At 51.9% G+C, this 70141-nt stretch overlaps 1 protein-coding gene across 2 annotated transcripts; it reads left to right on the top strand.

The window, feature by feature from the left end:
• Positions 1-2055: 2055 nt before the first annotated feature.
• Positions 2056-48451, top strand: ARFGAP3 (ADP ribosylation factor GTPase activating protein 3). Of its 2 annotated transcripts, none has more exons than XR_006607788.1 (16): positions 2056-2245; positions 7635-7753; positions 11461-11533; positions 12521-12652; positions 13788-13871; positions 16952-17039; positions 22375-22434; positions 23843-23889; positions 24485-24627; positions 27926-28054; positions 28703-28825; positions 33601-33732; positions 38942-39065; positions 39711-39801; positions 44209-44391; positions 45985-46089. XR_006607788.1 is itself a non-coding variant. In XM_004771188.3 (16 exons), exons 1-16 carry the CDS (start codon positions 2177-2179, stop codon positions 47399-47401), a joined length of 1554 nt encoding a protein of 517 aa, XP_004771245.1. In that variant the 5' UTR covers positions 2059-2176; the 3' UTR covers positions 47402-48451. The 2 variants fall into 2 exon arrangements, 1 of the variants encoding a protein (XP_004771245.1); XM_004771188.3 differs by lacking the exon at positions 44209-44391 and adding an exon at positions 47384-48451 and having other exon boundaries at positions 2059-2245; positions 45985-46106.
• The last annotated feature ends 21690 nt before the right edge of the window (positions 48452-70141 follow it).

Genomic DNA, 70141 nt, shown 5'->3' on the forward strand with positions numbered 1-70141 from the left:
GGAGTGGGGGCGGGGGGGGGTAGTCAGGAAAAGGGAGGTATCCCGAAAGGACTCTGAGAGACTAAAGATTTATATGATAATGGAGGCCTGGCGATTGCTGAGTTAAGGGGGCTTTTCCTTCCGGTATGGCACTGACATTAGGACAGGTGGGAGCTTCCTGAAGGAATGTTCTACTCCTCCTATCACAAGTCTTTGTCGGTAGGCTGCTGGTCCTAAAGAAACTTCACTTTATTTTCATTTCCTTATGCCTGTTTCCCACGTCGCTCATGGAAGGGTGATGTTAGGGCTCCAGGAAACTGAACTACGGGTTTCTGGGAGTTAGGCTATGGATAAGAATGCTTCTTCCTGCGTATCACTAAGACGCTGCTAAACTGATGGAAACTCCTGTCCTGTAGGACTGTGAGCTCGATCAGGTAACATTTTTCCCCCCCATTCCCTTCGTTTTGGGGCAGCTAGGAGGGCCTGAGGGATGCCACACAAATCTCACGATACACATGAGGGATGGGGGTTGTGGTATCAGCTTGGGCTGAGTCCTCAGCTTGCCTTCTGTTCCCTCATCACGTGGGGACCTTTATGTTGTAGCGTAGAGTATTTAACACTCAAGAATCTGATACAGAACTTGGTAAGATTTCAGCTCCAAACAGTAATCATCATTCCCATCAGGAAGGCTCTAATTGTTCATAAACACGCCTGGTGTCCCGCGTAGGGCCAACCTGCATCGAGACAGGGAAACTAAAGGGGCCCCAGGGGAAAAAAAAAACCCAAAACTGCTTTCTTGCTCCTCTTCCTGCTTCTGTTCTTGCTACGACCTGTACCCTTGCCTTCTCCCTGCCTTAATGTAGGTCCTCTTCGTCATGGTCAAGGAGTTAACCATCTCTTTGGAGTCGTCCAGCATAACAGGTAACAAACATCATCCAGAGAGACACGGGGAGGGCTCATCACGCAGGCTTTCCAAGACCCCCCGACTCCAGCTACCTTGATGCCAACATCCCTGGCTCCAGGGCGTTAAGTGACTTACGCAGGACATCTGTGCGCTTGTCCTTGTTTTGACCCGTCCTGGGATGCCTGAGACATGTACACCAGACCGCGATCTTCAATAAAAACCCCAACCCCGAGCAAAGGACTCTCTCCTTTCCTTCCTGAGTCTCCCAGACGCTCGGTTCGCCACGCTCTATCAGATACACTATTTAATAAACTATGCTCTCACTTCCTCTCAGTGAGGAAAGCTGCTCCCACAGGCTGCTTGGCAAGGACCCTTTATCTCTAGCCCCACTGCACAGAGAGCAAGCCAGGTTTGGGAGAGGAGCAATGACTTGACCAGGGTCACAGAGCCAGGACGCAGCCGGCTGAATGGGGCTTGGAGCCGAGGTAAACCTGCCCTCGCACGGCACCACCCAACCCCGGGAGGCCAGCGGCTCTGCGCCCACGGCCGCACGACAGGCACCTTTCTCCGCGAGTCTGACCCCGTCTGCAACGCCAGCCACAGGTCCCGCCGCCCGGGAGCTGGGAAAGTGCCGCTGCTTTCCGGTCCGCATCCACCAGCTCGGACCGAGCTCCAGAGAACCGCCCTCCCTCGCCGATCTGATACCCACACACGACTTCGGGCGGTGAAAACGTCCCACCCAGGGCTCGGCTTCGGCTCGATGCAAACAAAACAGAACGAAACAAAAGGACCAGTGAAAATCGGGCGTCCGGAGCGGCTGGGTCCTTCCCCTCACCTTTCCTCTTCTGCGCCCTCACGGGGCACGAGGACGAGGTGAGAAGACCTTGGCCAAGCAAGGAGTCGGTCGGTAAAAGTGGACATCGACCAGCCCATGGGGTGGCGAGTCCGGCCCGGGAGCCAAGCCCCGGCTTCAGCCCCGCACAGATCTCCCCCCAAACCGCAAGCCGCCCTCGGGAGAAGGAGCGCGACGGTTCTGCGCACGCGCGGGCAGCGCCGGGGCGGGGCCTCGAGCGGGCGGAGCCAGCGGCGCCCCTGAGCGAGGGCCGCGAGAAGAGTGCGGCGCGTGAGCTCCGGTTGTGGGCGGGGCGGGGGCGGGGGCCTGGAGGGGCGGGGTCTTCCCGTCACGCGCAGCCCCGCCCCCTCGGCCGCCGTCTATCTGCGGGAGGCGGCAACCGCTCCTGTTCGGCCCTTCCCGGTTGGCCGGGCCGGCTTCCCCTCGTTTCTCTGGTGACCATGGGGGACCCCAGCAAGCAGGACATACTGACCATCTTCAAGCGCCTCCGCTCGGTGCCCACCAACAAGGTAACGGCCCCCGGGCGTGTTCAGGCTTGCTGGACATCCGTGCCGAACCCCGCGGGCGGCCCCCGCTGCGGCAGTGGCCGCGGCCGCGGGAGGAGGAGCCGGCCCGGCCTGTGACACGTCGCACTTGCGGCCGCCGCGCCTGGGCCTCGCCTGGGTCTGGGCCGCGCGCCGCCCCCAGCCTCAGCGAGGAGTGGGGAACGGGGCATACACGGGGGTCCCGGGCGACGCGGGCACCTGGGGGTCCTGGGAGCGGGAGGCGACAGCATCTGGGGGCCCCGGGGCCCGGGGCACACATTTTTGGTTCCTGACACCGGGCGGGCAAGCACACACGGGGCGGCTTTTGGGGAGTGGCACGGTGGACCCCGTGAGTTCCTGAGAGAGCTGGAGGCGGGCTCGGGGACCCCCCCCCCCAGAGGACTGGAGTGCATACCCAGGGGCTCCTGTGAGCGGAGCGACAGCGCAGGCCACCTGTGACCAGCTGGGAGGCACGCACCGGCCCTGAAACTCCAGCTGGCAGCTCTGGGCGTTTGGGAAAGCTCGACTCCGCATGCCGGAGCTGACCTCCGAAGTTCCTCTGGGGTGCCTGTTGGAGCCTGGTTGGTCCCCTACGCTTTTTGATGGCAGCCTCAGTTTCCCTGTCTGATGGAGCAACTAAGTCTCTGCAATGGCTTCCAGCTCTTTTCTCTTGCTGAGAAGGCCCCCTGCAGACCCTTTCTCTATCTTCCCTTTGGGTCTCTTGTGAAGATGGGGTCTTCCTTTTTTTTTTAAGATTTTATTTATTTATTTGACAGAGAGAGATCACAAGTAGGCAGAGAGGCAGGCAGAGAGAGGGAAGCAGGTTCCCTGCCGAGCAGAGAGCCCGATGCGGGACTCGATCCCAGGATCCTGAGATCATGACCTGAGCCGAAGGCAGCCGCTTAACCCACTGAGCCACCCAGGCGCCCCCCTTTTTTTTCCTTTGTCTCCAGAGGTGGTTTTCTCCTCTGTGACTTACACAACTTTTCTCCGCAACGAGCTGGAGATGTTGTGATGACACATCAGGCTAAAGTGACACCCTCCACCAAGGATCACAGGTCAGGCTGGAACCTGGAGAGTGCAAAGGGCTGTCAGTGTGTCAGTGTGGACTCTCCCTTCCCCTCCCATGACAGGAGCTCCTCTGGTCCCCACTGTCACCTCCAAAGTGAACAGCTGTTAATGATCATGGTCATGAGTCATGACATCACGGCATAGAAAGATCCTGAGTTCTATGAAATCTAGATGTCTTTAAGTCTTGGTAGAAAGGAGCCCATATTTTTACAGACTAAGAGAAGTGAGCAAGGAAAGAGTTTATTGGAGGTGATGTCTGATGAGTGTGAGAAAGTCAGGAGGAGACAGTCTTCAGGAACTCTCTAGTGCTAATTTCTTTGCTGTTTTCTTGATGTGCAAGTTTAGATTAACGGGTTTATAGGGAGTGGTTGCTGTATAGCTAGACAAGATTAGGATCTGCTGTTAGGAGTGTAGAGGTTCTATTTTTTGTCTGTTTTATCTCAGAACCAGTGAGTATTCTCTTTGAATTCATCAAAGGAATGGTGTCCTCTTTTAAATAAGAAGTCGTTGTCCTTATGACACTTTTCTAAGAGGCTCATGAGTGGTGAGTATGTTACCTTGGGCAGGTTACTTGTCTACTTTGTACCTTCTTTCCTCCCCTGGGAGGCTTGAGCAGGATCTAACTCAGAGTATTATTAGGAGGATTAAATTAGAAAATCCAAGAGAAGCACTTAGAACAGTACCCACACGTGTTCATCTTCAACGTCAGCCATTTTTTTGTTACGATCTTTATGACAAACAGCACCTTTCTGGAAAATTTTATATTCCGTAATAGGATTAACAAAAGCATGGGCCAAAGATATTTTCCAGTAATGCTCCACAGTTTTGTGCTACATTTCTTGATTAAGAATTTTCATCTGAGGGGCGTCTGGGTGGCTCAGTGGGTTAAAGCCTCTGCCTTCCGCTCAGGTCATGATCCCAGGGTCTGGGATCGAGCCCCGCATGGGGCTCTCTGCTCAGCGGGGATCCTGCTTCCTCCTCTCTCTCTACCTGCTTCTCTGCCTGCTTGTGATCTCTGTCTGTCAAATAAATAAATAAAATCTTTAAAAAAAAAAGAAAAAAAAAGAATTTTCATCTGACTGTAAGTAAGAAACCATTACCTAAGCAGAGATGAAAACTAGCTTTAAAATATGGAAGAGTTTGGGGAACTCTTGGGGAACAGGAAGCCTTTTCCAGAAGGGGCTACAAAAGACTGCCATAAGATAGGGAGGGAAGGAACTTCAAGAGAAACAACTGGGTTTACTTTTAGACTCTGTTATCTGGGTTCTTCATCTCATGAGTGAGGAGTGTTTACTCTGGACCAAGGTTTTAACCCAGAAGGGTAAATGTTCTAGTTTGAGAAATCCTTCCTGGTCTCTATGTGTTCCTTCGTTTTATTGCTTGATAGCTTGAGTTACTCTGTCAGCAAGCATCCGTTGGGCAGCTGTAGTCTGCTAGGCGCGGTGCAGAGGGAGACTGGCTCTGCTCCTGCCCTTGGGGAGCTGCAAGTGTAGGGTGTGGGAGATGGGGCCAGCCAAGCCTTGTGAGAGGCCATGTGGTGAGGGAGGAAGATTGAGCTCTGGGGCTCCCCGACTGGGGTCTCGTCCCCAACATACCACTCCTCAGCAGTGATGCTTAACTTCCCATGTCCTTTGTTTTCTCTAAAATGGGGTGGAGAACTGCACTACAGAATTTGCAGAGAATACAAAGTGTGCGAGCTGAAAATGCAGGGCCCTTGTTTAAAAAGCGTTGAGAGGAACGCCTGGGTGGCTCAGTGGGTTAAAGCCTCTGCCTTCTGCTCAGGTCATGATCCCAGGGTCCTGGGATCGAGCCCCACATCAGGCTCTCTGCTTGCCGGGGAGCCTGCTTCTTCCTCTCTCTGCCTGCCTCTCTGCCTACTTGTGATCTCTGTCTGTTAAATAAATAAAATCTTTAAAAAAATAATAATAATAAAAATAAAATGAAATAAAATAAAAAGCATTGAGAATGTCCAGATGAGACCGCGGAGCATTAAGCAAGTAGGGGCTTTTTTCTAAGTGTGGGGCCCTGGGCAGACACACAGGTCACATGCATGCCCAGAAGCTGGCCTCGATGGGGACAGGCATCATACCTCCTTAGAGGGTCGTTATGATGGTTCAGTGGGTCAGTAGCAATGCCTGACGGGGACACACTCAGCACTAGCTGCTGTCTCTCTCTCTCTGTACTCACACACGTCATTAGGCAGAGCAAATTGTTAAGCAGAGGCATTTCTTTTTCCTTACTTACTTGGTAGTAAGCGCACAACTGTTAGTTGAGTGAGTGGGGGGGCTGCGGGTGGCCTCTTGCCGAGGGACAGCACATGCGCAGCGTTGATGACACTGTCTGGTGTTCCATGGAAGGGGATTCCTCGCTCTACGTGCGTAGGGTGTCCTCATTTCTGTGTCCTCCTCTCCCACGGTGCAGTGAGCTCCAGAAAGGCCAGCACACGGCCTGGCAGGGGCAGAGACTCAGCAAGTATTTGTGGACTCCGTGAGGCCAGATAGTCCTGAGTAGCTCAGTGCCTGCCCTGGCGTCTGGCATACAGCAGGTGATCGATAAATACCGAAGGAAAGGGATTGGCACCTTCCATGGCTGTTGTCTCTGCAGCCTCACATGCTTAATGCGAGCCCGTCACGGTGAGGGGCTTTGGACAATCAGCTCATGTTTGCACTTTGGCGTCGCCCTCAAGGGGCCAGAAGCCAGATCTTTCTTGATGACTAGAGTTGGAACAAGTTTTTCATAGGTGGCTCTGTCTGTAAAGTGTATCTAAAATATGGGGCTCTTGGGGCATCTGGGTGGCTCCGTTGTTAAACATCTGCCTTTGGCTCGGGTCATGATCCCAGGGTCCTGGGATCGAGCCCTGCATTGGGCTTCCTGTTCTGTGGGGAGCCTGCTTCTCCCTCTCCCACTCCCCCTGCTGTGTTCCCTATCTCGCTGTATCTCTTTCTGTTTCAAATAAATAAAATAAAACAAATAAAATAAAATACGGGGCTCTTTTTCTGGAAAAAAAGGAAATATTCTCTTATTAGTGGAATTTTCTGACTTCAATTAAATCTAAGTGTTGATTTCCAGGACAAACTGTATATTTTAAAGTCATTTTATGCTCCTGTTGCAAGATGCTCTCCGAAGAAGAATGTTTGACTTCAGTCAGTGTTGAGGAAGGAAGCCGCTGGGTCCCATGACATTGCCGTCAAGCTGGCGGCCAGAGCTGTCCTCTCTGAGGCCTGCAGCTCCTGCTCCCAGGCTCGCTCCTGCGGCGCTCAGCTGGCCTCCGTGCCTCACTGGCTGTTGGACTCGTGGCCTCGGGTCCTCACCACTGGAGGCTGTCCACTGGGCAGCTCGCGAGTCCCGCAGACACGGGGCCAGCTTCCCCCAGAGCCAGAGGTCCCTGGGAGAGAGGGAGCAAGAGGCAGAGAGGACGCCAGAGCATCTTTCGTAACCTCAGAAATGACCTATTGGTATATGTTAAGAAAAAAAAGAAATGACCTATTGGCACATCTGTCTTATTATTGGTCACAGACCACCTGCACAAGTGACCTGCCGGCTCGTCTGGCTGGGGCCGAAGGCGCACGCATGACCGCTGCCACCATCCTGGAGGGCCACAAGGCCTTGAGCCTTCCCAGCAGGGGGACATCCTGGCTAGTGTGCGAGAGCCTGCTAGGAGCCCTGTTGGTGCTTAATTAATATAATACAATGATATACAATATGATAATAAAAGAAGTGAAAGTTAAGGTTGAGAAAAATGTAGTTGAGATTTTTTTTTTTTCAAGATTTTATTTATTTATTTCACAGAGAAATCACAAGTAGGCAGAGAGGCAGGCAGAGAGAGGGAGAAGCAGGCTCCCTGCCGAGCAGAGAGCCCGATGCGGGGCTCGATCCCAGGACCCCGAGATCATGACCTGAGCCGAAGGCAGAGGCTTAACCCATTGAGCCACCCAGGTGCCCCTGTAGTTGAGACTTTTTAAAAAGATTTTATATATTTGAGAGAAAGAGAGCATGAGCAGGGAAGCAGGTGAGTGGGAGAAGGAGAAGTAGCCCCCCACCCCACCCCACCCCACCCACCCCCGAGCGAGCAGGGACCTGGATGTAGGGCTCCATCCCAGGACACTGGGATCATGACCTGAGCAGAAGACAGACACTCAACCGACTGAGCCACCCAGTCGCCCCTAGGGGAGATGATTTTGTAATAACTGATTTAAAAGTGTAAGGGTCAAGTCACTTTCAAGCTAAACCCTCTATTGTATCCTGTGAGATCCCCCTTTTGGCTAGTAGGAATTAATAACTGAATTTTGAAATTTTCTTTCAGGTGTGTTTTGACTGTGGTGCCAAGAACCCCAGCTGGGCAAGCGTGACCTACGGGGTGTTTCTCTGCATCGACTGCTCGGGGTCGCACCGGTCCCTCGGCGTTCACCTGAGTTTTATTCGGTAAGTGTGTCTTCTCTCGGGGGTGGGAGGGACCCTGTGGTTTCACAGGTTCTCTTCCCCCTTTTTCCTTCATGTTTGCTTTGACATCAAGTAGAACGAGAGGCTGCTATGAGTTATAGAGAGTTAGATCTTCATAATCAGACGAACAGGGAAAATGAATTATTTTCCATTCAGTGACTGTTCTGTGGAGCTGTCAGGGACCTCAGGCCGCGGTGCTGACGACAGAGTCACGATGGAGGATTCGAGATGGTCATCTTCTCCCTTTATCACCTTCTGATAGCCAGCAGCTCAGAGAGTCTCACTGACAAGCTTGTGATAGAAGGGGACCGGGGGCCGCGGGTCCCCCCATGCCCCATCAGGAGCGGAGCTGATGTTAGGGGTGAGATGCCCTCCTTACAGCCTGGGCGTATGTCCAGTGCAGTCCTGCAGCCTGGCTCCCGGGGCCCCTGGCCTCACAAGGCCTCGGTGAGTGATTTTTATATGAATCTTAGTGGCCATTTCAGAGGCTTATAAAGAGAAAGTCCTTCTTTTTCTGTCTGTGGAGCTGGGCTGCGGTGGCTGCTTCTGGTGAGACTGTATCTTCTACCCGGTCTGGTAGCAGCCTCCATGGGGCTTTGGTGCGTGTCCCCTTGGACATAGCCCCACAGGGGGCCGAGGTGCCCTTGTGTAAAGTAAAATAAATCGAAATAATAAAAGGATCCCTAGGATCCCTTGGAAACCCAGCAAGGCCTGCGCTTTAGCGCCCGTGGGCCTTGGCCAGGCCACATGCCGCAGGGCACCCCCGAGCAGCCCTGGCCCAGCTGACCCCCTGCAACCAGTTCGCCTGTTCCTCTGCCACTTCTTTTTCCAGGGAGTGAACCAGTGAGGCAGGCAGGCTCTTTGGAGTTGTGTCATGACTTAAGGAATAGTCACAAATGTGATTACTATGAAGAGCACTAGCGCCAGAGCCACCCAGGTGGCTCACTTGGTGGCTCTGTCAGTAAAGTGTCTGCCTTCGGCTCAGGTCATGATCCCAGGTCCTGGGATCGAGCCCCACATTGGGCTCCCTGCTCATCAGGAGACCTGCCTCCCACTCTCCCACTCTCCGTGCTTGAGTCTTGCTGTCTCTCTCTCCCTCTGTCAAATAAATAAAATCTTTAAAGAAATAAATAAAATCTTTTTAAAAAAGAACTTGAGTTCCTATAAGATAAAACCAATTATAATTTGTGATGAGATATTTTATATGATGGCATAAAAGCTGTGTAGTAAAAATAATAGCTTAATTTTCTTTTTTAATATATTAACTTTTAAAAAAACCCTTTCCTGTTGTACTTTCCTGAGTTCTTTTTTCAGAAATCAGTCCACAGAGGCATGATGGACTAAATATTTATAGCTTTATGGCTATATAACTCCATAAGTAATTAATTAGAAGAGAGAGGTCTTTTGTGTGTTCTTCCTGGTTTCAGAGTATCTATCAATGTCTTGTCTTTTCTTTTTTCTTGGAGATGCTGGTCCCAGAATATTTTAAATACACTACTCTATTCTTGTCTCTCTCTTTTTTTAATGTTGAGGTATTTACTTGCCAAGGCAAGTTTCTTTTTCTTTTCTTTTCTCTTTTTTTAAGATTTTATTTATTTATTTGTCAGACGGAGGTCAGAAGTAGGCAGAGAAGCAGGCAGAGAGAGAGGAGGGAGCAGGCTCCCTCCCGAGCAGAGCCTGATGCGGTGCCCGAGGACCACAACCCAAGCCAAAGGCAGAGGCCTTAACCCACTGAGCCACCCAGACACCCGCAAGTTTCTTTTTAATATCCTAACCCCTACCCCTGTCCAGCCCCGGGTTGGTTGAATGCTAGACAACCCCTGTCCAGCCCCGGGTTGGTTGAACGCTAGACAAGACATAATCATATATAGTGGGCGGGGCTTCCTTTGTTCTTCCTTCTTCCCCTCTGTCCAGTCCCGCCCATTGTCATGTGGCCCTCCTTTTGCCTCACCACCAAAGCACACCTCCAGTTCAAACCATTCCAGGAAATCTGACGTGTTCCCGGGTGAGGGAAGGACTGACCCGGTGAGTAAAGGACCAGCCGGAAGCCTAATGGGCCGGGATAGCAGGCTTGGACTCCCGCAGGCTTAATGACTAACCTTTAAAAAGTCAGATAAATATAACTATGAATCACAATGTTTATAAATGACTCAGAAACGGTTGTTAAAAAGTCCTGTAGAGCTGGAGGGCAGCAGTCTAGGAGCTGGGCAAGAGCAAGTCAAGGATGATAAGGCTCGTGTTTTTGTTTTGAGAAGGTAGAGTTTGCTCTTCGGACGTTTTTTATTGGTTAAGACAGTTACAAACGCTAGCTCCGTGGGAAAAAAAAATCCAAGCAGCCCCAAAGTTTATAAAGTGAGAAGTGAAAAGTCCTTCCTCTGAATTCCTTTCTGTTCTCCCCACCTGCCAGACACACACACAGACACCCCCACGCACCCCTGTGCTCCCTGGCCTGCCCTCCAGGCGTTAACAGATTAACAGTTTGGCTTGGGTGGAATGTTTATTTAAATGGAGATTTTTTTTTTTTAAGTATAATTTCAAGTCAGTAATTTTACAAAGGGAAAAATTTATGAACTGTTGCTTTTGCCAACCAGCAAGGGAAAGTGGGTTAGACATCCACGGAAATGACCAGCTGCCACTTGGAGCAGGGCGAGGTAATGGGACTGGCCGCAGCCCACCGCCTCCTGCGGCTCGACCAGCTCTGTGCCTGGGCCTCCAGGGCAGCTGTGCTCCTCTCCCTCCGGCTCTGTCTCTTCTCAAGTTCACTGTTAAGTCCTTCTTGGGCTTGTAGAAGGTAAATGGAATCCAGTCCTCCCTGCGTAGGCTGGGGGTAAAGGGGGGAGCAGGCCTTTGCGGTTAGTGTGGGACAGGCTGTTGTTGAATACGGAACAGCCTTGCTTTTTGTTCACACCTATCTATGGATTCTGTACAAAGACCTTCTGACATTGTTGTCCTATCGTATCTTGTTTACAGTGATGAGTTGGTGAAATTTATTATTGAGAAATACAGCTATGGCCTTTCCCTTGCCCTGCTCTGGTCTCAGGTTGCAGATCGGTAGGGCATAACGTGTAGTCGGGGAGAAGACACTCGGAGATTTCCCTTTAAGAACACTGAATCCTGAGTTTTCTCCCCTCCCTGATGGTGGTGACGATGGACAGGTCCCTTTCACCCTGGGTAGGTCGCTTTCACCCGGTGAGAAGGCTGTGAGCATCCCCAGACACTCCCGTTACAGGTCACACTGGACAAGTGGAGAGCTGATCGGAAAAATCCGGAACATCTGTTTTGAGCAGAGACACATTACTGATTTTTAGATCAGAAGCCACTGAGGATGCGAGGCTGAGTCAGTGGTTCCGCCGGCCCCGGGAAGCTTGTGTCCCTGCGCCCTAGGATTAAAGCTGGAGTCCGCGCTGTACAGGGTGCTGCTGGCGGCGCCGGGCCTGTCTGTGGTCAGGCGTGGAGGGGAGCCGGCGGCCGGCCCACCGGAGACCTGGCTGCTAGGAAGGGCGAGAGGGGCCGGGAGCTGCGGGCACAGCTGTCGTGTGCCACGTGGGCCCAGCGTCCCGTGTCACTGTTCCCACAAACTTAGAAGTCTTCAGGATCCTCAAAATCACGGAACTCTTTCTTTCCAAGGTTTAGTGGCTGGATGCCAGGGCGGAAATGTGTTCACATTTGCGAATATTCTTTCCATGTAGATCTACGGAGCTGGACTCCAACTGGTCTTGGTTTCAGCTGCGATGCATGCAGGTTGGAGGAAATGCTAACGCGGTAAGTTCACGGCGGATGCGCTGCTTCCCTTCGTGTATAAATACGTGTGAGGCTAGAAAGGAAGCTTGGTGTTTGCAGGTACGAGCTTGGGGACCCTACTGGCTAGCAAAGGCTAGGGGGACTTGGCAGTGAGTGGCCCTGGCGACTTGTTTTTCCCCACATCTGTGAAACACCCAGTCCACACAAAGCCCCGGACGAGGCGCGGGGATATAGTGACAAGCAAGACAAACGCGATCCCCATTTTTAATTTAGTAATTTCTGGGTGAAATTAAAAAAAAAATTTTAAGTGTCCGATTAACTTACAATTTTACAAAAGCAGATTTCCTTAACCCCCCTTACAAACCTAAATACGGATCCTCAAATCTGTAAAACTTAATTTACAAATTCAGTTTATCTGATGAATCGAGTTGTGTTGCTCATACAGGTTTTTAGCACACCTGCCTGAATCCCGACACGAATTCTGTAATTCATGTCCATGTTTGGACCCTTATGAGCTTGTTGAATAGTTTCCTCTAGTTGTTTCAACTTTTGTTTTACTGCCTTGTTCATGCTGCGGTCTCTGTTTGTGAAGAGAGAGTTCTGCACAAGGTGAAGGTCAGCGTAGCTCCTAACTGATTCTACTTAGTGGAATTCCAATGGAAATGAATTTCTCATGACCTAAAAGCAGCCCAGAGTGGAGAGAGTCCCCCAGCGCCACAAAATAACCCGAACGATTGCAGTCCTTAAACAGAGGCACAAAGGGCCAGTGAGTCTCATGTCTGGTTTTACTGAGATATTAACATTGCACGTGTGGAAGGCATTCCCTTTACAAGAAAAATTTTATATTCAATTGTGCGGTTTACATTATTTTTGTAAATTATGTAACTCAATTACTTTTGTTTTCACCAGTATTTTCCCAAAAAATCCCTCACGACAGGAAGTACTGTTTTCAGTCATGTGTTAGATTTAATGCAGTCTTGCTGTTAATCCGTGTCTTTTCCTCCATAGTCTTCCTTTTTCCATCAGCACGGCTGTGCCACCAGTGACACCAATGCCAAGTACAACAGTCGCGCTGCCCAGCTCTATCGGGAGAGAATCAAGTCACTAGCGTCCCAGGCGACACGGAAGCACGGCACTGACGTAAGTCACGGGCAGGTTGGATCATCTTCTTCAGATCAGATGACATTTATTTCAGTAGAAAAAGTGATTTTAACCATCCCAGACAGTAAGACCTTCTAATAGGATTCGCTTGCAAGGACATGACCTGTAGCTGATTCTCATTGTTTGTGGAAGTTGTGCACTACGAGGTTGCTGTGAGTCCTGAATTAGGAAATGCTGGAGCATCACTCCTAGGGGAGCTAGAGAGCAAGGTCCCAAGGGCTTCTGGTCAGGTCGTTTCCATCAACGGATGAATACGTGGCCTTATTTTATGTGTGCTTCTGGTTAAGGACACCTTATTGGGTATATTATTTAGCTAAGTACATAAACTTAATAGTATATTGATATAATAATATTTAGACAAGAGATACAATTTAATATATTACTAATATATAATTATTGGCTCATTGACATTGAACTTGCTGCCCACAGACTATATAGGACTCGGGCCTAAATGAAGCTTGCCTAACACTGTATTTTCTCTGTAAGGCACATCATGGGCTCCCTGTGTCTAGGAGGCCTACGTGGGATTTAGCACTAGGCTTAGGAGCCATCCTAGACAGTGAAATCACCAACAAAAATGTGCAAAATGTGGCATTAAATAGACCTCAGAAAGGACCCTTATTTGCAGTCGGAGAGCTAAAGCAGGAAGACAGAGCGCCACCTTGTTCCGTCTCAGCCGGGGACGGGCACCTGGCGCGGCTCAGATTCTTCGCTGGTCTGCACGCGTCTGTGAAAGGACCACAGAGGTGTCTCAAGCATCGATTTGGGGGTTACAAGGAAATTGTGGCAAGAAGGTGAATTTGCAAATATGGAAGCCACTGTTGATGAGGATTGACCACACTTTGGAACCCACACTTGGAAATTAAGCGCTCGATCTGTCCTACTCAGAAACAGCTTGTGAATCTGGTACTTGACATCCTCAAGGACTGGATGTAGGAATTACTAGATTGCTACATCACTAAAATGTGCTCAGGGGCCCTGGAAGGACTATTACTGACTGTGTAGGAGTGGAAAGTACCGATCTTTAGCAAACAGATCTCTAGAAAGGGAGTGAGATTATTAGGTAAAACCTTTTAAAGCCAGGGAAAGGGCTAAGCGGTGCTCTATGTTCTAGCTGTGGCTGGATAGCTGCGTGGTCCCGCCTTCGACCCCTCCACCGAAAGAGGAAGATTTTTTTGCCTCTCATGTTTCTCCTGAGGTATGTAGTATCTTTTATAGAATTTTAAAGTATGCTTACTCTCACATTTAGAAAGGGTGTATATTTAAATGTCTCACTTAGGACACAGGCTAAGCTGCTGTATAACAACCCTGAAATATTTCTATCTTAAACAAGATAGAAATTAATTTCCATCTGTGGTTCTGAAGTCAGCTGTGCAGGGCTGAGCGAGGGCGGGATCTGTTTGGCTCTTCTCCACTGTTGGCTTCCATCGCAGGGTCCAAAGCGTCTGTTGCAGCTCAGGACCTTTCGCAGCAGTGGGAGTGGGGCAAGCATCTAAGAAAGCTAGTGCCCCATCCTTCTACTAAAAGAATGTAGACGTGGCACACGTCTCTTCCGCTCACATCCTCATAGCCAGAACTTGGTTGTACATCGATACCTAGCGGCCAAGGAGGCTGAGAAATCATTTCCAGGAGTCTGCCACAGTTCAGCTGAGAACTATGGACAAAGAATGAAGACTTTTTTTTTTTCAAGATTTTTTATTTATTTATTTGAGACAGAAAGAGAGCATGAGGGGTGGGGAGGGGCAGAGAGAGAGAGGAGAAGCAGAGCCCCTGCTGAGCTAGGAGCCCAACATGGGGCTCAATCCCAGGACCCCAAGATTGTGACCCAAGCTGAAGGCAGACATCCTATCAACTGAGCCACACCCCCCCAGGTACCCAAGACTTTTTTTTTTTTTTAAGATTTAATTAAGAGCATGTGAGTGGGTAGGGGAGGGGCAGAGGAGAGAGAATCTCAAGCAGACTCCGTGCTGAGCGTTGAGCATGATGGGGGCTCAGTTTCATAGCCCTAAGACCCATGACCTGAGCCAAAATCAAGAATCGGATGCTGAGGGGCCCCTGGGTGGCTCAGTGGGTTAAAGCCTCTGCTTTCGGCTCAGGTCATGATCCCAGGGACCTGGAATCGAGCCCCGCATCGGGCTCTCTGCTCGGCAGGGAGCCTGCTTCCTCCTCTCTCTCTGCCTGTCTCTCTGCCTACTTGTGATCTCTGTCTGTCAAATAAATAAGTAAAATCTTAAAAAAAAAAAAAAAGAATCGGATGCTGAACTGACTGAGCCACCCAGTCACCCCTAAATCCACATTTTAATAGGGACTTGAATCTCACTGTCCCAGTTTAGCTGTGTACAGAGTGTATCTCAAAGCTGTTGTACGAATGAAGTCAGGGGCGTCCGAGAGGCTCTGTCAATTAAGTATCCAAGTCTGGATCTCATCTCAGGTCTTGGTCTCAGGGTTGTGAGTTCAAGCCCCGCATCGGGCTCCCTATTTAAACAAAAGAATGAAGTCAGGGCTGGTGTGAGAAATTGGGAGCTGGCCCGAGTAAGCCTCCAGTAAATGCGGCCAGAACCATTGTCTTCGGTGTTGTGGCCTGTTGGGAGCAATGATAATCACCCCCAGATCACAAAGACAGGAACAGAAGGCCTCCACAGCCTAGAATATTTCCTGAGTGGCCCTCTCGGGAAATGTGTGCGGACCCCTGGCTTAGAGCCCCAGATGTCTGTCACTGCCCTGCCTCCTCCCAGGCCCACCGGGGAGGGGCACAATCACTTAACTGCTGTGCAGCCCATTCTTGAACCAGTTTTCAAGTACAGACGTGAAATTGCTGTCGCTTGATTTTGTTTTTGTTTTTTGTTTTTTGTTCTTATAATGTGTGCGTACAGGTTCATTGACAGAGTCGGTAGTTACTAGAAGTAGTTATCAACAGGAAACCAAAGAAACGGTGAGGTAATCTGTCACATTCTGCAGTGCCTGTTTAAGACGGGACAGGGAGAGAGTGTTCACTGGTAGTAGCTGGGAAGTGTTGTCATGCAAATGACAGGCTAAAAGGAGGAGAGAGGGGAACAGTCTGATGTGGACGAGCATTGGAATTCGTATTAGCGTGAACTCAACGTTTGTTCTAGTGTGGCTCTCTGCGCACACTCACACATGCAGACCCGCAGTGGAGCACTGATGACAAATGTGTGTGTCCCTGGGTGAGCGCACACGGATGTAGTACTGGGCTCTTGTCCACCGGGAGGCCCAGAGACGGGACACACCCACACCCCCTCTCGATTTCTAAACACCGCGAGGAACCGGGGCTACTGGTGGAGCAAAGGCAGATTCTAGGAGGGGGGCTGCTGGGGCAGCTGAGCCTAGAGCATCTTGGTGTGCCCGAGAGTAAGAAGTGCTGGGCGGAGGGGCTGACAGACAGAGGAGGGCACGTCTGAAGGACTCAGGAACCAGCCGGAAAGCGTTCCCAGTGGTCAAAGCTGAACAGTTTCAACAACAAAATAGATAATGACCATTTGGATTATAATCCAAAGAATAAAATAAATATCCACGCATCTACACTAATATAAATAGATGATTGAATAAATAAATGAAGAGAAGGGACCATCTTTTCTAGAGAAGAATCAATCATGTGTGCATAGACACTCTGCCTTTGAGGAGGCCCCCTCGCCTTGAGTGCAGGCTACCCATGGTGACTCACTTCCCAATTCTAGGGGTTGGGAAGGGGACAGTGGTAACTTCACCAGGGAAAAGCCCGGCAGGCACCACCTGTTTATCCATGATTTGGTGACCATAATTGAAGTATCATTAACACACAGTGTTACATTAGTTTCACATATACGATGTAAAGATTCAGCAGCTCTGTACATTAATTACCCAGTGCTCATCAAGATGAGTGTGCTCTCGGGGCACCTGCGTGGCTCAGTTGGTTAAGTGCCTGACTCTTGGTTTCAAGTAGGTCATGATCTCATGGGTCATGGGATCGAGCCCTGCATCAGGCTTCTTGCTTGGTGGGGAGACTGCTTGAGGTTCTGTCTCTCTCTTTCCCTCTGCCCCTCCCTCTGTGTGTGCACACTCTCTCTATATATAGATAATAAATACATAAATCTTTTTTAAAAGAATACATTTTAATTTTTTTAATTTTTAAATTTTTAATTTTTTTAATATTATCTTTCCTTCCCACTAATCTGGGTACTTAGAAGGTGACTATTAGATTATTAGCTTTTCCCCCCACTTTGACTGTTTCGTGGACTTGTCTTACTTTGCTTACTGTTGACTTTTCTCACCTCGCTGCAGGCAGCAAGTGGCACAGGGTGGGCCTCGGCACAGCCAGAAGCACCTTTGCCACCTCGGGATGTGGAAATCACTCCAGCTCATAACGAAGGTAGTCTTAAGGACTGTCCTGTAATGCTCTCCTTTGGTTTGATGGCTGCTATGGAACTATTAGAAAATAAGACCCTCGGGGTGCCTGGGTGGTGCAGTCACTTGAGCGTCCACCTCTTGGTTTCGGCTCACTTCATGATCTCAGGGACGTGAGATCGAGCCCCGTATCGGGCTCCACAGTCAGTGCAGAATCAGCTTGAGATTCTCTCTCCCTCTCCCTCTGCCGAACTTCCCACTCATGTCCTTTCTCTCTCTAAAATAAATAAATCAATCTAAGAAAGAAAGGAAATAATATCCTTGTATTTCATGAGGAAACTTGCCCCGGTAGATCATCTAGTGGGAAAACAAAATTACTGAACAGGGAATCTGATCTCACTTCTATAAAAAAACTGAAAAAAACATACACACACAGAAAACATTCTGGAGGGGCACCTGGGTGGCTCAGTGGGTTAAGCCGCTGCTTTCGGCTCAGGTCATGATCTCAGGGTCCTAGGATCGAGTCCCGCATGGGGGGGCTCAGCAGGGAGCCTGCTTCCTCCTCTCTCTCTGCCTGCCTCTCTGCCTGCTTGTGATCTCTCTCTGTCAAATAAATAAATAAAATCTTTAAAAAAAAAAAAAAAGAAAAAGAAAACATTCTGGAAGGTACATACCAAATTGTAAACTGGAGAATGAAATTACTGAATGAATCACTTTTACCTTCAACTTGATACAGCTGTGAAGTGAGTGAGCTTTTGTGACAAGTGTATGTTACTTCCATACTCAGAAAACAAGATTTCAATTTTTTTTTTAAAGATTTTATTTATTTATTTGACAGACAGAGATCACAAGTAGGCAGAGAGCCAGGCAGAGAGAGAGAGAGAGAGAGAGAGAGGGAAGCAGGCTTCCTGCGGAGCAGGGAGCCCAATGCAGGGCTCGATCCCAGGACCCTGAGATCATGACCCGAGCCGAAGGCAGCAGCCCAAACCACTGAGCCACCCAGGCGCCCCCAAGATTTCAATTTTAAAAACGATCCTGTAAATAGTTGGTATCTAATGACTTGCATTTTGTGGTTTTATTATGGGATTTTTATAATAAACATTTATTTGTTTATTTATTTAAAGATTTCATTTATTTATGTGTGAGAGAGAGACCAAGAGAGCATGAGCAGGAGGGGGAGAGGGAGAGGGAGAGAGAGAATCTCAAGCAGAGCCAGATAAAGGGCTCGATCCCAGGACCCCAAGATCATGACCTGAGCCGAAGCAAGCATTAAACGCTCAACTGACTGAGCCCCCCACCGCCAGGTGCTCCGGGATTATATATATAAATGAGATACTTATATCAGTTGCTTGCATTTTAGAAAATCACTTAGGTGATAAGAGTAACAAGGATCAAGACATCAATTTTTTCTGTCTGACACTTTCATCAGCCAGAAAGTTCATGTGAATTAACAGCTCCGTTTCACAACTGTGCAGGAAACCCCTGGGTTCTGGCGCCAGGAGTGTGGGCTGGTATACTGAGTCTGGAACTACTTTTGGGGACCTCGTGTAACAGGAAGGACCAAATACTCAACCAGCTCTAGGACCAAGATTCTAATTTGAGAAACTTTCTGGCAAGGGTCTTTTTGGAGGGTTGGAGGGTTGGCGAGTACCTAGTATTTATCAAGAAGAGAGTTCTAGAAAAGTGGTCATTCAGGTCTCTGGGAGAGTGGGATTGGGAGCATGCTGGAAGGAAAAGTCACTTCGTTGGTATTGAATTCTAGGTATAAGGGTAGGAGCGTCTGAGATGCCATCAAACAGCAGATTTTAGGATGACTGTTTTTAATGTTACTGGTCTTAGGAGTCAGCCTATCAGCAAACCAGGAGGGGAACATGTTGCCTCCTGGGGAACAGTGAATGGAGCCGGGACAAGTGTTTAGCATTTTGGAAAAAACAATATAGCAGAATTCCTTCTTTACTCTTTACATCATCCTAAATTCAGTCGGATCAAAGATTTAAACATAAACATGAAAATACGAGGTACTAAAAGAAACATGGGGGAAGCTTTTCTTGTCACCCTGGAATGGGGAAGTCCTTCTACACATATGCAAGCCTCTCGAGAAGAGATTAGCAAATCTGTTACAAATACAACATTTCTGTTCTGAAGAAATGCTTGAAAGACAAGTGATAAATATTTGCAATCCGTACACAGAAGCTTGTTTCCTAAATATGCAAAACACTCTGACATGGCTGGATTTGTAGGATTTGCAATTTGTGGCTTTTTTGCACGTTTCATTTTTTGTGCATATGACCCTAGATGCTTGCTAAGAACTCATCTCCGAGTGGCGTTTCGCTTTTCAGATTCTTAGACCTGCACCCTGCTGCGGCCGCACTGCCCTTTGGTCCTTTACTGTTTGCTTATGTTGTCCCTGCGGTGGGAATGTCTCCCCGGTTGCCATGACGCTGCCTCCTTCCTGGAGTCGCTGCTCAAGGGCCCCCCTCAGCGAGGCCCTGTCCACCCCACGGGCACTCGGGTCACTACCACGTTTATGTGTCCAGACTTCCTCATAGCGCAGCACACCCTGACTCAGAGTGGCCGTGCGCTGCGCCGTGAGCTGCTCCAGGAGAGGCGGCTTCTGCAGATGAGGAATCTGCCTGAGCCGCGCATCGGTTGTGCATCGGTTTGTCATTTTCCGTAAGGACAGAGGACAAAAAGTAATCCTGACACTCCCCCGACTACCACAGAGAAAAGGCGGGCTTTGTGCCTGCCAGACAGTACAGGTGACAATCTGAATATTGTTCTTCTTACAGCTAATTAGCATAAAAGGCCGTCTGAGGCTGAAGCCCACATGCCACGGAGGCCCCTGTGCCCTCTGGAGTCCAGGTGTCCCGTCTGTTTTCCGGTAACCAAATGCAGAACAAGATTTTGTTCTTTTTTCCCCCAAGGTTTATTTATTTATTAGAGAGAGAGACAGAGAGAGCACAAGCAGGGGGAGCAGCAGAGGGAAAGGGAGAAGCAGACTTCCTGCTGAGCAGGGAGCCTGACGTGGGACTCGATCCCAGGACCTGGAGATCATGACCTGAGCTGAAAGCAGAGGCTTAACCGACTGAGTCCTCCAGGTGCCCCAAGATTTTGTTTTTGTACATATTTTATCTTTTTTAAGATTTATTTATTTGAGCGCGTGTGTGCTTGCACGCGAGTGCGGGGAGGGGCCGAGGGAGACAGGGAACCCTCAAGCAGACTCCTCGCCAAGTGCAGAGCCCGATGCTACTCGGGGCTCCACCTCACAGCCCTGAGATCACGATCTGAGCCGAAGCCAGGGATTGGACGCGCAGCCAGCCGAGTACCCAGGCTCCTGTGTTCTTGCAAATACATTCATGGGGCATCTGGGTGGCTGAGTCGTTAAGTGCCTTCGGCTCAGGTCATGATCCCAGGGTCCTGGGACCATTCCTGCATCGGGGTCTCTGCTCAGCAGGAAGCCTGCTTCTTCCTCTCCGACCTCCCCTTGCTTGTGTTCCCTCTGTCACTGTGTCTCTGTCAAATAAATAAATAAAATCTTTTTTTAAAAAATCAACATTCTTAGCTGAAGAGTTCCTCCTGAAGGTTTTATTCTTTAGAATTCCATGCCCCCTCACCCCTGCAACGGCACTTCCTCCTCTCTCCCCCAACCAGGGTCTCTCACCAGCAGCTCTCAGCTCCCCCGGCTGAGCCCAGAGTTTCTTGTGTCCCCGTGGGGTGACAGGGTGCAGTCTGGAGTCAACTTAAGGGCTGCATAATAAAAAGGGAGATCAAAAGAATTTTGGCCATTGGAATGTGGGTCCTGACATCCTTTGCTTAAGTGTCTTTCTTCCCTGGCCTTTTTCCAGTGCCCGGCAGCTCCCGGCCCGTGGTAGGGAATCAAGAAATGTGGAGTCAGTTCTTTTCCCACAAAATGCTATTGTTCTCACTCGTCCTGCTTTGCCTACTTAAATGCCTTAACTAAAGCTTACCTTTTAAATATTTATAGGGGCTCCTGGGTGGCTCACTTGGTTAAGTGGCCAACCCTTGATTTTGGCTCAGGGTCTCCTTTGACTGGTTTCTTGAGCTTAGTGTCCTGTTTTCAAGGTCTGTCCGTGTCATAGCCAGTGTTGTCATCTCATTCTGTTTTCTGACCAAGCAATCACCCATTGCCTGGAGAGACTACGTTTTGTTTATTCATTTTTTGTTATAGATTTTATTTATTTACTTGACAGAGAGAGAGAGAGAGCGCACAAGTAGGGGAAGTGACAGGCAGAGGGTGAGGGAGAAGCAGGCTTCCTGCTGAGCAAGGACCACCCCCCCCATGCAGGCAGTCGATCCCAGGACCCTGGGATCACACCTGAGCCGAAGGCAGACGCCACCCAGGTGCCCCTTGTTTATTCCTTTTGAAAGGGATAAAATTAAGATAACAAAATATTTTTTTAATGAAGTCATAATAGAGTTTCCTAACCAGAATCATTTTTTTTTAAAAGATTTTATTTATATGACACAGAGATCACAAGTAGGCAGAGAGGCAGGCAGAGAGAGAGGGGGAAGCAGGCTCCCTGCTCAGCAGAGAGCGCGATTCGATTCGGGGCTCAGTCCCAGGACCCTGAGATCACACCCGGAGCTGACAGCAGAGGTTTAACCCACTGAACTACCCAGGCACCCCCAGAATCATTTTTTAGGCAACTAGGAAACAGCAGATTTCCTGGTACCTGGAGATTTAGATTTCTATTACTGATATGATTAGTGTTAGAATTGGCAAGTGTAGGGGCACCTGGGTGGTTCCCTCGGTGAAGCGTCTGCCTTTAGCTCAGGTCATGATCCTGGAGTCCTGGCATCGAGCCCTGCATCAGGCCCCCTGCTCAGCCGGGAGTCGGCTTCCCCCTCTGCCTGCTGCTTCCCCTGCTTGTGCTCTCTCTGTCTCACTCTCGCTCTATCTCAAATAAATAAATCTTAAAAAAAAAAAAGAGTTTGCAAATTTTAACACATATTGGGTGTTTAATCCACATACATACTAGGTGTCTCAGAACAGTATATTTTAAAACACCAGATCATAAGGTAGAATGTCAAATATTAATTAGACCACTAATAGTTTTATCCTATAAAGCAACTGGATAAAAAGCATACTTCCATTTCGACAGACTTTTAAATCAAAATTCTTTTTTTTAATCAAAATTCTTATAATAATAAAGTAGAATGTGGAGAAAGAGAAACAATCTTCTTTGGAGACAAAAACAATTTTCTGTGGAGACAGAAAAACAATCATTGGCAAAATTGGGTAAGATATATGTGACCGAAAAAGTAAAATTTGTTACATATTTAAAAGCGTGTTTGACGAGTATATTTTCTGTATTAATACCAAGATATTTAACTTTCAGGTGGACCAGAGCAAGGACCGAGTGTGGAAGGTCTTAATGCACCAACGAAGGCTGGTTTAGGTAACAGGCCTACGACTCTATATTCTCATTCTGAAGGGCGCCTGGGTGGCTCAGTGGATTAAGCTTCTGCTTTCAGCTCAGGTCATGATCCCAGGGTCCTGGGATCGAGCCCCCCCTGGGGCTCTCTGCTCAGCGGGGAGCCTGCTTCCTTCTCTCTCTCTGCCTGCCTCTCTGCCTACTTGTGATCTCTGTCAGTCAAATAAATAAATAAAATCCTAAAAAAAAAAAAAATCTTACATTCTGATTTCGAGAGTGAGATTCATTAAGACAAAAAATGAATCCCGTCTTTACATTCTGCCAGGACTTTGTAGTCTAATACGGCATCATGACCATTAATCTATTAGTAAGATTTTATTGAGCAAAAAATCCTGGAGGGCAGAGCAGCTCCATCATTCCCATTGACTCAAGAACTTTTCTAGTATTTTCTTCTCCTAATTTCATTTTAGTGATCTTTAATGTTGCATTATTAGGGAATTTTATTCTGATATTAGTGCGTATTACATGGCATTAATTGGAAAGCAATACTTTGGTGAAAAATAGCTAAACTATTAGAAATGTTCTGGATATTTTCATCCGGTGTTAATGGCCTTGTAGGAGTTTGGGAGCAGATTTTGTGACTACTGCCACACGGCTCCAAAAGGAGGCGAGGGAAAGGAAAACTTCCCTAGATGCCTCTTTCATATTTGAAATGTAATGGGGTTAAATTCTCATATTAGGGCTAAATTTGAATCTTTCGTTGTTTGTGGCTTTATGCTGTCTTTTCCTCTTAAAATACATTCTCGTCTTTGTCAGAAAAAAGTTAAAATTTTATTCCTACTGAGTCTCTTAAACATAGAATATATATAGTCTTTGATTAAAGTTTACCCATAAAACAGTTTTTAAGGAACTCTTTAAAGTATATATTTTTGTGCAATTTAGAAAGTACTGGTATGAAATAATAGAATGGCTTATAATTCTTATTGGTTAATAGATAAAATCTGTATATAAGTCGAGGTGAAAAAGCTCATTGCTGCTTCAGTTAGTTGTATACGTAATGCCTGGCTAACTTAATGTTTTAAAGTAATTCTAAACGTTTTTGAAGAGCAGATCTTAATAGGAGGGTTTGTTCTAATATACAGAAGAAATGCTCCTGAAGAAAGCAGTGTGTAGGGCCAGGCCAGGCTCTTAATTTCTCTTCAGGGTGGTATGCAGAAAATGTTTTCTCTAAGTTTGGATACTACTTGGAAATACTGAGAAATTCCATTTAACCAAGCTCTAACTCTAAAATACACTCATGTTCGGGTCTTCTGGGAAATGTTACAGTCTCTTAAATAATGATATGTATCTTAGTTTTTTTTTCAGATACACTAAAAATAGAAAAATTATGTATTTCTATTGGCCTGACTTTCTATTTTTTATTTTTTGGCAGAGGTGTCCTCTATCATAAAAAAGAAACCAAATCAAGCCAAAAGAGGAGTGAGTATCACGTGTAAATACCTAATAGCTCGTCTCTGAGATAGCCACCTTTGTCACTTCCCACACTGTGGTGTCATACACGTGGCTTTGATGAAGAACCTATGCTTTGTGCAATGAGATGAATGTTAGACGTACTCAAGTTTTTCTAGAATGAGTTTTCAAAGAAATTTTTCCTTCGATGACAAAATTAAAAAAAAAAAATCAGCAGAGGCTCCGTGGGAGTGTCTGTTGTGTTTGCGTTTCTGTAAGCGATGCTATCGCTCGAGACTTAGAGGGTTGTCATCCGCAGAACTTTCAGAGACCACGATTCCCTTTAGGGTCCCCGTTCTGGAGGCAGGCGCCAAGGCAGCCACTTTGTCACTTAGTGGCTACATGATCTCGGTCAAGCCACTTAACTTGCCTCAGCTTGAGCTGCTCATCTGTGAACTGGGGTCGATGGTGATGCCAGCTTGACAGGGTCGTGAGGACTGAGTGAGAGAACGCTTGTGAAGCGCAGGTCACAGTGCCTGGCACGTCATAGACACCAGTCCACGTTAGCTGTTGCTGCGAAGCTTTCCAAAAGTTTGGGCAGAACCTAATCCTGTATATCTTCTAGCTTGGGGCCAAAAAAGGAAGTTTGGGCGCCCAGAAAGTGGCGAACACATGCTTTAATGAGATTGAAAAACAAGCCCGGGCTGTAGATAAAATGAAGGAACAGGAAGACCTTCTGGCCAGGGCGGCGCCTAAGGAAGAATCCATGTAAGTCTGACTTGCTTCTCCTAGTGTGTTTTTTTTTTTTTTTTTTTTTTTTTTTTTTTTTTTTTTTTTTTTTTTTTTTTTTAAAGATTTTATTTATTTATTTGACAGAGAGAAATTACAAGTAGGCAGAGAGGCAGGCAGAGAGAGAGAGAGGAGGAAGCAGGCTCCCTGCTGAGCAGAGAGCCCGATGCGGGACTCGATCCCAGGACCCTGAGATCATGACCTGAGCCGAAGGCAGCGGCTTAACCACTGAGCCACCCAGGCGCCCTCTCCTAGTGTGTTTTTAGTGAATAAAACTATTAATAATACAACTCGGAGATTTGCTTTCCAGATGCCACTGAATTTTGTGGGGAGGGGGGCTGCCTGGACTGGAGAAATTGGAATGATAATGTGGAGTCCCTTGAAGTCCAGCCAGTCAGCTCACATTTTATCTAAGAGGAGCACTGGAATGAGGGAATGTATTTTGGAGCGTGAGTTCCTCAGTGAGCTCAGGACAGACAGAATAGGGCAGAAACTGGAAGCCCCGGGGCCAGTCCAGAGAAGGCTGTGAGTATTCACTGAAGGCTCTTAGAGGCTTTGTTTGTGTTGGAAACAGAAGGGAGCGGCCCTCTGGAGAGTGCATGTGCTGGGTATAAAAGACCCGTGGGGAGAGATGCAGGGGGAGCACAACGCAGAAAGGAAAAGCAACTTGGGTTCCTAGTTCTTATGTGTGTTTGTTTTACTTATGTGCTATTCCTTCTTCCTTTCATGTGTGTTCTGTCAGTTTTGGCTTGAGTTACTGTAGACTGCATAATGAAGAAAATACTAATTTATGAGGTTTAATGCTGTGAGGATTAACTTAGTTAATGCTCATCAGAGCGCATCAGACAGTGCCTGGGGCGGAGTCCGTGCCCAGTCGGTGTGCTTTCTTACTGTTCATACTAACAGTTTGTGAAGGAACTTTCTGATGGCTAAGCCCAGAGAATTTGAAGTATAGGGGCGCCTGGGTGGCTCAGTGGGCTCAGGTCATGATCTCAGCGTCCTTGGATCGAGCCCCACGTCCGGCTCTCTGCTCGGCAGGGAGTCTGCTTCCCTTCCTCTCTCTCTGCCTGCCTCTCTGCCTGCTTGTGATCTCCCTCTCTCTGTCAAATAAATAAATAAAATCTTGAAAAAAAAAAAAAGAAGTATATTTCTCCTTGTCATTTAACTCAAAGAACGTAGGGGGCAGCACTAAACCATCTTTGGGTACATATGGTTTGAAATGCTTTCTGCAAAATGTTCTTCCAGCGGTCACAGACCTCACTTTAATTTCTCTAAGCTACGTTCTTGACCCTGGGGAGGCCAAATCTGAGGCTCTAGACTGCTTCTCTTGGTGTTTGGGATCGAGCTGTGTGCGGATTGCTGGTGCCTGGTTTTCCTGGAGCCTGTAAAATCCAGAGCCTGATCCCCTCGCTCTCTGCGGTGCAGGGGGCTGGAGATGAGCACAGTGACCTTAGAAGGCCAGCAGCCCTAGGTGGTAGCTTTCGTTAGGTCGGTCAGGTACAGCAGGAACGCAGAGATGTGGGCCCGGGTGTTAATGGATCTGACCTGGGAACCTGCTTTGACGGCTTCCTTGGCCCCATTCAGGACAGCCCTACCACTGTGCCCTCCCGCTCAGCCCCGGGGCAGCCCAGTTCTACCAAAGCAGAGCTGTGCCAGCCCAAGAAAACACACACTTTATCCTTAAGATGCGACAGACAGGTTAACTTCTGCAAGTTAATGTTTTCATGGCCATGAGTAGTTAGTTCAGTTCAGCAGCCAGGAACCGCAGTTTCCTCTTATCGGGCCTGGGAAATTCCGACTGGCCGGGCACGAGCCTGGCCTCACCTCCTGGCACGCAGCTCCTGGGCTTACCCTCAGGAGTGTGCACAGTTGTTGGTTGGGGGCGTGTGATGGGAAGAGGCAGAGCTTCTTCCCTTGTGTGATCTGAGCGGCTGCAAGCCCTCCTTTGAGCCAGGGACTGGGAAGCAGGGAATCCTGACTTCTTAATTCTAGCAGTGCTGCTGCCCCGTGTTACGGGAAGCCTGGGCAGTCAAGTGTGTGCTTTTCCTGGGCAGGAGAACCTCTCCCCACATCCGTTCCTCTTCTCCAGAAGAATCTGTTGCAACAGTTTTATCTGTTCACGATTTTCAGCAAATCTGTTGTCTTCCTCCATAAAGTATACTCAAAGCTGTTTTTTATTTTCTGAGTGATAAAACCTAGTGCATTGCCAGAATCCGTGTGTTCAGTAGGAATAATAGTAAAGAGAGCAAACTGCTCGGTCAAAACAAAACAAATTCTGCCTGGCTTACTAGGGAAGAAAACAGCAGACGCATTTTCTCTTTTTTTTCATTTTTTCCCCTATTTTCTATTGACTGTTTTTCTAGTAAGACATACCATTGTCGTTGACTGTTAATACAGAGAAATATATTTATGTTACTTCGGCATTTACACCGTGACTTACGAGGAATCCATGACATTTTACACAATTTTATAAAATGGATGATAGCATAGAGTTCCTGATAAAATACGTATATCACTTTTCAGGACCCCGACATTCTGTCGCTGTCTTACTAATATAAAATAGTTCTGCTGTTGCTGATAGAGGCATAGTTTTCCTTATGAAAAATTAAGTATTCATAACATTTTTAGAACTCTGGGAGTCTGGGACAGGTGCATTCCCCTTTGGTGCAACATTCATAACAGACATTTGATAACAGATCATTAGTGTCTGACTCGCAGCACAGTTTTAAATGCTCTCAGAAGCCTGATTATATAGAGATCCTCTGAAGAATCCTTTTGCAATTAAGTAACTCCTTCTTAATTTATCTATTTGTAAAGTCAAATGTGTGTGTGTGTGTGTGTGTGTGTGTGTGTGTGTTTAAATCAAGCAAACCAGTGAGACTCATCTTATCCTTTTGCTCTGTAATGTGGAAATATAAATGAAATATTAATCCAGATAAGGAATTCTGCCTTTTACTATCCTATATAACATAATTTCCGTATATGTTGTATTATTATGTAGCAGGTGGTACAAACCATTATATGATGATAGCTGATATGAACTAGAACAGGAAGGTGGGATCAGCAGCAACCAAAAAGTGGCTGTAAACTCGTTCAAATTTTCTTGAGCATCTACTCAAAAAAGACCTGGGGGTGGAGCCAATTTGCCTTCCTAATTATTAATTATGGAAAGAAGCACAAAGCTCAAATTATAAGCGACATGTTTAATTTTGCTTAGTGTTTGAACTCGAGAACACAGAATTAAAACCAAATTAAGGAGATTTGGTTTTTCTGGCAGCGTTTCATCACTGCGATTAGCCTACAAGGATCTTGAAATTCAAATGAAAAAGGACGAGAAGGTGAACATGAGCGGCCAAAAAAAGACCGAGTCCGAGAGACTCGGCATGGGATTTGGAAATTGCAGAAGGTACGTGGCTTCCAGGAATTAAACCCAGTTGCTGACCGTGAATGGTTTTTCCTTATTAACATCAGCTTGAAAAGTATTTTTTCTTGATTCCTTCCTTTTTTCAGCGTTTTCCCTTAATACTCAACATAGCACGAAAAATTCCAAATTTGATTCTCAAAAAAAAGGAAATAGGCCTGACTGGTCGCTAAACAGATGCCACAGACAGAATTGATATCTGTGACTATATTTTGTGTAATCAGGTTCTGGTCATCACTAAGGCTTTTTGATGCTGATGCCAAAAAATATACATACTATTTTTATTGCTCATGTTTTTAATCCCACTAATACATTTTTTTGTTGAGAGTATAGATTAAAATGTTCGCTCTTGGGGTGCCTGGGTGGCTCAGTGGGTTAAAGCCTCTGCCTTCGGCTCAGGTCATGATCTCAGGGTCCTGGGATCAAGCCCTGCATCGGGCTCTCTGCTCAGTGGGGAGTCTGCTTCCTCCCCTCTCTCTCTGCCTGCCTCTCCGCCTATTTGTGATCTCTGTCAAATGAATAAAATCTTTAAAATTAAAAAAAAAAAAACGTAAGACGTTCGTTCTTCAGTGAACCCAAATGTCTTCATGAGCGAATGTAACTTTTTCCCATTTTATTCTCTGTTTCCTCAAGTGGCATTTCACATTCCGTGACGTCAGACATGCAAACCATTGAACAGGAAACACCAATCATAGCAAAACCCAGAAAGAAGTACAGCGATGACAATGATGATTCATACTTTACTTCCAGCTCAAGGTAACCCGCTAAAAATCTACCTGCAGTGTTGTTTTGAAAAGCAGTGGTTAGCGAGGACTTACTCACTTATTGGCGTTAGGAGCAAATACAAATCCTTTGTTTCATGGCTTTTAAGAGCTCTAGCTGGAGTCCAGGGTGTCCTTTGGAAAAAACTGGGGAGGCTTTCACCCCATGCTTGCTAATACTAAGGTGTTTGATAATAAAAATCATCCAACAAGAGTTAAATTTAGAGGTAGGAATTTATGTTTCTCTAAGTGTGAAACGGGAGAAATATAGGAGGATCCCAGACGTCCAGATCCTTTCGTCTTGGGATACCTGCTTCCGAGCCTCCAGCGGGCGGGATGGAACATTAAGTCAACACTAGCGTGTGCGCCTCAATTCATGGAAGACGCTGGTGTGCTGGCGGCTCCCGGGCTGAGCTGGCTTCCGGTGGGTCAGTGTTCGCCGTCAGATGGGACAAGTTGCCTGACTCCAGTGTGAAGCCGACCATGGCTGAGGGCCGTGGTTCACGTTCAGGGGCCTGAGGGGGCAGAGAGGACAAGTTTAAACTCGAACCGACTCTCTGAGGTTCTTTCGAGAACCTGATCAGCACAGGGGAGTCCTGCTTTAAAAAGAACCACAGGCCTCTGGGCTGTTAACTGGAGGTGGCCGCCAGCCGGGAGGACACAGCGAGAAGAGCGTAGGCCCCGGCGCTGACGGCCTGGGTTCAGATCCTGACTGGGCCATTTAGTGACTGTGTGACCTTGTTCAAGTTACGCAGCCTCTGGGCTGCAGCTTCCTCATCGGTAAGTTAGGGATACTGGCATCTGCCGCGCAGGGTGCGGGGGTGGGTACGTGAGTTCATGCAAACGGAGCGTTTGGAACAGTGCTCCACTGTTGCTCGTGTTATGTTTAGTTGCTGTTATGATACAGAAACTCAGCTCGAGAGACCTGCGGCCCAGTCCGAATGGTTAATCCCTGTTGTTAGATGCTTACGCATGTCGAGGGCGTCCTTCAGGTTTGGAGTCCAGGAAAACCGAGGAGGTGTCCGTCAGTAATGGGCTCCGTCCCTCATGCCTGGGAGGGCATTGCTGTCATCTGGCGGTTGCGTAGGCTTCAGGTGTTTTCCTGCGTATAAAGTGGACAGTACACCTGACATGTGTCGCGCGTACACACGCCTGTTCACTGTGAACTACAGGCCAGTGGTGAGAGGTACTTTTCAAAGTCCCAAGACTAGTCCTAGCCTTCTCACGTAGCTTCCCATTATTTCAAGTCCGGATGTTTTACCCGAAAACCCGAGTAGTTCAGTAGTTCAGTGGTGTGCCTGGTCAGTGTTGTCAGAGACGGGCGGGTTTCTCTTTCCTGCCGAGGGTCACCTGGATAACACACCAGGTTTTGGTTTCCTTACAGGTCGCTCCCAAAGCATGCCTTTTAAACGTTTTTAAATACATTTTCTACAGAATCAAACTCGACTTCTAACCTGATTTGGGAGCTGCTCACACGCCAGCTTATTTCAGATTCTCTCCTTAAACGAGCGAGCATAGAAGCATAGAAGAGTAAAGAAATTTCAAGTGAAATCAGCCCTGCTGCTTGGCAGCCAAGTTGCAAACAAATGGCTGCAAGTGAAGTTATCCATGGGATGGGCCCTGAGAAACTTCTGGAGAATGTCACTGGCTCTAGGTCACTGATCGGCTCCCGGGGGACTTTTTTCTGCCTTTGTCAGGAGTCTCAGGAATCATGTAGGTTTCTCTTTCTCCAGAAGCTTAGAGAGTTGGTCCTAAGGCGTTTGCTCTATGCAGTAATTATGATTTGAAACGTGGGAGTAGGTGTTTCCACACGCACCACACTTGATGGGCTCCCACCAGAGACACCGGAGCGCGGGGTCCTCCCCTGCAGGTTGTGTCCCAGGAGCAGGGGTCCCTTTTCCAGCCCTGCTCTGTCGTAACACTGCTAGTGGAACAAGGACACTGTTAGTTCTCCGGCAGCTGAGGGAAAGCAGACATGGCCCCTGGGAGAGCCAGCGTCTGAGCTCCGCCAAGAGCTCGCACTGCCTCCAAATTATTCATTAGCCCATTAGAACTTGGACGTTATGAATTATGAAAGAGTGCTGTTTCTATTAAAAATAAGATCCACCGTATCTTTGGGCTTTTTTAAATTGAGTTCCATTACATTCAGGATCTAAACAGCATAATTATACACTGAGTACAAAATAATGACACCAGAACAATTTGCTCAGCCCCGTGCGGCCGGGGTAGACAGTCAGTCGTCCCAGCAACACATCGCATACGTGCTGCTGTTGGGGTGCTTTATCAAGGGGTTGTAACAGCGTCCTCAGGGTTGGATGCGGACCGAGCGCGAGAGCAAAAACACGAGTGACAAGAACCAGGATCTAGGAATGAGAATTAGAAAATCAGTAAAGATTTGGAAATCGGAGACGGCTCTTGTGTTTCTGAGGCCAGGCAAGTGTCCCACAGCCCCGGTCGTCAGTCAGCCCTTCCAGTGGACCTGTGGCCTGGTGGGCCAGCCAACTGTGCCCCCAAGGGGTGCCGCACGCCTCTCGCATCTGTCCACGCACGGAGAGCTCACCCCTACGCCTAGGCATCCCAGCACCCGGAACGCTGCACAGTGTCCCTGCTGATCAGTAGGAGCCCAGCAGAATGGCTCGCGCCCTCCTGAATCTTCAGCAGTCCAGTCATTGAAAAACTGATGCCCTTAAATTCCAAGATAAGCACTTTGGCTTATGGGAATGAAGACTATTTCCTTGGAGTGACAACTAGATCTACAAAATCCTAAATCCCAGCCGCTCTGAGTGGTGAGGAGTCTGGAAGCCCCAACCACACCCTGTCCAGTGCTTCCTGCCCCACCCCGCCCCGCCCCCAGCATCCTCCAGGGGACCCTACGGCCCCATCGCCCCCCACTCCCTCTCATCCTCAAGGTAGCCGTCCGGTCCAGGGGCAGCTCCCTGAAGAACAATGCCTCTGCTTCACACCTCCCTGGGTTTGTGAGCTTGAATCAGCCAGCCCAGAGGGCAGGGACCGGACATGTGTCCTCACCCTGCATCCTCATCCAGCAAAGTACCAGCCCCTCATGGATGCTTACTAAGTACTTTTTAAATTTCTCATTGACTTGATCTTAATCCTTTCACTTGGGCCTTATAAATAAGTCTCTCAGATAATTGAAGGTGACTTTCCGGGCCCGTGTGCCTCCCACATTTTGGAAGCCCTGTTTCTCTGAACCACTTGAAGACTCTGTCCAAGTCTCCTCTCAAGAGGGGAGAGCACAGGGCTCCAGGCTCACGGAGAGAGCTGGGCCCGTTCCCCGCTGACAGGCAGATCTGCTCTGAACCTCCATCAGCCTTCCTGGGGAGACAAGGCCCGTGTAACGAGCTTTTGCTCTTTGCTCTTAATGACCCCCTCGCTAGAGAAAGCAGAAGCCACTTTTGGAAATTCTGCTTGCTTTCTATTAGCCATGTAAAGTCACACACCATCTGCTTTAAACAGCAAGCTTATCCCTTCTTGCCTTTTTTTTTAAACCAAGAAGAGGATGTTTGTTCTCAACATTCCCACCCCCAAAAACCTTAGCTCATCTGGGCCCTTGGCTTGTCTGTTCTCGAAGGTTCCTGCTGCCCCCTTTGATTACAGGCCCCTCTGGCCGCCCGGGCTTTCCGTCTCTGTAGGACTTCTTAGGACGTCAGAGCTGGGTGCTCACCGCGTATCCCATGAGCTGCTTTCCTTACTGAGCAGAAAGCCTGGGTGACATGTTTGAAAGTCTGGACAGCCTCTTGCACCATCCTTCCTTTCCCAGGACCTGAGCCTTGGAATCCGCCCCTTCCAAACGTCTCGAACCCCACCTTTAAAAGGAGCGCGTATCTGGCAGAGCCGTTTTCCACCCCAGGCTGTTGTGAATCCTGAGGAGCCCAGGCACGTCCCCCTCCCCCATCAGTCTCTGCCGCGTTCCAGACAGACCCTGCTGCTCGTGGTCAGAGAGTGCGCGGTCACCACACAGGACCAAAGCTGCCATTGAGTTGTGCTCTCGGAGCAAGGCCCTGCTCGGTGAGGCTCGGCTGATGAGAGGGTAAACTGATCTAGAAGGCCGGCATCTTAATCTAGAAGGCCGGCATCTTACAGACCAAGTTTGCTCCAAGCTCCAGGCTGCAGAGTGGTCCAGGGATCGGGCGTCCAGAGCCATGCGTCCGACCCGAGGAGGGGGCCGGGAGCATCCCTTACCTGAAGTGATGGGGAGTTGTTGGGACTGATGGCTTCCACGGGGGCTACGACAGCAGGGAGTGCCAACAAGGTCCTAGTGCTTTGGTGGGATTTTTGTTGTGACTACCTAATTAGGTAGAACTAGAAGCAAAGAGAACAAAATAAGTCACCTCCTGTGGGTAAAGACACTCAGAGCTGTCGTATGCTAGCGGATGGGCTAGGTTTTGCTGCAGTGACAACCATCCCCCATCTTAAAGGCTGACACGATGGTGGTTTACTTCTCGTTCAGCTGAGGGTACAGGTGGTTGTCCAGATGACCTGGCCTTTGGGTGGCACCTTGGTTTTCCTGATGGATGGAGTCTTCTCCTGCCTGAGGCTATAGCACCTGGAAAACACCACCTTGTCTTCCGTGGGGCGTGGGAAGGGGGCACTGGGCACTTCAGAGGCCTGGGAAATGGCTCTCCTCATACCTGCTCCTGTCTCAGTGGTCAGCTCTAGTCCCGTGGCCACTCCCACATTCAAGGACCAGGAAGTACAGTGTGGACGACACCAGGAAGGTCTCCCAAGTCACTGCCACTCTGTTACATACAGGTACTTGGACGAGCCAGTGGAGTTCCGAAGCAGCTCTTTTTCTAGCTGGGAAGACAGTTCAGACTCCTACTGGAGAAAAGAGACCATCAAAGATGCTGACGCCATCCTGAAGACCACAGGCTATTCAGACAGGTACGAACACAAAACAGAGGGAGTGGAACTCGTGAGGCCACACATCTCTAGGGAAATTCTCTAAAAATTAGTCAATGATTTTTTTTTTTTTTTAAAGATTTTATTTATTTATTTGACAGAGAGAGACCACGAGTAGGCAGAGAGGCAGGCAGAGAGAGAGAGAGAGGAGGAAGCAGGCTCCTGCTGAGCAGAGAGCCCGATGCGGGACTCGATCCCAGGACCCCGAGATCATGACCTGAGCCGAAGGCAGCGGCTTAACCCACTGAGCCACCCAGGCGCCCAAATTAGTCAATGATTTTATTCAACAATCGCAAGAATATTCTTTGCATCCTGGTCTCTTTTCTACCACTGCGGTCTTGCCTTTCCAGAATGTCCTATAAATGGAATCATACAGTAACTGGCCTTGTAGACAGGCTTTTTTTTTCTTTTCCTAGTGCATTTGAGACTCTGGTCGTAATGTTGTGTGTCTTCCTCTTCTCTGTTGAGTCATTTCTCTGTTCACCTGCCGAAGGACCATCTCTAGTTGTTCGTGATTATGAATGAAACACTTTTTACCCTCCTGTCCAAACCAGGTTGCTGTTGAGAGTACAAGGAGACATGACGAGGGTTGGACAAGAGGTGCAGCCTGGGCGTGTGCTGGGTGACAGGAGGATTCTCCTTTGGTGTCCCACGTGATGTGGGGTCACAGCTAACGTTCATTACCACGTGCTCGGTGTTTACTGATGGCTCTGTGGTGCCGACGAGTGAGATGACTGGGCTGTTTAAATAGGAAAATTCCTTCAGATGTTGGGTGCTTTGGATATTTATTCATGTTTTTATTAGAATTTTCAGACTTTTTAAAGTGGTCTGGAATCCTTTTACAAAATGACCACTGTCAGCTTTTTAAAAATAAAATGGCATTGATATGCATTATAAATGAGAAATGCATTTGCCTCACCTCAAATTAGTTTAACCTATTTGGTCTGGATTTTTTTGTTTGTTTTCATTTTATGTGCTGAGAACACATTAGGATCCATACTTTCAGCGAATCCCGAGTACATACAACAGTATTATTTACTGCAGCCCGGTCCTGTGCTTCACATCCCCAGAACGTATTCTCTTGTAAATGCAAGTTTGAACTCTTTGAATATCTGCCCATTTCCCCTACCTCCAACCCATGGGAAACACTGTTCTACTCTGTTTCTGTGAGTTTGACATTTATTTATTTGACAGACAGAGATCACAAGTAGGCAGAGGGGGGGGGGGGAAGCAGGCTCCCCTCTGAGCAGAGAGCCTGATGTGAGGCTCGATCCCAGGACCCTGAGATCATGACCCAAGCTAAAGGCAGAGGCTTTAACCCACTGAGCCACCCAGGCGCCCCGAGTTTGACTTTTTTAAAAAATATTTTATTTATTTGAGAGAAAGAGAGAGAGCACAAGCAGGCAGGGGTGGAAGAGGAAGGGCAGAGAGAGAAGCAGATTCCCCACTGAGCAGGAAGCCCTAGGTGGGACTCAGTCCCAGGACCCCAAAGTCATGACCCGAGCCAAAGGCAGACACTAAACCAATGGAGCCACCCAGGTGCCCCGACTTTTTTTTAAATTTTAGGTTCCACATAGAAATGAAATTGTACAGTATTTTTCTTTCTCTTATAATATTTATTTCACTTAGCACAATGTCCTCCAGGTTCATCCATGTTGTCCCAAATGGCAGGATTCCCTTTTTTTAATGGCCAAGTAGTGTTCCATTGAGTACGTATTTTCGTATTTTCGTGCCCGTTCATCCGTCAACAGACACTTAGACTGTTTCCGGGTCTCGGCCACCGTGAACGACGCTGCAGTGAACTTGGGAGGGCAGAGATCTCGAGGTCCGGACGTTGTTTGCTTCGCTCAACGCCCAGAGGCGGGATTGCCGGGTTAAGTGGTCCTGTTTCCGTGTTCAGAGGGACCGCGGCGCGGGCGTCTCTGCGGCTGTGCTAATTCACATTCATTCCCACCAGCAGCGCACAGGGCTTCCTTTTCTCCACTTCCCATCCGTCCGCGGCTCTTCTGGTAATTGCCAGCCGAGCACGCGTGAGCGGGCGTCTCACTTGTGGTTCTGATTTGCATTTCCCTGATGATGAGTGACGTGGAGCATCTTTTCAGATACTCGTTGGCCGTACACTAACTGCTTGGAACTGCTTTTGCTGTGTTTCATACTTTCTGGTGCCTTGTGTTTCCATTGTCATTTGTTTCAAGAGATTTTCATTGCCCTTTTGATTTCTTCTTTGCCCCACTGGTTGTCCAGGAGTGTGTTGTTAACTTGTGAATTTTCCAGGTTTCCTCTGGTTGTTGATTTCTACTGCCAACCATTATGGTTGCAAGACACTTAATAGGACTTCAGTCTTGACTTGGGAAGATCTAGCATATGATGTAAATGTGTTTTGTGACCTGATAAATGATTTTTCCTGGAGAATGTTCTGTGTGTGTGCTTGAAAATCTGCGTTCTGCTGCTATTAGATGGAACGTCTGGGACATGTCCGTTTGTCCATTTGGTCTATGGTATTGTTCAAGTCCAATTTTTCTTGATCTTCTGTCTGAGTGATGTGTCCACTACTGAAAGTGGGGATCTGACGTCTTCTGCCGTGATCGCAGGGCTCTTTGTCCCCTCAGATCTGTTAGTATTTGTGTCATCAATTTAGGGGAGCCCCTCTGTGCTTACAGTTATTACATCCTCCTGACGAATTGACCTCTTTCTTATTACATAATGACCTTTGTCTCCTGTTACAGTTTTTGTATTTTATTTTTATTTTATTTTATTATTTATTTTGAGGCAGGGAGGAGCAGAGGGAGAGGGAGACAGTCTCCATCAGACACCCAGCTGGGTGTGGAGCCTGACATGGGGCTTGACCCCACGACCCCAAGATCATGACCTGAGCCGAAATCATGAGTCAGACACTCAACCCCCTGTGCCACCCAGGTGCCCCTCCGTTCACGTTCGTATGTTGTTAGTTACCATTCATCAGTGCAGCTCGCACCGCTCCTTTCGGCATTTCTGTGATGCCAGTCTGGTGGCCGGCAGGGCGCCCTGTCTTGTTGGTGTTCCCGCACTTGGGGTATGTCGTCCCACTGTCCCCTGGCCTGCTGGCTTTCTGCCGAAAAGTCTCCTGGGGGCCCTACAGGGATTCCATTGTACGTGAAGAGTTTTTTTTCTCGCAGCTTTCAAAAATTTTCTTTTCCTCATGCTCTGCTTTTTATTCCCGTGACTTACGCATTTTGAAACTGGAGACCTGCATCTCCCTTTCACCCGCTTCGCTCACCCCCTCTTATGCCTTCTGTCGGGTTATCGTCATTTGTTCTCTGTGGTTTTAATTCTTTTTTTCTGTTTTTTGTGGGGTTTTTGGTTTGTTTTGGTTTTAGTTCTGAATCTGCCTTTTGTTTGTTTATTCTTTTTGCTTTTAGATTCCATTGGAGTCATGTGGGATTTATCGTTCTCTCTTTTTGTCTTTGATTTTTGACAGTTTTATTAAAATGTATCTTAGTGAAGATCTCTTTGGGTTGAATCCCTTTGGGGACTTTGAGCGTTATGTACCTGAATTCCCACGTCTTCAGATTTGAGACGTGTGTGCTCATTATTTCTTTAGATAAGCTTTTGCTCTTTTCTCCTCTCTTCTCTTGATGGAGTTGATTCTCCCATATTGTATTATCGCTTTCCCATAATACGTACATTTTTTTCATATGGTGTCCCATAATTCACATCGGTTTTCTTCCCCTTTTCATTCTTTTTTCTTTTTTCTCCTACCGGGGTAATTTTAAATGACCTGTCTTCGAGTTCACAAATTCTTTCTTCTGCTGGGTTAAGTCTGCCACTGACGTCCACTGTTGGATTTCTCAGCTCCAGAGTTTCTGTCTGATTCAGTTTTATGATTCTGTCTCCATGTTGAACTGCTAGTTTTGCTGGTGTACTGTTTTCCTGATTTTGTCGAGTTGGATGTGTTCTTGTAGGTTGCTGAACTTTCTTTTTTTTTTTTTTTTTTAAAGATTTTATTTATTTACTTGTCAGAGATAGAGGGAGAGAGAGCGAGTGAGCACAGGCAGACAGAGAGGCAGGCAGAGGCAGAGGGAGAAGCAGGCTCCCTGCTGAGCAAGGAGCCCGATGTGGGACTCGATCCCAGGGTGCTGGGATCATGACCTGAGCCGAAGGCAGCTGCCCAACCAATGAGCCACCCAGGTGTCCCGTTGCTGAACTTTCTTAAAATAATTACTTTGAGGGGTGCCTGGGTGGCTCAGTGGATTAAGCCACTGCCTTCGGCTCAGGTCTTGATCTCAATGAGCGGGGAGCCTGCTTCCCCTTCTCTCTCTGCTTGACTCTCTGCCTACTTGTGATCTCTCTCTCTGTCAAATAAATAAATAAAATCTTTTAAAAAAAAATTACTTTGAAATCTGTCGGGCAATTCCTTGGGGTCAGTTATTGGAGAATTATTGCGTCCCTTCTGTGGCATCTCATTTCCTCGATTTTTCATGCTCCTTGGGGTCTTGCATTGCTGTCTTTGCATTTGAAGAAGCGTCACCCCCTTCTGTCTCTACTGACTGGCTTGGGGTGACAGATGCCTTCAGCAGCAGACATGCTAGGGATTCTGAAGCTTTCACAGACCTTTCCTTTTTTTTTTTTTTAATTAAATTAGCATATAATATATTATTGGTTTCAGGGATACAGGTTCATGATTCATCAGTCCTACACACTTCACAGCACCCACCGTAGCACATACCCTCTATTGTCCATCACGCAGCCTCTGATGAGTACTGCTGTGCTTCTGGCATCTCCCAGCCCCTAAGCCATGCAGATCACCTCAGTGTTCCGGGTAGGGTGGGAAAGAAGCGGCCTCCTGTGCAGTGCCCCCCACAGCTGGGAAATCAGGCACCCACTTACCACCCTCCCACCTCTCACTGTGGGAGATACTGTGGGCCAAGTGGATCTCCAGTGGTGCTAAGCTGTTTCAGTGGGGGGCGGGGGTCAGGTGGTGACCCAGGCAAAGCGAAACTGTTCCTCTTACCCTCTTCAGTGGGTCTGATCTTGGATTATTTGCTCCATCAGTGTGCTGGGACCTGTCTGCTGCTCTCCTGCACACCCATGAAGGCATTCTTGCCTGTGGACGATGGCCAAAATTGGTGTTCTATAGGGGGGATGATGGTAAAAAATTTCTATTCCCTTGTCTTGCTGACATCACTCCTGTTTTGGCCATTGTTCATTGTAGATCTACTGCTCGCCGTAAGCCAGACTATGAGCCAGTTGGAAATACAGATGAGGCTCAGAAGAAGTTCGGGAATGTCAAAGCCATATCATCAGATATGTACTTCGGAAGACAAGCCCAAGCTGATGTAAGTGTCCGGAGAGTTTGCATGTGGGCCCCGCAGAGCAGGAAGCGAGCAGAGACATGAGGGTCGGGGCAAGAGGTGATAGGCGCAGAACGAGGTGGACTCGGGCTGCGAGAGGCCGCTGCCCCTGGGAGCTGGCATTAGGACTGGAACCCAGGTCTTTCTGACCACTCCCCCAGGCAGCCCCAGCTGGATGCACAGCTGGCAGGTAGGGACCAGGTCTCATGTTTCTCTAATTCCTTTCTCAGTATTTTGAACAGACATCCATTTCCTATCTTTGGAATAAATTTCCAGCAATTTTCAATGCAGATGTAATTTACTTAATTTTTAAATTATTATTAATGAAGTTAAAGAAAGTAGACATGTTTTTGGAGGGTAGATATACTTACCTTCAGGTTGTTGCATCTTAAGGAGTCTTGCCAAGCAGAGGGATCTTACGGCAACAAGGGGGCCCTGAGGCTTTGTTCTAACGTAGGCGCACCTGCTCCGAGCTCTGGGCGGGGCACGTCACTGACTGACGTGTCCTCCTGGCTCTCCGCTTTCCCCTCGTACTCAGCAGTGCTCATATGTCGGCTCTGAGCTGATGGTTTTTGCATAATTGCTCACGGTCTTTGGAACCTAACGTTTCCTATTCCTTGTCTTCTCCAGTATGAGACCAGGGCTCGGCTGGAGAGGCTTTCGGCGAGTTCCTCCATAAGCTCAGCCGATCTGTTCGACGAGCAGCAGAAGCAGCCGGCAGGTACGGGGTGTGGGACAGTTTGTGGGGGGCGGGGGGGGGGGAGCGGCTCACAAGCTTGGTGGCTGCTGTGTCCACGACATCAATGCAGTTTCTATGCACAGAACTTCATACTTTTCTTTCACTCTTTCTTTTTTTTTGAGGATTTTATTCATTTGTTTGACTGAGAGGAGAGAGACAGCCAGAGAGGGACACAAGCAGGGGGCAGTGGTAGAGGGAGAAGCAGGTTTCCCACCAAGCAGGGAGCCCAATGCAGGGCTCGATTCCAGGACCCTGGGGTCGTGACCTGAGCCGAAGGCAGATGCTTAATGACTGAGCCACCCAGGTGCCCCAAACTTTGTACTTTTCCAAGATTATCAGCAACTGTTATATGATGCTTTTCCTCCTCTGTGAGTTAGAGCAGAAATTACTGTTATTCCAGGCTTTGTGTATCAGGAAACTGGGTCACAACATTTCACCAGCATCCCCTAGGTTGCCTGGCAAATCTTCCTAAAACAGTGTCTCCTAGTCCATTGGGAACGTGGTGTCTGATGTGTGGTATCGCGGCCTGGCAGGGGGACAGCTCTGGGCTCCTAGCGTCACTGGTCACTCCCTGCCTAAGACCTTGAGCCTTTCATAGCACTTATAGCCTCCAATTCTCCTCTGTGAAGTGGCTGGGTAGTATGTTCCTCACAAGGTGACACTGAGGCTTCAGTCACGTGGGGGTCTGGCGCGGGGCCCGAGGGAGGCATAAGCAGATAGAAAGGGGACTGCACGAGGCTCCGTCTTCCAGGGAAGGCAGAATGTGGCCTTGGGAACAGACAGCTGGAGAGGAACTTGCTGTCTCCCCAACCCTCTTAGGGTCCAGACCCCCTTGAGGAGAGTCTGGGAGCCGCAGAGAGGGCCCCTCAGAGCCCGGGCCCACCATGGACACCCAGAGCCCTGCCACTCTCCACTTGTGCCTCTGGGTTCTTGAGCCGTGTTGGATCCCGCCCTCAGCCTCAGCCAGGCCGCAGGGCTAGGGGACGGCTATGTTCCCTCCTGTGTCACAGCTAAGGGTCAAGGAGCAGTGTCCTCTGGGGTCATTTCAGGAACTCGCTCAGCAGGGGAGCCTAAGGGGAGGGGGTCTCCCAGCTCCAGGACCACCTGCTCTCCCTCGCGCCCGGCCCTGGAGGGGCTGCCCGTGGGCACAGCTGACCGGCGTGGGCAGCCACCAACAACGGCTGTTTTCTGAGTCCAGTGAGAAACGGCCTCAAGAGAGAAGGTCATAGGGCAGACCCGAGTGCCTGGGACCTTCAGAGATGGGGTGCGGGGATGTCAGAGGATCCCGCGGCCCTCGGAGCACAGTGAGCGCGCCGGGCTGCCGGCTGCTGTGGGAAGGAGCGCCCCAGCCTGGAGAGTCCACCGACCCCAGGGACGGGTGGGGGTGCTCGATGCTGCACCTCGGCCTCACACAGTGGGGTGGGGGCTCTCCGCAGGCCCCTTTCTGAGCTGTTTTCTACACTGAGTCCGGGTGGGGGCAGGGGTGGCTCCCGGACGTGTGTTCTCACCTCAAGGCTCTCAGCGTCCTGGCCTCTTGTCCAGGCAACTTCCTTCTCGGCCTGCCCCAGCAGAGGGGTGCTGGCCCTGCACCCCCCGGGAGAGGATGCTCTCCGCAGCCCCACGCACGGCCCCCCACCGTGGGCCTGTTCTGGGTCACCTCACAGCCCTAGTAGGAGTCAGATTAGCCCGGAGAACCCGACCTGTTGAAAATCGCCCCCCACCCAGCTGTGTGTGTTTTTGTAATTCAAGTTGTTGGAAGTTTTGTCCTGAAACATTGTTTGTTAGGAGAAAAAAAAAAAAAGCAAAAAAAATATTTGGAGATCAGATGAAAACAGCCTTTCCAATTGTTGAAGGAAAATCGTGGTCGGCCTGTGTTTACTTTCCTGTCCCCTTTCAGAGAACAAAGGCCCTTTAATTGTTTGGGCCTTGTGTGGGTCCCAGACTCCATCCCTGGGAACTCACGGTCAAGGTGAAGGTGCCCCCTGGCATGCCCACAGAGGGTGCCTCCTCCCCTCCCCGGCCCCCCGCCCTCTCCCCTCCGACCAAGCGCACGGCTCCGACCATGGCCACCCTCACTGTGGCTCTTCCATCAGGCCCGTCTGAAAAGTTGCCTTCAGGAACTGGCCCAAATGCAAGGGCATTGAACGGCTCTTATTAAATATTTACTTCTTATTTGGAGTGGGTTTCAGCAAACAGCAAAAGCTGGTTTAAGAGACTGTTCTGAGACTGTTCTGTGTTGCTTACGTTGGAAGCTTTCCCGTCTATGACATATCAGTGTCATCGAGTAGATCCTGATAAACCTTTATAATTTCTTTGTGGTGGGGGGGACAGGTCCGGATCTGAAAGGCCTCCTGGTGAGTAAAATGCTTCCTGGGGATGTGGTTAACCCAAGAGTCCTGATGTTGACTGAGGGTGTTTCCCTTTCAGGGTCTTGAAAGGGCCAGATGAGAAACAGCCGCGCGCACCCACAGCCCGTCTGGCCCAGTGTCGGTCCCCGTGGTCACACCCCAGAGCAGGGTCAGCTGGGGGACGTGGGACTGCCATCAACCGTGCGGACTTGCATGGCGGCCCCTAAGTGCGTGGAAGGACCGCGGAGGCCCCTTTGGGAGCAGCCCTGGAGCAGAAGTGGCTCCGGGCAGAAGCCTCTCCCCTCGAGGTGGTTCTTCCACGCTGGCTCGGTGCGCCCTTCAGGTTGCGTGTTTGCTCCTGTCCCCCCGGGGCGCCTCAGCTACCCACCCTTTCCTCTTCACTCAGGCCCTCTTCAGGGCCTGCAGATCTTTGAGCATTGGTGGTTCGGTCTGGTCCGTGGGTGACCGTGTGTGCCCTGCGTCATAGACGTGTGGTGGCCTTGCCAGCCCAGATGCGGTGGCAGACTGGGGTGTTGGTGACGTCTATGGGGCTGCTGGGCTGGTCGCAAACGGTGCCCCCGCGGCCCTCTGTTCCTTCCGAAACTCGGCAGTCCTGTCACCGCGGACCTCCTTTCTCTCCATTCGTCTCTGTTTCAGGGAAATGGGTACGTGATGTTTCACGGCAGCCTTACTGTTTGAGGAGCCGGGAACTGCCCTGCGCTCCTCCCGCTCCTGCCCTACAGAGCTGCCCTCCCGCTTGTCCCCGCCTCCCGCTGGGTTTTCAGAGTTCACCCTGGTCACAGGGGGGTCCAGTCCTGCCCCTGGCTGGCGTGCAGCTCCGCCACCGAGCGCCAGCTGGTGCCTGGCTCCCGTCCGCCCTTCCCGGAGTGGCGCGCACCGCGCTGTGCGCTCCCCGGAGCCAGGCCTTCCGAGGACCCTCTCCCCCTCTGCAGCCGGAGCCCACCTGGGATAGGACCTGTCCGACCTCGTCTCTGCATGCCGGGCGCAGAGAAAGGCCCTGGGGTCTACGGAGCCCATGAGTGCTCTGGGGCCGTGGGGCACAGCCCCAGGCCCCCGCCATGGTGTTAGCGCCCCTTCCAGCACAGCTCGGAACAGACTTTGCGACAGCTGTGAGGTCGCGGGGCCTGCGCGGGGCAGCAGTGACGGGCTGCCCTCCCCGCCCGAGCTATGAGAGCCAGTGCACGCCTGCGCCTGCTCTGCTGTGAGGCTTCTGGAAGCTTGTGTCGAGGGTCACCCCCAGGCCTGCATCTCGAGCAGCTGTGCCAGGCAGACCCCTGCCGACCCACGGTGGGCACGGGCAAGTGTTCGCTGGTGTCCCCGGCCTTGCGGACCCGACGTCGGGGCCTCCACACTGATGGCCTCTGCCCGGGCCTGGACCCTCCAGGGCCTCTTTCCCTCTTGCCATCTTCCCCATGGCTTGAGCCAGAATCCTGGGAGTCAATCATCCATCATTTCTCTCTTTGCCAGCAACTGCCCACCCCCCCCAACAGCCAGTTGATCCAGAAGCCTCCTGGGGACACTCAGACGCATCCCTCCCTGCCACGGACTTGGGCTCCGCAGCAGAAATGCCAAGACAGGCTCTGACTGTGGCCACGCTCTCTTCCTGTTGTCAGTGGATTGTCCGCCTCAACGAGTAGCAGTGATAGGGCACGTGACCTAGACCCCGGGTCGGGGAGCCTCTTCCTGAGGAAGCAGCTCGGGCTGTCATTTCCTGGAGCCCCGTGTGCGGCCGAGCTCTTAGCCGGTCAGCCCTCAGTGGGGACACGGCACCCAGATGCTGCGGAGGAAGGAGGCTTCACACCCACAGCGGACCTCCAGTCGAGCCTAGGGCCGCGGGCGGAGGGTGGGAAGGCGCCTCCTTGCCGGGGACCTGGCAGCTGCTCTGGGAGTTAGCAGGCTGCTTACGTTCCCCGGGGCTTAGCTCGTTAGTGAGGTTGAAGGAAGGAAGGAAGGTGCATGTTAATAGAGGCTGAATCAGATCCGAGTTTGTTTCTCTCTCTCGTGTGATTCTGGGGGACAGTTCGGGACGTGCATGATGTTCCCAGACGCCACGGAGCCAGGCGCTTTTCCTCCTTACTGCTCACGACCTCCACGTTGTACTTCACCTCGCGCCAATGATGGCTGCTCGAGCCCCAGGCATCACACCTGCATCCCAGGCAGCAGGAAGGAGGAAGAGGGCGAGGAAACACCAGGCCCCAGCCCTGTAAGGCCCTTCAGTTCTGGTCACACCAGTGACCAGAACTCTGTCTCCTGGACACACCTTGTTGTGGGGTTAGAACTGGGGAAGGGGGGTAGTGACGCTGGGAAGCTGGTGTCATGTCAGGGCCCCTTGCGGGCTGCACGTGGTCGGGGAGGGGTCATAGCCCGGAGCGTCTGCCTTAGCTGCGCTCGCCTCCTCACACATTTCTCCAGTTGGAAACTGTAGGTGGACACGCTCCTGCTGTCCCCACTGCCAACCCCTGCTCCAGACCCACCCAGCCCCCTGGGCCTCGCTGGGTGGTGGCGCGGCTGGAACCCTGGCCCTGTGTACTCAGGATCTCATGCTGGCTCCTTATTGGCTCTGAAGACCCAGCTTTAGTGGCTGAGCTGGGATTTGAACCTGAGATCCAGTGGCTGGGCTGGGCCTCCACTCTGTTACAGCAAAGGCCCCTCCCGTGCTGTGGGTTAACACAGCGTCCCTTCCTGGCAGCGTCCATGCAGAAGGATACACTCGTCCCTTTCGTGTGTTCTTGGGAAGGGGACTGGCTTCTGTTGCTGAAAGGGCAGGTGGGTGCGCGTGGCAGTGCGGGGCCGCTGGGCGTGGCTCCCCAGAGGTCCTGCAGGGTTGGGGCCCCCGAGCCCCTCCCGCTCCTCGTCACACCTCCGTGACAAAGGTCCGCCACGAGAGCCTGCTTGTCAGCTTGGGTTCGCACCCCTTGTCGTGATAACACTGACGCTCTCCACCTGCGTCGGTGGAAACGCGCCTCTGCTTGTGTCGGGCACCCAACGTGGATGCCGAGAAACCCAGCCGCGGCAGCCTCGGGAAGGAAGGCAGGGCGTCTGGCTCTACCCAGCGAGCGGGGCTCCAGCTCAGAGTCTCAGAACAGCCTCAGGGAGACACTTAGGCTCTGGCTTCCCTCCCCGGGGACCCTCCCTTCCTCCTGCCCTGTGGCATGCTTCCTCTCCCACCCCCACACTTGGCAAGACAGGGATCTGGTGGCTGCAGCAGAGCCTTGGCCCCCACGCCGGAGCCTGACCCTTGACCCCGGAGCAAGTGGACAGTTCCTCTCCCTTGGAGATACACAAGGCCCAGGAAGGCTCTGATTGGCCAGGCCTGGGTCCCATGCCCACCCCTCTGACCGGAGGAAGGAGGGGGGCTTGCACAGAAACAGGGGGAAGGGGTGCTGAGCACGTGCGAAGTAGAGATGTCTGCCCGTCTGCCCTTTACCGAGTACTTACCTGTCGGATCTGGTGTTGAACACCTTCGGGGGGGTGGGGGGGACCAGGAACCCAGAGACGCTGAGGAAGCTCTCCACAGACACACAGCTTCAAAGTGCAGGGCCAGCTTTGAACCCCTGTTGGCCGCAAGGCCCAGCACTGCATCTCCTCTCATGTGGCGTCTTGTAGCTGGTTCGTGGTGAGGCTGGCACCAAGTCCTGACCCCAGCACAGGCTTCCTCGCCCATAACCACAGGCGTTGCTCGTGGGCAGTGGGAGGGGAGGGGACCCCACGTTCCTGAGGTCATCGAGGGCCCCGGGCAGTGGCCGTGCTGTCTGTCGCAGCTGTGGAGTGACAGTGGGATCTGCTCTGTGTGCAGGGAACTACAGCCTCGCAAACGTGCTACCCACGGCGCCCGACATGGCCCAGTTCAAGCAGGGAGTGAGGTCCGTTGCTGGGAAGCTCTCGGTCTTTGCTAACGGAGTCATGACTTCCATTCAGGTTGGTGACGGGAGTGGAGCGGGGTGGTGGCTCAAAGCTTCGAAAGGGAGATTTGGACCACTCTTCAACTGCCGGCAGATTCGATCACATAGTCTTGACTGATAGGTGTGCGACAGAGTGACGCAGGCAGTCGTGAACACCAGAAATTGTCGTTTTATTCTTGTTTACATTTTCTAGTTGGTGACCCTCGGGGAACGGTTACAGGGGTTGTCGTGATCCTGACTGACTTCTTTCCTATACTGAGACAGAGAAATAGTAAGAGGGAAATAAAAATGACCTATGATCCCTCATGAGGAAAACTTCTGTTAATGCTTTAGTATATTTCATGTTAGTTTCAGATTCCCATCCATATCCTTTTAAAATTCCAATAGGATTATATTGTATATATGATTTGACACTTTCTATGATGTTTTGTTACAAGCATTTCCTAGGTTTTTGTTTTTAAGATTTTATTTATTTGACACAGAGAGAATGCACGTGTGTGCCCAAGCAGGGGGGAGGGGCAGAGGGAGAAGCAGATGCCCCGCTGAGCAGAGAGCCCGATGTGGGACTCAATTCCAGCAGCCTGAGATCATGATCCGAGCCAAAGGCAGACGCTTAACCCACTGAGCCCCCCAGGAGTCCCCCGCCCCGGATGCTATTAGTAACATAAAAACCTGACCAGGGGCAGCAGCACCTAATGGATGTGGCCCTGGTGCTTCTGGAGGGGCTTCCCAGGGTGGAGGGTGGGGATGGCCCCACAGGGAACGTCCCCTCAGCCCCGAGCCGCCTGCTCTTCTCACTGCCCTTATAACTGTGGGTCAGAATCCCCAGGATCTTTCATGTCCCTGAGGTCCGCTGAGCCCACGCCAGTCCTTCCAAGCAGGTGACATCTATAGCTTGTGGAAGGTCATCCCCATGGTCTAGGTCACCCCCCATAGCGTCATTTCCTGGCTGCAAAAGCAGACGTGCAAGGCCGAGTGGCTTCCATGGGAGACGGCTTGGCTGAGCCAGCATTTCAGGGTTCAGGCTCCAGTGGGGGCTCCTGCCTCCCTCCCCTGACACCTGCCTCCCAGGGGCTCACCCCCCAGATTCTCCCCCCACACTCCCACAGCGCGGAGCCGCAGATGCGAGTCAGAGGCTGGGGGAAGGGTGCTCTTGTGGCTCAGGAAGCCACGGCCACAAAGCTTCCAGTTACTGTGGCGGGTGGGGGAACGGGAGCCAGCCATGCCGAGTAGTGTGCTCCCGGCCGGGACGCCCAGTGCGAATCCGCCCTCCTCTCGGTTCTCTCCCGGCAGGATCGCTATGGCTCCTAATACCCCCTCGGCTGATACCTGTTCCCCAGGGAAACTCCTCCCTCTGTGACCCAGTGACCACATCGCAGACTGCAGCTGGGACCAGCAGATTGTTTTGCTACTTTGTCACATGGTATATATGCATTACTGATCTTTAGCATTTCTTTGGAGAAATTCTCATTTTTGATGTAGTAGAAGCTTTATCGTAATTTCTATTGTGCATTTCCTCCTGCACACGCCCCGCAGTTGGGCAGAGGCGTGCAGATCCTTGCTTGATTTTTGTGGAATCTAGTTCCAGCAGCTGGAGGGCCTGGAGACCAGGGCTTCTCCCCACTCCGAGGACAGAGCCTTCCTTGTAGGGGTCAGGGGGTGTCGAGGGTCTCGGTGCTGAGTGACCTATGGGCTGAGGGCCCCACGAGCCGCTGATGCTCCAGGGACCTGGAGAAACAAAATTCACAGCATGCATTTCCTTCAGAAGGAAGCAAAGAATAAAAACAAAAGACCAAAAATGTCTAATTTGACAGATTGCTTCATTTATATTTACGCATATTAAGGGGATTTCAAAATAATGTTGAAAGTCGTCTGTCCCTTTGTAAATGTTTATTTTGTATGATTTATAAATTAAAAAATAATTTTCAGTGAGTACTTTTAACAAACCTAAGCTTCTGCATTGCCAAGGGAATCAGTCTTTCCACATGGTGTTGTTTGAACCGATGGGACCTTGGAGGTGAGAATTCCCTGAGTGTTTACAAACAGAGAGCTCTGAATTCAAAACGAAGAAGAGAGACCCACGGAAAAGATTTCAGTATATGGGAGAAGAGTAGTTGTAACTGGGTAGTTTTGTTAATATTTTTATCTTAATCTTGGTTTTCAAAAAATTACAGAATGTGTATAAATGAATAAAGACAAATAATTTGGCTGTGTTTTAGACAGCATTAGAATATATTGTTCAGCACAGTAAAATATATTTGAAATTTGATGAACCAGAAATGTGGTTTCCACTGAATATTTTGTGAATTTTTCTTAAAAGATCAAATTTGTAGACTCAACATAATAAACCCTTGCAGCAGATTGTGTCGCCTGTTTTTTTCTTTTTTACAAAAACTTTTGTAACGAATCCGGTAACTCAGGGTTCCTGGAATAACATGAGTGCACATTTGAATCGTGACGTAACTACGGACGCACCTGTTCCTAGTGGATGTTGGTTGTCATGTTGTCGCCCAGGCGGTGGCAGGCGGTTGTCCTTGTTGAAAGTGAGGACGCGCACTGTGGCCTCCTCCACGCCCAAGGAGCTGCTGTGACAAGGTGACACAGTCCTGGGGCACTCAACAGAGCGTCTGGAGTTTCTCACCCCGCTGGAGGTCCCACCGGAAGTCCCAAGATCAAGGTGGCATCGGGGGTGGTTTCTGGAGAGGTCTCTCCCCCTGGCTCCCAGAAGGCTGCCGCCGCTTTGTCCTCCAGCAGCCTCTCCTCTCCCAGGGGCACCAGCCCTCTACAATCTGGGCCTCACCTCTCTTAACCTTAAGGACCTCCTTAAAGACCCACCTCCAAATACACTCACTCTGGGAATTACGGCTTGGACATACAAATTTTGGGGGGAAACAGTACAGTCCACAACAGTGTCTCTTAAAAAATCCCCACCCTGGGTTAGCCCTACTCCAAGCTGGGGCCTGGCTCATTCCATCTCCGGGGGAGGGGGGTGCCGCCCACGTGGCCTGGCGGTTTCCCCATCCCTGAACTTGCTTCCAAGGAAAGGCCTCGAGGGGCCGCATCCCCAGCCTGACCTGGGCATCCTTTCTGGGCTTTCCTATACCTGGTTTGATGGCCCAACTGTCACAGGTGTTCAGAGGAGACCTCTCAGTGCCTTTGGCTGTGGGGCTCACCCTTCCCCCCAGTGTCTGTGGGTTCATGTTCACACGCACATGACTTGTGTTTGTGGTCCTGACCTGTTTATCCGGGGCCGTGGTGTGTATTCGGTTTCAGTATCCGTGTGAATGCTTCGTATATAGTAAGGATATTAGTTAATAATTGTTCTAACAAAACGTGTTTTGGACCTATGGATTGAAGGAAATGGTGCTACCCCACTTGGTGGGTCTGGTGGAAACCGGCCCAGGCTGGGCTGAAGAGCAAAGCGAGGTACTTTCAAAAAAGGTGTTTGTTGTGCTGCAGTTCTTGGGAACAAAGCCAGTAAGGACCAGATGATGTTTCTGAGAAATTGAGAAAGTCAGGGGGCGGGGCTTATTTTCACAGCCTTGAGCAGAACAAATTCTCCTTGGAAATGCAGAATTTTTTGATCACCTTGAAGAGCGGTTGGGAAGTGTAGCCGGGAAGTGTAGCCGGTGTAGTGGGGAGAGGGGGTGTAGTGGAGAGAGGGCTTCCCCGGGCTTTTACCTCGCACCACCAGGCCCCCAGGAGGAAGAGGAGGCAGTCTGAGCTCTCATGGCCTCTGGGCTCAGCCCCCCCACCCCCGCCCCTGCTAGCTCTCAGGAGTAAGCCCTGTACCCCTGCCCTGCCCACTGTGCCCTTCCTACCCTTCTAGGTGCTCAGCCTGGAAACCTGGCGGTCCGATGTGACCCCCGCCCCTCGCAGGAATCCAGCAGCACCACCCCAAGGCGCACCCAGAGTCTGGCGCACCCAGAGCCTGCTGCCGGGGGTCTGCTCCCTGGCTCCGCCGCCCCAGAGCACAGGCGGGGGTCCTCCCCCTCCCCCTGCACTCCCCCTGCTAACCCACTGTGTCTCCTTCCCCAGGAGCAGTCTTCTCTAAAGTCCCCTCCATGACCCTGATCCCCGTCCTTTCCCAGACCTCCCTCTCTCGTCTGTGTGTTTCCAGAGCACTGGCATTGTCCTTAGAACACAGGCTTCCCGAGGGCAGGCTGCGGCTCCAGCCCGGTCCCTGACTCCCGCCTGGCCAGAACGGTGCCTGGCATGTATCTCGAATGGAGGAATTTTGTCCGGCCCCCCGCCCCCCCCCCGCCCCCGAGGGTGATGTGCAGGATGACAGGAGACAAGACTCCATATGGGAGCTTCAGGCCATTGCTGCCACCCCCACCCCCATTCTGGTGTGTTCCAGCCCTCTTCCTGCTCACACCCGGCTCCCAAGGCACAGGGCACATGGCGGACCGTGCCACTGGGGCAAGATGAGGACACAGGCACACTGGCATCGGGTGTGGGACCTGGGGTGACTATGGCCTCCCAGTGTCAGGGCAGCTGCTCCAGCACTTGGGACGCGGGGCCGAGCTGCCCTCCCCCAGCCGCCCTGCCGCGCTCTGCAGTCGCCGGCTCAGCTGCGCGTGTTTGCTCTGCCGTGGGATCCGTGTACAAAGGCTCACTCGCCTTCTCCCTTCCTTCCACTCTCGGTCCTTTGTCTTCTGTCTGTAGTTCCTGTCGTTCTGCTTGCCCGGCTCATTCATCTCACCTAAAGTAAGAGCAGCCTGGCGTAGATGGATGGATGGACAGACGGGCGGAGGCAGGGCTGGCACGGGAGCGGACTCCAGCGGACTCTGGCCACACAGGCTGGTTTTGCAAACAGGCTTCCAGCGCCTGATCTCCCTCCCCCTCCCTCTGCTGGTGCCGCTCTTGGACCTGGCCGCAGCCCCCGAGCTGGGTTTTCAGGGGTGGCCCAGGTGAGTATCCCAGCTGTGCCCCGAAGCCCTGATTCTCTGTCCCGGCACCTGCAAAAGACATGACCTCAGTCTCCTAAGCCCCAGTTCCTCCCTGGCCCCCTCTGACTCTCCCGCGGCCTGGCCAGCCGCACCTACATCTGCACCACAGCTGGGGGGCCTGGCGTCCCTCGGGGCGTGCCCCCGGCAGCTGCACACAGCCCCGGCCGGGCTTAGGGAAGGCGTGGGTTTGCCGGGCACATGGGGCTCCACCTCAGGCCAATACGGCCAGGCATTCAAGTTAGGCTCTGGATGTTCTTGTGGAACCCCCAGGACACCCTTCCCTGGAACCCTAGGAATGCAGGCAGCACCTGCCAGCTGCTCGGGCCTCCCGCCATGGCTCCCACCCTCTACGCACAGGCAGCCCGTGGGTCTGCAGAGCCTCCTTCCGGAGCGTCCCCAGCCCCAGGTCCACAGCTGACCTGGAGGTCGCTGCAGCCCCCCACCCCCTCCTCCAGCCCTCCGCAGCCTCCCAGGCCCTGCGGAGTGGCCCTGGAACCTCACGTGGCTCCCGTCTTCCCAGCTGAGACCCTCCTGGCTCCTTTCTGCTCTGAGTCTGACCCTCCTCCGGGCCCTTCCCCAGGAGCCACCTGAAGGAGCCCTCAGAGCCGTGCTGGAGGCTAGGAGTCTGTGACAGGTGATAATGATCTAATCACTTCATCCTTCAAACCAGGCAGAAACCAAGAAATGCCTGCGCTCCCCTCGGGGGTCCCTGCAAGGCCCACAGCTGGGGGGGGATGGGCGAGGCCCCTGCAGGCGGGTAGGCACCACACACCGCCCCACAGAGGAAGCGACTGAGGCAAGGAGCGGGTCCACGCGTGCCCAGGTCATGAGTGGGGCCAAGGGGCCTCCCTTTGCGAGGGCTCCAGCAGCCCCGCTCACTCCCCACAGTGCCTGCTCCGTGCCCTCGGGTACACCGGGTCACCATCACGCAGCGCCCCAGCGGGCTCCCCAAGCCTGGTCCTGCCCCCCGAATGCAGGCACCGTGCGGACCTCTGTCCTGCTCACCCCTCAGGTCCCTCGGGCTTTGGTGGGGAGGGTCTGGGAGGCCCAAACATGGCCCTGAGGCCTCCTCTCTGGCGTCAGTGTGCTAAGTGTAGTGAAGGAAGTTCTTTTTCCTTCCACGCTCCCAGGCTCTCTGGCTGGGAGGCCGGAATAGAAGACCAACGTCGGACGTCGGACCGCCGGGAGGAAACCAACCAGAGGTGTACGGGCGCGTGCGCGATGCGCGAGCACGTAGCAGGCCCCACAGCGAGCATCTCCTCGGAGCGGGTGGGCCTTGGGCTCCCACAGGGCTCCCACCAGACGTGAGTGCATCCCTGGAGAAGGGGCAGGACAACCAAACAGGGATTTGGGCTTCCAAGGGCCAGAGATTGTGAACTGGTAAAGGTCCCCGGGGACCTCCAGGACGAAGGTCTGTTGGTGCAGGTGCATCTGGGAGCTGACTTTCTGTTTCCTTCCTGGTACAAAATGTCCCCTGAGAGGGGACTCATGGCCATCCCAGGTTTCCAAAGTTTCTTTTTTTTTTTTTTAATTTTTTAATTTTTTAAAATTTTATTTATTTGACAGAGATCACAAGTAGGCAGAGAGGCAGGCAGAGAGGGGGGGGAGCAGGCTCCCTGCTGAGCAGAGACTCCCCCCCACCATGCGGGGCCTGATCCGAGGACCCTGAGATCATGACCTGAGCCGAAGGCGGAGGCTTTAACCCACTGAGCCACCCAGGCGCCCCCAAAGTTTCTGCTTTTAGGCAGATAAAGGAAGCTCCGGGGCGGCATCTTTCTGCCTCTGTCAACTGTCGATTCTCATTTGCCTCCAGCTCAAAGTAATTCTTCTGCCCAAGTGACATCTTTTGGTCCCCTGAAAAAGTCAGAGGGAGGTGGGAGGCGGCCTGAGACCTGCCTGGGGCGGGGAGGGCCTGCCTTCCCGGCTGCGGGCTCAGCGGGGAGTCTCATTCTTGGAAGCTCACTGCAGCTTTGGGACCAAAGTCTTGCTTTCCTGCCAGCTTTCCTGTCGCCCTCCACAGCTGGAACCTCCCCATGGCAGAGCCAGCAGCTGGCCACAATCCTTCATTATACCTGCAAAGCTCCTTTTGTTTTTATGACATAGTCACAAATTCTGCGGGTGCCTTAAGGGTTAAGGTTAAGGGTCTGCCTTCCGCTCAGGTCTCATGATCTGGGGTCCTGGGATTGAGCCCTGCCTTGGGCTCCCTATTCAGCAGGGAGTCTGCTTCTCCTTCAGCTTCCCCCTCCCCCACTCATGCTTGCTCTCTCTCTCTCTCTCTCTCTCAAACAAATAAATAAAATCTTAAAAAAAAACATATTCATAAATTCCAGGGATTAAGGCATGGGCATCTGTGAGGGCCATTTTACCTTCCATAAAACCCCTGGTCTTCCCCTTGGCCCCGGATTGCTGCTCTCTAGGCAAGACATTGTAACATCCTTCTCTGGTAATCTGAGCCCCCCAAGAGAAAAGACCCCAAAATACTGGCATCAGCAGTTCTCCCAATAGAACGGTCCATCTGGTCTACCTTACAGTAACTCCCACGCGCATGCACCCCGGGCAGGGGCCCAGAGTGCAAACAGGACGTGCCGGTGCCCCCTCCTTAAGTATGGGCGGACGCTGAGGGTCACCAGACGCTTTGGGGATGTACATAAAGTGAAGAATGAACACAGTCATAAACAGGAAGATGTGGAAGGAGGTGATGCTGCAGGAGATTAAAAAATTTTTAATATAATTAGAATCCTCAGAGAGGGGTGCCTGGGTGGCTCAGTCGTGAAGCCTCTGCCTTCAGCTCAGGTCCTGATCTCAGGGTCCTGGGATCGAGCCCCGCATCGGGCTCCTTGCTCAGCAGGAAGCCTGCTTCCCCCTCTTCAGCTCCCCCTGCCTGTGTTCCCTCTCTCACTGTGTCTTTCACTGTCAAATAAATAAATAAAATCTTGGGGAAAAAAAAAAGAATCCTCAGCGAGATAGGAAACAGTACTGCATCTCTTAAACAAGCACGGGATTCCAGCAAGAGAAACAGTCGGAGAACAAGAAGAGGGTTAAGTCTGGTGACATTTGGGACCACTTGGGGCTTCTTAACTCCGGGGCAGGACTGACCTGGATCTTGGATATAATCCAGCCACTGGGCAGTGAGCCAGAGCAGACCCTCCCTGTGACATTTGACAAGATGGAGTGAGACCCCACCTGACCCAGGAGGGCCCCCGCCCCCGCCGGCATCCCTAAGGAACCCTTGGCAACTACAGGAAGGGCATAGCCCGACACTACGCGGACTGTCTGGATGCCTCTTTCTGAGAGAAAAAGATGCAAAACCGTGAATGCCAGATGAGGTACTGAAGTGAATATTAAGAGTAAAGAAATAATGATAAGATCCAAAAACTTAACACGGTTTCACCAGAGGTGCCCAATGCATCTCTATGATACTTTTTTTTTTACTTTTTTTTGACCTATATACTCTCTGATCGCCTCTTTGTAAAATGACCATCTTGAAATATCATTTTTAATAGACAGAACACAATGCTAATTCAGCCTGATTCCAGCATGGTCGATTGAAGGTATTATTATTATTATTATTTTATTATTGATAGTTTTGACCACGCGTTGGTGACCATTTAGTTCCCTGCATACGCTTTGACCTGCCTGGTGTTTGGGAGAATATTCCTCCAGCTGGCCTGTGGCTCTGTATGTTTCAAGCTTCGTTGAACACTGTACATTACACACCACTGGGAGTGCCACATGCCTCCCCCGTTCCCCGTATGTCTTCTGGGCCTGGCCTGGGGGATGCCGTCACCATGGGACACCATTTGTGTGGCTGCACCTGGGGGGCCAGAGCGGTGAGTACAAACCACACAAATGCATCCCACCCAACCCAAACCGTAGACACCCAGACTCCGCTTCTCTGTAGCTGGGTATCAACATACTTTTGCCCACCCCAAAGCTCACCCGATGCCCACACCCAGGGAGAGCTGCAGAGGCAGGTGGGGTCAAGTGTGGAAAAAGACGGTGGGATTGACCGATTGCGATAGGAATGTCTCACTTCCTCGAATTTTGCAGAGAATATGCCTGCGTGCGTGCCTTCTCAGGGCGCTCCCCACGGTGTGTCGCAAGGTTTGAGTTTTGTGGGTTTTGCATAAATGCCCCTCTGGCTCAGGGCTGTGTGAAGTCATTTGGTCAAGGCAGTTCAAGAAACTTTCTTATAAAGTCGTGTGCTGAGTGGAAGCCAGAACAACACCACATCTGAAGTCAGACACGAGCAGACTGTGGGTAGATGGGCAGCGGACATGCTCCGGTCCGCAATTCAGGCCCTTGTCAAGCTGCCCGCCCAGTCAGCCCCACCGGCCGAGGCTCGGAGCCTCTGATCGGCCCTCGGGCAGGTCTCAGAGGCAGAACATGCTCAGGGGAATAGAGGGCCAGGAGGGGAGGCTGTGGTTACCTTAAGAACCAAGTCACCAAAAAGGCCCCAGACGACAGGGCTCAGAGGTACACTAATGACAGACCACCAGGAAGGCCTGGGGACTCAGAGTCACGAAGTCACGAAGTTGTGTCCCAGGGGCCCAATGCCCAACAGCTCTTGGCAGGGACATGGCTAGTGTTTGGACAGTGCCTGAGATCCCTGAATTTCTCTCAGACCAGAGAAACCTGTGGCTAGCCCCAAAGGGTGATGGAGAAGCTTGCTTGGCCGGAGGTGGCCAGGGGACAGCAGTTTAGAGAGACGTGTCCTGTAGGAACCTGGGGACTTCACCAAAGACCCAGAGGCCACCCCACTCCTAGCTTCCTCTGTCAATGAGACTCATTTAAGAAAGAGAGCTGTTCAAGAACAAAGCCGCATGTCAGGGCTGTGGCATTAGCGGTCCCTGGAGGCCCTAAGGTGGGCCCCGCAGCCTGGTCCCATCAGACATCTCAACCTGAGTCTATTCCCACCGAGCCAGCTTGGCCACGGGCCACCTGGGCACCACCTGCTGAGTCCTCCAAGGCCCTGGCAGGCAGAAGACAAAGTCAGGGACAAAGAGGGCTTCCCAGGGGTAGGAGGAGGGCACGCCACCTTGTTCCACTCCTTGTGCGACGCTGGGCATTACCCAGGAGGCCTCACCCTGCGACTTGCCTTTCAGGAGCCAAGGGAGGGCCCAAGCCACCAGGGCACAGGAGCCAAGACTCCCATGAAATGGACTGCGAGGCCTGGCTCCCCCCTGCCACAGCCACCTGTCCTGCCAGGCTCAGCAGAAAGCGCAGGCCCCAGCTATGGTTCCCCGGGGGAACACTGCACAGCCTCTCTGGGTGGAGAACCCCAATTCCTCCAGGGTTGGGCGTCAGGTGAATAAAGAAGCTAGGTTCCTGTTTGCAGAACCTTGGGTGGTCCCCGTGGGTGACTCAGGCTGGCTTTGGTGCTTTGTGCAAAGAGGAGGGTTTGGGGGCAGTGGGGGAGAGGGCCTGGGACAGCGGTGTGTGCTGGTGGGGGTGGGGGTGGCGGCAGGGGGCGACAGGGAACGACATGGGAGTCCTTGCACGGTGGCCTGTCACCCGCTGAATCTCCCAGAAAACCGACTTTATCCACGCAAACTGTGTGGGGGAAGATTGGGGCAGAGGCCAAGGGTGGCCTCCCAGGGGGGTGAATGAGAGCGGAGTCTGCCGTGGGGGTCCCCCCAGACCCCGTGGAGGGGCTGGGGAGCGAATCTGAAGCTGGGAGAGCACAGATGGCTATACGGGCCTCAGAAATAGCCAGACGCCGGCGCTCCCGCGTGGGCGGCACCTTCTCCCAGAGTTTCTCCCCTGCCCCGGTCCCTCCCCCCGGACTGCTTCCTTGAACCGCAGGAGCCCCTGGCCTGCAACTCCTGGACTTGCCGCCAGGCGTCGCCCTCTGCGCCAGCCCTCCTGGTTCCGGGCTGGCAAGGACTTCCAGGAAAGGACTCTGATTGGCTTTCATCCAGTTGGAACCCGCCCCCCAACCAATCAAAAGTGACCTGAGGGTGGTGTCCCAGCTCCCAGAGCGCCTGGGTAGCTCAGTAGGTTAGGCATCGGACTTGGGCTCGGTTGTGTGTGATGTTGGGGTCCTGGGATGGAGCCTGCCTAGAGCTCTGCACTCAGCAGGGAGTCTGTCTCCTTCTCCCTCTGCCCCGTCCTCCCATTCATGCTCTGCTTCTTTCTCTCCGTCATATAAATAAATAAAATCTTAAGAAGAAGGAGGAGGAGGAGGAGAAGAACTGGGGCTCCCATGGGCACCACGCTGTTGGGTAGGGGTGCTCTGGGATGAAGGGGGAGGGTTCAGGGCAGCAGAGTGGTGGGTGCCCTCCAGAGGGAGGGGGCACATTGCCTGAGCATCTACTCTGTGCAGGGACTTTGAAACCCCATGAGATATTCTCACCCTCAAGACGCAGGTGAAGGAAGGAACCAAGGCTGTTAGACCATATGGGGTAGGACAGTTAGTAAATGGAGGAGCCCAGCTCAGAGCCCCCGTCTCTGGCTGCCAAGGCCTGCCTGGCCCCGAAGCACCCCTGCCTCATCTTTACACATGCCTCCTTGCAAAATCGTGAGACTCCCAAGGTGGAGAAACCACAGCGGATCTGGTCTCCAGCCCCTAGAGCAAGGCGATTCAACAATCTGGGCAGACCCCTAGTCGTCTATCCAGGGGTCCTCTAGGGAGTTCACCCTCGTAGAGAAAAAAGCAACAAACATTTTGTGATATAAATTCACCAATGTGTGATGCGAAGTTGATAACGATATTTCGCAGACATCTCCCTGTGTTCTTAATAATCATTGCCCTCAATAATCATAGCACGGGGGGCGCCTGGGTGGTTCAGTGGGTTAAGCCGCTGCCTTCGGCTCGAGTCATGATCTCAGGGTCCTGGGATCAAGTCCTGCATCGGGCTCTCTGCTCATCGGGGAGCCTGCTTCCCTCTCTCTCTCTCTCTCTGCCTGCCTCTCTGTCTACTTGTGATCTCTCTCTGTCAAATAAATAAATAAAATCTTTTATTAAAAAAAAATAATCATAGCACGGGAGCCCCAAGGACTGTCCTGGCCGGTTCACCTCAGCCAGATGCATTTGCATGTCATTTGCCTGTTAGAGTTTGCATGTGTGAAATCTGAGTTTTCTTTATCACTATAATATTGCATTATAGCCCTCCAACTCAGAGCCGGAATCCACGGCTCCATGTGACTCCCTCAGTCATAAATGTGGGGCTGCAATGAGACATAGGGATTCTAGAACTCCAAACAACAGGGTGAGCAGGAACACGGAAGCAGGAGAAGGCTGGAAAACCAGACAATGAACTGCGTGCCCCGGGCAGCAAACCCGCAGGTGCAATGCTTCCCCAGAGCAGCCGGAGGTGGAAGGAGCTGGAAGGATGACAATGGGAAATAGACCGATTTAATCAGACCCTGCCCCCCACTGCGGTAGGGATGCAACTCTGCCAGTTAGGATAGGAGGGCTGGTGGCTTGTTTTTGAAGACGGCACCATGGCTTCTTCCCGTAAACCGTAGCCTAGTGTGATTTCTGGAACAAGCAAAAAAAAAAAAAAAAAAAAAAAAAAAAAATCCTTGTTTCTACTACAAAATTGATTAATTTTGATGCCAAAGGCAGAGGAGATGTCCAAACTCTAGAGAGACACCAGGCAACGCTCCCTTCCTTCTAGCAGAAAAAGAGAAACTGATCTGAGAAGGTAGAAAAACTCTGTAGCTCAATTGTGACCCCACCCAAATTCGGAAGTTGAAATCCTAAACCCTGGTACCTCTGAGCGTGATCGTGTTTGCACATAGGGTCTTCAGATGCACCCAAAGGTCAAGGAGAAGGCGGCCGTCTACAAGCCAATGAGAGAGGAGGCCTCAGAAGAAGCCACCTTAGTCTTGGACTTCTGACCTTCAGAACTGGGGGACATAAATTTCTGTTGCTTACGTGCCCTGCGCATGCTGTTTTGCCACGGGGACCTGAGGACATGCATACACCCCAAGACAGACTGTCAGGTGTCATGTCCAGGAAGTATGACATGTGGCTTGCAGAATTCCTTAATGCAAATATGTGGTTGGAGGTCCCAGAATGTCAACTACGTACTGGGTGGAATGGGAAGGAAGACCATGTGAGGGGACTAGTAGACACTCTTGTCTTTTGGACGAAACCACTGGCGTCTCAGTTCTTGGCCTCTGACAGTTTGCAGATGAGCGAGAAGTGCTTGATGGCTTCTGAGTGTCACCGAGAACCCAGGCTCGGGAGAAAGCGTGTGTGCGTGTGTGCTGCGTGTATGAACCACCCCCTTTGTTTCAACAGAGGAAAAGTCATACTGACCTCGGTCTTGAGGGAGCACCAAATACAACTGGAATGAGAGGTCATGCACAAAGGTCTTTCCATTTTTCCATGACGCAACAGAGCCCTCCTTGCCTTGCTTTGGTGGGGAGGGAGATGGGGAAAGATAAGAATCAAAACAAATTGAATCCAGGGGCACCTGGGTAGCTCAGTGGGTTAAAGCCTCTGCCTTCAGCTCAGGTCATGATCCCAGGGTTCTGGGATGGAGCCCCGCATCAGGCTCTCTGCTCAGCAGTGAGCCTGCTTCCCCCCTCTCTCTTTCTGTCTGCCTCTCTGCCTACTTGTGATCTCTGTCTGTCAAATAAATACATAAAATCTTTAAAAAAAAATTGAATCGAGTGACGATGTGTCTTTCTAGCTTGCTGGAATGCCCCCCTATTTCAGGACTGGATTTCCACAGTCAGGTGTAAGCCTTGCGTGGGAACTCTGGAAACACCGGATGTGCTCCTTTTTTTTTCCCTTCCTGACACTGTTAATTCCCCTAAAAGCCATTTCCCCAATTTCAAATGACTTGCAAGCATGACATTTTTTAGAAGTAGTCTTGTTTTGCCTGACTGTGTAGATATCACAATTTTCATGTAAAGACAAGCTGTGGGAACTTCTAGAAGAGAGAAGAGAGACTGGAAATAGCTCAGTCGCAGACAGTTTGGTTCTTTCCCAATCTGTTCCAGCAAAACCAAAATAATAGTAATTTCAGCTAGCATTTAGCAAAGACGCCATTCCTGCGTGCAACGCACGGTTTGAGGCACCTCTTACTTCCACACTCGTGTGAACGTGAGTGTTGGAGGCAGGCACTTTTGTCTGGATTCCCGGATGAAGTGGGCTGACTTGACCACAGTCCCTCAGCCGTGAAGCCGGGACCATGGAAGCACCCTGGCCATCTGGCTCCACTGGGAAACTGATACTCTTCCTTTTGTCTAAGGGGCCGAGGATTACTCAATGACACAAATTATTAGCTGTATCTGAATGTTGTGGCAGAGGGACGTCCGGAGGCTCAGTGGGTGAAGCCTCTGCTTTCAGCTCAGGTCTGATCCCAGGGTCCTGGGATCGAGCCCCACATCAGGCTCCCTGCTCAGGGGGGTCGGCTTCTCCCTCTCCCTCTGCCCCTCCCACCCCTGCTTGCGCTCACTCTCTCTCTCTCTTTCTAATAGATAAATAAAATTAAAAATAAAAGTAAAAATAAATGCTGCTGCAGAGCTTAAAGAAACCCTCTCCAAACTCAAATGCCGCTGGAAAAGCTCAGGACTCTGCTGGCCTGACACACCCCCAGAAGGGGGATGTGCGGCAGGTATAGTGGCCACACTGTGGCCTTGGGGACACACTGCAGGCTATCTCCTGGGGAGCCATCCCCAGCCTCGGAGCCCAGATGTGACCTGAACTCCCAGAGGGCCGTGTGTGAGTCGTGGTCTGGAACGCATAGGGCAAGCCCCCAGGAAGGGCGAGCAGGAACCTCCTTCGTGATCAGGAGCTGACACTGCTGTCCGCAGCTGATTTCTTCGTCATCCCGGAAGCTTCCCTCAGCTCTGAAGCCCTTACAGTTGATGGGATCAAGAACCCCACCTCATCAAGTCAGCTGATCGCTGATGTTAATCACATCTACAAAATACCTTCTCCCTGACACGTGGATCCCCATTTCGTTGAATGACAGGGACTATGGTCCTGCCAAGGACTGCCGTGAAACTGATAGGAAACTGATCATCACAGGCTGAGAGTCAACCCCAAGAGCCTATGGGATTTTCCAATTTAGTAGGAATGAAGAATCAGGAACCATGATCTGAGTAAGGCTTATCAGGCAGCCTAAAGTGGGTACAGATGCACTCAGGAAAAGACTTTTGACCTCATCAGTCGTGCCCCAGGGACAGGAACTGAAGCTGTTTTCCAAATTATTGCAGTGACTTTTTTCAAGGAAGTTTTTGAACTGCAGAATTCCACAAATACAGACATACCTATAGGATGAATTTTCACAAACGATGCCCTCTATGAGCAGCACCAAAAAGCCCCCCTGAGCTCCCCGCCAAGTCACGCTCCCCATGGGGTCTTCTCGAATCCCCATCACCATCATCTGCTTGGCACCTTCTGTGCATCTGGCTTTCCTCACTCACTATGTCGTCCCCGAGCTCCGTCCTTGCTGGTGCTGGGTCACTCCTTCTCAGTGTTGTCCTCGGTTCCAAGGTGTGAAGACACCACAGTCTGTGGGCCCATTCTCTTGCTGATAGCCTTACGGGTGTTTCTGATCTGGGGTTATTATGCATGGAGCTGCGATGAACGATCAGATCCAAAACCCCGGGGCAGGGGTGGGGGGACATCGGTGAGATTCCTAGTGTACAGACCCGGGAGTGAGATGCTCTAGGTCAACGGGCGGGTGTCTTTGGTGGATGTTGCTAAAAGGTCTTCCAAAGCAGTCAGTGCACACTTAGCTGTCTCTTCCCTGGAACCCTGCTGGGGGGTAGGCAGCGCTATGACCTGCCCTTGTGCTTTTACTTCTCACCTCCCTGCTGACTAACTCATTTGCTCTGCTCTGCGCCGTTGCTTGCCAGTCACGTCCGGAGCCCCTTCTATGCGGTCATCGGTTCCCTTCTCCTGTTTCCCCTTGCTTTGTAGGACTCCCCCACAGATTCGAGAGGCAGAGACCTTCGCCATGCGATTCTGCGGCACACATCTTTTCTCCCTCTGTGGGGGACCTTCTTCTCTCTCTTCTGGAACAGAAATTCTTAAATTTAACCTAGCCCAATTAATCGATCATTTCCTTTACGTGGATGATTTCTGTGTCCTTTTAAGATGTCGCTGTATAACCCAAGTAATGAAGATACTCACTTGCGTTTTCTTCCAGAAGGTTAATTGTTTTACCTTTCTCATTGTTTGATCCTCAGTCCACTTGGAAGTCGTTTTTACATACGGTGTGGGGGATGGTGTCCAAATTCACTTCTGTCCCTAGGGCTACCGCCCGACACCCCCCCACCCTCACCGAGTCAACACCGTTTATTAAAGGCAGGTGTTTCTGTCACTATTGTTAGTTTTTGAACTCTTACCTTTTCTTACTCTTATCGCAACAACTGCGAGTCTTCCTAAAAATTTACTTAAAACTGAAGGAGCACAGTGACAAGCAGGGGCTGGGCGGCTGGCACCACGGAGACCTGTCCCCTTCACTCTGAGCCTGCGCCGTAGGGCTGGCACCAGCCGGGGCCATACACTTGCCTTCCTGGTAACAGCTCACCCTGCCTGCTGCCCACGGCTGCCCCATTCTGCAGGGGAGAAGACTGAGGCTCGGAAGCCGGGGGACGTGCCCAGGGCACATGACTCGTGCCCAGCAGCTCCAAGGCGATCGTGAAGGAGAATGGTGGTGACGAGCCTGGCCTCTGGGGTGAGGTTCCAGTTCTCAGAGCACTGTGCCTCCAGAAGGGGGCTGGTGACCCCGGGGAACTGGTCCTGGCAGGCCCTGGATAAGAGAGTGGGAGCTCAGAGCCCACGGTGGGAGGCAGAGCCGGAGGAGCAGGGCACACATGCGGAGACATTCCTGGGGTTTCCTGGAGGAGGCGTGGACACGACTTGTGGGATGAATCTTCCTGGACAGGATTCCCCAGCACAGCAAAGGCACTTGGAAATGACAGGAGCCTGCCTCTTTGATTTCTTCCTCTTACTCGGAAAAACCCCACCTCGAGCCAGGAAAACCCCGCCACGGGTCCTAGAGACACAATTGCTACTTAATCCATTTGGAGGGGGCGGAGCCTCGAGGGAACTGGCCCTGGAGCGGATGCCGAGATAATCTGGTTAGGACTGCTGCGGCCCAGACAGCCGGACCGGTCCTGGGAGGGCTGATGGAGGGAGGCTGTGGGCTGCCGAAACACAGGCCCCTGTGGCTGGTGGGTGGCCCTGTCCGGCTCCATGGGGCCCCCTACACACGCCCCCCCCCCAGCCAGTGCACATCCTGAGTCCGGGGGGAGGGGGGAGGGATGAGCCTTCTTCCTGGTTTTCCGATGAGGAGGGGGAGGCTCTGAGCACCCATAGTCTCCTGGAGGAGGAAGAGCTGAGTGGGCCCACACTGGGGTGCGCCCACGGTGGGGAAGACCGCGGGGTGGGTGGTGGGGAGTCCGCAGAGGCCTCCAGTCCCCTGCCCTGTCTTCCTCCTCCGGCTTAGAGGGACCGCAGGGCCCTGGCATTTCTACCACTCTTCTCCCCGCCCCTACCCCCAAAGGAGACCAGGGAGGCGGCCTCTCCATGCTGCCTGAGGGAGTTCTGGGGGACACCTGCCACACCCTCCCACAAAGGTCTGTGACTCAGGGGACAGCTTAAAGTCCTCTCTTGGTTCCGGAATGATCGATGCACACTTGGCTGTGCTGTCCTCTGGCCTGCTTTTCTGAGGAACAATTTTTTAAGTTGATTAGGGGACATTCCTATCTCCTGATTGTTCTGTTTTGTTTCAAATAGAAAGTCAAAGCCATTTGGACTGGGGCAGTCGGGGAGAAAGCCAGATACACCCCAGGGGTGGCTTCATTCTGCACTTGGGTAGGAGACACCCACCCTGCTGAGGCTTCCCCTGGAGACTGGTGGGGTCCCCACAGAGCAGCACTGGGCAGCTGGTGCGTGTGGCCGGCTGGCACCCCACTCTCCACTCACCCTGGCCTTGCCCTCTGTTTTGGGGGTAGGGGGGCCTCTACTTCATGGGAGGAATTTCCTAAAACAAAATGTTGGCCATCGTGGGCTTGGTCTCGCTCCTTCCCGCTGGGTCTGGGCCCAGCTGCACAAACCTAGGGTTAAGAAGAGCCCGGCGCTCAGCTTTCTCACCGAGCCCTGGGGCCCTGGCACCTGGCCCCTCGCCGGCTGCACCTGGATCTCTGTCCATCATCTGCATCACAGACCGTTGTCCAGTCCCACTGTCAAGGCTGTAGAAGAAGCAAAGCGAGCTGGGTGTCAGGCTCCCTCCCTGTGCGCTCCCCGTTTGTCCTCCTGGAGACTCATCTGTTTGATGAACAGACACTCAGAAGGCCTTGGAGCCCAGCCAGCCCCCCATGGATGCTCCGTTGCCAAGGGCCATGAACAGTCGGCAGGAGCCAGCGCTCTGGCCGATGGGAGAGCAGAACTCATGAGGTTACAGTTCGTAGTGATGATGGATGGGCTCTCTGGGTGCCAGGCTGAGGTCATTGGTCTCTGGGCCGCTGCGGGCTTTCCCCCGCCCGCCCACAAGAGGCCTGGCTGGGTCTGTGCCCAGCCCTTGGCAGAGGCACCCAGGCACCTAGAGAGACCACCCAGTGTGAGGGGACATGCTGGGGACACTGTCATTCCAAAGCGAGGATGGGCTGGATGGTGCACGGGCAGGAACGGGGTTACCCCGGACACGCACTGCTCTTGGCCTCACACCTGCCTCCACCTGGGGGACCCCGAGTCCACGACTGTGCAGACACGCGCCATCTGTGACACGGGGTCCAAGCTTAGCCAGAAGCTCCCATTCAATCGTGAGAGCAGCCCTAGGAGGGACCCACTGAGGAAGCTGAGGAACAACGCGTGCTCTGCCAGGTTCCCAATTCCTAGCCCAAGCCAGGAGCGTCCCGCATGGGCCGCTCAGAGCCTCTGCCTCCTCATCAGAAAACCGGGAAGAAGGCTCTTCCTTCCCTCCTGGACTCAGGATGCAGCACTGGTTACCCCGGGGGCCTGGCTAGTGACTCCTTCCGGCGAACGTTCCTTTCCCTGTGCCCGGCCCCAGCGGACCTGAGACCTTAGGGCTGGAAGGAGTCACTTTCAGCTCCCTGGGAAGGGTCAGGGTCAGCGCTCCCCACTCCTCCCTCCTTCCCTCACCAAAGAATCTGACCCTCGTTCTGGGGGGGGCGGCACCCCCGGCTGCACCCCAGTTGTTCTCCCCACAGCCCTTCCAGCAAGCAGGCCAAGGAGCCAAATTTCATCTTCAGGAGAGCAAAGCTCAGGTCCAGAGAAGGCAATGGGCTTGGCAAGGACCACACAGCGTCAGTGGCAGGACTCGGACCCAAGAAGCCTCCTGAGGTTGAGGACAGAGTGGGCCCAGCCAGGCCAGGGACTGGGCAGGGATGCAGGGCCCCCCCCCCCGACCCCGTGCGGGGCATGGTAAGAGCCACTGGGCACATGAGGCTGGGAAGGGTGCGTAGGCAGCTCTCAGGAGAGGACGGGGCTGGGGTGGCCCCAGAACAACCCCCGCAAGTCCCTGTGCTTGCAGGCTGCCAGGCTCGGAAGCCAGGGGCGCTGGCTCTGCCGGAGGGAGCCGCGTGGGGGTGCACAGGCCGCGGGAGCCCAGAGCAGGGGTTCGATCATCACAACTTTGTGAAAACACATCTAAGTTGAGGGTATTTTTAGTTACCCTGCTCGGTATATGTTGTGAATCTTCTATTTGTTGATACATGACTTGAACCATTTCTGGAAAATTCTCAGCCATAATCTCATTTGTCACCTGTCCTCCAAGCCTGCCTTCTGGAACTCAGGCCCCACGGTACCTTCTTATTCTATGCGATGTCCCTTAGTCTCCTTCACAGGTTCGCTCTCCTTGCCTCTCTGAGCTGCCCGACAAGAAGCGTTTTTTCATCCCTGTCTCGTGGCCCGTCATTCATCCTGTCCCAGCGGTCAACAAAGCCCTTGTCCACTGAGAATTTAATTTTTCTTAATTGTATTTTTAATACCTGCGGGTTCCATTTGGTTTAATTTTCAAGCACCCTGACCATGGCTGATGGTGTCTTGTCCCCTGATCACTAGTTAATTTCATGTTATGTTTCTAAATATTTGGTACTTGGCTGTTTCATGCTCTGCATCTGATGTCCACTGTCTGTAGTCAGACAGGGAGTTACGTCTGTATTTCCAGCATGTTTTACTTCAGCTGACTCATTCCTAATGGCTTATTTCCATGTGCATGCGTGTGTGTGTGTGTGTGTGTGTTTTGTAAACTCATATGTTGTTGAGCTTAATCTGGAAATGCAGACAGCCCAAACCAGGGATGCCTTCCCTTTAAGAGGCTTTGTACTTGCTTCTGCCAGGAGCTGGGCTCCTCGGTCATTGCTAACCTGAGACGGTCAGGAGTTAGCTGGACAGTGAGGTAGTCAGAGCCGGGGTCCCCAGCAACAGCAGATGGGGTAGGGACAGCCAGGATCAAGTAGCACTGACATCCTGTGCTGTGGCTTAGAGGGGACACGCAGTGACCTTCTGCTTTGCAGCCCTTGCAGAAGGAACTTCTGCAAAACACCCTAGAATAAGACAATTAACCACAAAGCAGTTGTCAATATCACTGGCAAGGGGCAGTTAGGACCTAAGCCCCCTGAAACCAGCCACAAAAGCCCATCAGCGCACAGATGTTAACCGAACACGCACACAGATACGTGACCAGAGCCCTATTGGCACGACTCAGCACAGCCTGGGTCCTTAGGATAGTTCCACAAGAGAGCTCGTAAAAACCCCTAAACTTAGAAAGTCTGGGGGCAGCCCTCTCAGGCCGCCTCCCTCTCCGCGAGCTTTGTCCTCTGACTCAGGAAACCTGGCCTTGCCGCCCCCCGCTCATCGTCGGCCATCTACCTCTTCATTCTTCGACGCGGCGGGACCAAGAGCTGCGGGCACTAAAGGCAGAGAAACCCTGCAGCGGGACCCCCGTGCCTTTCGAGGACCTGTGGGGGGAACGGGTTTCCTTGCCCCTTTCACCCCACGTGGCCCCAGGCTGCTTCTCTGGGGTGTCCTCGGGTCCCCTCCACGCTCGCTCTCTGCCGTCCTCCTGTTGTGAGGGTCATCCTGCTCTCGGCTCGTCTCTTAATTTGAGAATTCCAGCCGTCGGGGGCTTCTGCACGCACCTCGCTGCTTCCCACCTCTGGGCTTTTGCTCAGCCTGTTCTTCCTGCCTGGAACAACTTTTTTTTTTTTTGGAAGACTTTATTTATTTGTTTATTTGAGGGAGAGAGAGCGAGCCTGCAAACTTGCAAGGAAGGAGCAGAGGAGAGCGACAAGCGGACTCCATGCTCCGTGTGGAGCCCGATGCGGGACTCAATCCCACGACCCTTGAGATCATGACCAGAGCCGAAATCAAGAGTCGTCCGATGCTTCACCGAAGGAGCCACCCAGGCACCCGCTAGAACACGTTTTCCAGCCACTTTTCCTCTGCTTTCTCACCAGAAGCTTTCTGCCGCATGCCTTGCTGGGACAGACACCTCCTCTGGTCTTCTGTGGCCCCTGGACACACCACCCTGCCCCGTCCGCTGGCTCGCCGGTGCCCTCCCTAAACCGTGAGCCCCCGGCCGCACAGAGCCTGCCCGGAGGCGCTCAGCGTGGGTTTGCTGGATGAGTGAGTGAGCCGGGCTCGTCCCGTCTGCACCCTGGGAGGCTACGGACAGAATGACAGCTGGTCTGGCCCCAGCGCCCCCCTCAGCAGTGCTGGGCGTCCGGTCACACCAGGGAGCCCCGGAGCCTGTGGTCGATGCCTGGGAGTTGCGGGGGGGAGGGGGGGGTCACAGGCCGCGTGGCGGGAGGCCTGGCTCCATCCAGGAGGAGGGGCTCCTGCTCCCATCAGGTGGCGGTGCCCCGGGAGCCTGGCTCCCACCTGTGTCCATCCCAGGAGGCCTGAGGCCCAAGCTTGGCTGTCACCCTCTTTCCCTCTGGGCTCTGGGGACCAGAGGCGGCACCCGGGGTCTTCAGTGTCTGGCCCAAACAGCAAAAAACCTCAGTCATACTTGGGGGCCAGAGTCAGCCTCTGGGGCTCCCTCCCTCAGCGCCTACCACCGGACCGTTTCCACATGCATCTCTCGCTCTCCGCCCCATCTCTGGGCCTCCGTGTCTCTTTACCGGCATTTCTTCCCACCCCCATCTCTCTCTCTCACTCGCTCTCTTGTCACACTCTCCAGTCCCTGTACCCCTCCTGGCTTCCCTACGCTCTCCAGACTGGGCCAGGGCCGCACCCAGCCTCCGGGGATGCTCCTGGGCCCCAGCCTGCCAGGCCAGAGGGAGGCCCACGGACACAAGCGCTGTCCTCTAGGCTCAGCTGAGACCAGCTGGAATCCCCCAAAGAAAATTTCCTGGGAAACTGCGGGCAAACAAAGGCCAAACAACGGAAAGGTCAGAGGTTCCAAAAGGGAGAGGCCAAGCGGGTCCCCCGCCAGGGCGTCCCCAGGGCTGAGCCTGAGCCTGGCTCCAGGGAGTATCCCAGGGGGGCCCCGGAGGCCCTCTCTGTTCCCCGGGGGACACTGGCAGGAGAGGTGAGCAGAGTAGGGCCAGCAGGGCAGGGGTGAGACCCCCAGAAGAACAAAGTGTCCTCTGAGTAATCAGGAGGCAGGCCCAGACAGAGAGCATCTGGCGCCCACCCAGTCTGAGGGTCCCCCTGGCCCAGACCCTCACCGTTGTTCAATCTCCGGGCCTGCAGGGCCCTCCCAGGGGGAGAGGGGGCTCCAAGCAGCCCCCAGGCGGGAGGGGCTCCAAATCATGGGTGTGCTGGCCCTGAGGTGCAAACGGGGAACCAGCCTCAGGGCCCCCCGAATCACCCTGGGCCTGCGGGAACCTCTGCCCGCACTGTAGCTGAAGGCCAGTCAGAGCCCAGACCCGGTGTCGCTGCGGACACGGCGTTAGTGTTTGCCAGGGGTGTAGGAGGTCAGAGGCCGAACCCAGAAGCCCTGGGAGGTGTCTTTCTGATGACACAGAAGTGGGATCTCAGGAAACAGGATGGCACCCCATGGGAGACAAGCCATAGGAGGTCTCCTTTCTCCTGCCTGGGAGGCTGCACGCGTGGGGTGCTCCTGCCTTCCCAAGATCTGGTTTTGAACGAGTTCAGAACACACCGCCCCCCAGTATGTCCCTTTGCCATATCGATTCTTTTGAGCTAAAGGTATAGCCGGGCAGGCCGGGGAGCAAGAGTGCCTGAGTCCGGGGACCCAGATAGACCAGGCGTGGCCACTCACTGCCGACAAGATCCTGAGGCCCGGAGAAGAGCGGTGGTGACACAGGAAAGGAGTTTATGTCAGCGAGGCCGATGCCGGGAAGACAGCACCCTGACATCTCAAACACTGTCCCCAGAGAGCTGGCAAGACGTCCGGGTTTACGGAGGGAAAAGGTGGGACAAAGATCCGTGGGAACGTGCAGGTGGGCGGTACAGGTCAGGCCGGTCATTGTCATGGGCTCAGTCACCGGGGGGACTTGCCGGCTCAAGGGGTGGTGGCTTGAGGTGGTAGTTGCCGTTCTGTCCCCGGCTGCTTTGCCCGTCGGTCTTTTGCCTGCGTTAGGAGAGACTCTGGAAAGAAGAACTTCATCAATGAGAAGGTTCTAGATCAAAATGGCAGCAGCTGATGGGCTCACTCTCAAAGGCGCTTAAGAAGCAGCTCTCCGGGGCGCCTGGGTGGCTCAGTGGGTTAAGCCGCTGCCTTCGGCTCGGGTCATGATCTCAGGATCCTGGGATCGAGCCCTGCATCGGGCTCTCTGCTCAGCGGGGAGCTTGCTTCCTCTCCTCTCTCTCTCTGCCTGCCTCTCTGCCTACTTGTGATCTCCATCTGTCAAATAAATAAATAAAATCTTAAAAAAAAAAAAAAAGAAGCAGCTCTCCGCCCTCCCCCTTTCTACCTAAAAGCCTGTCATCACATTTCCCTGGAGAAAGGTGCCCTCCCTCCACCAAGAAGAGAAAATTCATATCACCAGAGCCCAGGGGGCGGATGCCAAATCGGAGGTGTACAAACAAATCTGCTAAGACAAGCCTCGAGCTTCTTGTGGACACTTCCTGGTTGGTGTCCCACAGCCTATGGCCCAGCCAAGCCCCTCGGTCTTGTCACATCCCTACAAGGTGTCATTCTTTGTCTCGGAAAGTATATAAGCCTTGGCGCCTAAGGACTTCTTAGATCCT

This window comes from Mustela putorius, unplaced genomic scaffold, assembly GCF_011764305.1.
Source record: "Mustela putorius furo isolate JIRA1106 unplaced genomic scaffold, ASM1176430v1.1 tig00000738_pilon_pilon_pilon, whole genome shotgun sequence".
In the NCBI taxonomy this organism is placed as follows: Eukaryota; Metazoa; Chordata; class Mammalia; order Carnivora; family Mustelidae; genus Mustela; species Mustela putorius.

Coding starts and splice junctions, on each gene's coding strand:
- ARFGAP3 (XM_004771188.3), top strand. CDS start 2,177: ATGGGGGACCCCAGCAAGCAGGACATACTGACCATCTTCAAGCGCCTC. Junction 28,826..33,600: donor TACTTTACTTCCAGCTCAAG/GTAACCCGCTAA, acceptor TGTTACATACAG/GTACTTGGACGAGCCAGTGG. Junction 39,802..45,984: donor GCAGCAGAAGCAGCCGGCAG/GTACGGGGTGTG, acceptor CTCTGTGTGCAG/GGAACTACAGCCTCGCAAAC.